The sequence below is a fragment of the Physeter macrocephalus genome, chromosome 11, assembly GCF_002837175.3.
Source record: "Physeter macrocephalus isolate SW-GA chromosome 11, ASM283717v5, whole genome shotgun sequence".
NCBI lineage: Eukaryota > Metazoa > Chordata > Mammalia > Artiodactyla > Physeteridae > Physeter > Physeter macrocephalus.
In genome coordinates this window covers 226,868-298,956 of record NC_041224.1, presented here as the reverse complement: position 1 = coordinate 298,956, position 72,089 = coordinate 226,868, and the positions used below count along the sequence as shown (strand labels likewise).

Below are 72,089 nucleotides of genomic sequence, written 5' to 3'. Positions count from 1 at the left end.
ATGGCCATCATCAAAAAGTCAATAAATCAAAAATCTACAAATAATAAATGCTGAAGAGTGTGTGAAGAAAAGGGAACCCTCCTATGCTACTGGTGAGAACGTAAACTAGTACAGCTACTATGGAGAAAAGTATAAGGCTCCTTAAAAAACTAAAAATGGGGTTACCATATGATCCTGCAACCCCACTCTTGGGCATATATCTGGAAAAGATGAAAACTTTAATTTGAAAAGATACATGCACCCCAGTGTTCATAGCATCACTATTTACAATAGCCAAGACACGGAAGCAACCTAAATATCCATCGACAGATGAATGGATAAAGAAGATGTGGTACATATATACACTGGAACATTACTCTGCCATAAAAAAGAATGAAATAATGCCATTTGCAGCAACATGGAAAGACCTAGAGATTATCATATGAAGTGAAGTAAGTCAGACAGAGAAAGACAAAATATCCTATGATATCACTTATATGTGGAATCTAAAAAAATGAGACAAAATGAACTTATTTACAAAACAGAAATAAACTCACAGACACAGAAAACAAACTTATGGTTGCCAAAGGGGAAAGGGGTGGAAGAGATAAATTGGGAATTCTAGATTAACAGATACACACTACTATATATAAAACAGGTAAACAACAAGGACCTATTGCAGAGCACAGGGAACTATAGTCAATATCTTGTAATAAACTATAAATATATATATAAAACAGAATCACTTGGCTGTACCCTTGAAACATTGTAAATCAACTATACTTCAATAAAATAAAAAACAAAAAAAATTTTTAAACCGCTAAGTTAGAAAGCTATCAACACTTAACTTTAAAACTCTGTATGCTGAGTAACTTTTAATGTAATTTATAGGCTTATATAAATTGTAATGTATCAAAAATATGCATATAAGCAAATGAGCAATTTATATAAATACATAATAATAGCCATGGAATCAAGTTCTTAAAATCATTAAATTGTAATTTTCAGCAAAAGTAAAATTATTAAAGGATTGAATTAATTTCTTAAAAATTATTTTTAGTGAACTTAACTTTTGACTTTTACTTGATATGAGAAAATAAATTTTAACTTAATTAGCTGCTAAGAGCCGTTCAGATATTGCTGCCATTTTTTCTCTTTAGCATTTGATAAATGAATGATTAGTCCATTAACTTGTCAAATTAAATATCAATAAATATAAACTATACTCATTTAATTCTCAAAGCTCAACTCACACGCAAAAGCATGAAGATCAAACATAGACAACATCTACAAGGTGGCCAATAGCAGCCCATACCCATGCTCAGGCCATCTCTTGCAATATGAATTCAAGATTCAATAATCATGCAAGAGAAAGTCCTTCGTCACAGCTACGGATTTCCCATAGTTACGGAGCACTGATCTTGCATACATTTTGTGTATCTTCCATGAATTCAATGCCAGTGCTGCTCATGTGATACCTCAACACAACACCAAAACTCAATAAGAGAAATTAAATACTAAGGAATAAGATTTTATCTGCTAGGGCTGGGCTTTGGAAGTTAACAAACCGTTGTAATAGCTAAGAATTTTTGCTCCCAATGTACCAATTTTGTCCTGTTGAGGAAGATATCACCCCTGTTGAGAGTTCACGGTCTAAACAATCATCACATAATATTTGTGTTCCTAAAATAATCTCCTAGTAGACCTCAATTCAGTAGTCCCTTATCTGGGATTTCACTTTCTGTGTTTTTAGTTACCCACAGTCTGAAAATTTTAAATGGAAAATTCCAGAAATACACAATTCATAAGTTTTAAATTGCTCATAGTTCTGAGTAGCGTGATGAAATCTCACGCCATCCTGCTCTGTCCAGTCCAGGCCATGAATCATCCCACCGTATCTCTCCCATTAGTCCCTTAGTAATCCTCTCGGTTATTGGCTGTCCCTGGTATTGCAGTGCTTGTGTTCAAGTCAAACTTATTTTACTTAATACCAAAGCACAAGAGTAGTGATGCTGACAATTCAGATACACCAAAGAGAAGCAATAAACTGCTTCCTCTAGGTGAAAAGGTGAAAGTTCTCAACTTATTAAGAAAAAAATTGTATGCTGAGGTTGCTAAGATCTACCATAATAAGAATGAATCTTCTATCCACGAAATTGTGAAGAAAAAGAAATTCGTGCTAGTTTTGCTGTGGTACCTCCAACTGCAAAAATTATAGCCACAGTGTGTGGTAAGTGCTTAGCTGAGATAGGAAAGGCATCAAATTTGTACAGTAAGACATTTTGAGAGAGACAGACCACATTCACATAACTTTTATTACAGTATATTCTTATAATTGTTCTATTTTATTATTAGTTAATGATAATCTCTTCCTGTGCCTAATTTATAAATTAAACTTTGTCATAGGTATGTATGTATAGGGAAAAACTTAGTATATATAGGGCTCAGTACTATCTGAGATTTCAGGCATCCACTGGGGAGTCTTGGAATGTAGCCCCCATTAACGGGGCAGGGGGGTCTACCTCCTTCTTGCCTCTCTGATCTGCTCCTCACAATACTGTCAGGATGATTTTCTAAAACATAAATCTTGATCACCCCACCTCGTTCAATGCTTTCCACAGCCCTCAGAATAAAGCCAAAATGCCTAACGCTGTCTACAAATCATTCATGACCTGGTCCTAGTTCCCATTTCCTCATGTAACAACTTTCAACTCTGTCTGCACTTCAGCAATACTGGCCTTCATTTCACTGAACCACCCTCTCACCACAGGGACTTTGCACATGCCGTTCTGCCTGGAAGCCTCTTCTCTGCCTTCTTTGCTTGTTTAAATGCTATTTATTCAGACTTTTGTTTAGTCATTCCTTCCTCAAAGAATCCTTTTCTGTTATCCCCAATTTCATCAAATCTGCCTTTAATAAACTGTGATAGCACCATACCCTCCCTTCAATGGCACTCATCACAGTGGTAATTTTATATTTATTTGTGCTATAAGTTCTATAGTCTCTAAGTTTTATGTCTACTTTTTCACCAGTGTCTCCCAAGTATCTAGTATAAATCTGGCCCACAGTAAGTGCTCAATGAACATATTAAATGAATGCATAATTGATGAATTAATTATTTTAAAGAACTCAAAAGATAGAGTAGTTCAAAGAAGTAAAAAAAAAAAAAATCACTGAGAGCCATACCATAATAGTGGGCAAAGGCTTGATGAGGCAAAATTAAGACTACTATAACAAGTATAAACTATAAAAACAAGCATTATGACTCAAGACCTTGAGTTTTCTATTAAATTGTATTCCAGTGATCTTATTTTAAAGTCCAGTTAAACGACTGTGTTTGCTTCAGAGTTGCCATATTGTGGCCTTAGAATACTATCATGTATAGTAAATGCTACAACTGTTCCAACTCTAGTAACTTTGGTACCACGCATCGCATCCTAGGGACCTGCAGTGCCTTGGGGACATCATTGCAAATCACAATCATCACACAGCACAACTCAGAGGTCACGGGCAACATGAGCTTGCTTTCAGGGATCTGTGAAAAATGCTGCAGCAGTATTTTGCCTCCCAGCCTTCTGCTGTGTCTGGGCTGATGACAGAGCCCTGGCTACAAGCAGGCATGCAGAAGTAGCTCTCACAAGCCTTAGGGGGTGAAGGCAGCCGCTCACCTCCACCCACATAAAATGGCCTTCGTGGCACTTACAGCACAAGCGTTTAACGCTGTCCACTCTGAAGACAGCGCTAATGTAATGAAAAGCAGGACAGGTTTTAGTCAGAAGTTTGAGACTTCTTCCTGCCTCTGTCACTAACCATTTGCATGACCTTGGAAAATGAATTTGACCTCTTTAGACCTCTGTAGAATGTTAAACCAGATAAGCAGCTGAACAATTTTCACTACTAAGCTCTCCTGCTAATAATTTTTAACCATGGACCTTGTGCTCCAAAATATTCTGTCTAGAAAAATCACTTAGTGAGCAATAATTAAGCATTTTATTTTTGTGTTTTTTTAAACATTCCGACAAACCTCTGAAGGGGATTAGAAACTGTGGTAACACAAATGCGTGAAGCAGTGGAAGGCAGAGGGCAAGGTAGAGGATTGGGCTAGAAGGACACGTCAATTTCATCAGGTAATTAAGCGACAATTTGATGCCCTGTTTTCATGGAACAAAGACCTATAAAACTGTGTACATTAGCAGGAAAAAAGCCCAGCAAGAGTATGATTTCGTCCAGGTATTTTGAAATATTGAAAATAGCTCCTGACACCCATAACTACTTTTCTAATTATTTAAAGATCCCAGGCTGGACCTCACTGCACAGGGTGATCTCTGAAGTCCCTAGGAAAAGTGTGCTCCAAAATGAATTTTTCCTAAATGAGATTTGGGATCACTGACTTCTGTAATCAACTTAGGGAAAAATTTTTTTAGAGGGGGACATTTATCCCTTGTACATATACTATTACATATAAGAAGTCAAAATATTTTAAATTATACAGTTCAAGGGGAAATATGTCTTTCTTGCAAATATTCATTTTATAAATATTTTCTATCAGCGGTGTAAATTCATTTACATTATGCATTCTCAGTGGGAGCCCTATTGCACCAAACAGGACAAAACTCGTTCCTTGGGGAATGTTAAAAAAAAATCTTAATATTGAAATGGCACGTGGCCCTCCAAGGCTCAGCCCTACCTAACAAAACCTTATTCTTAGTATTTAATTCCTTTTGCGTTTTTGGTTTTTAGGAGTATCACATAAGCAGCATTGACATTGAACTCATGGAAGGTATACAAAATGTATGATGGATCAGTGCTACAAAACTATGGCTAACGGAAGGCTGTGAATTGAGGACTTTCTCTTGTTCCACTGCTTAGTCTCACATTATGAGAGGTGGTCTCTGCATGACCATGGGCTGCTGATGGCATGGTGAATGTCATTTATGTTTGTTCCTCATGGTTTTGTATGTGAGTTGGACTTTGAGAATTAAATAAAAATAGTCTCTCTTGTATTATTTAACTTGACAAAAATTAATATGATACACTTTTAGTTATGTCAAGTGCTAGAAGGAAAAATATGAACAATATTGGATGAATATCTAGCAGCTAAAATTAAAAGTTATATTCTCATATCAAGCAAGAGTCTGAAGTTAATTTTACACAGCACAGAGAAAGATAGCCATTATTTTACAGTAACGTTGAATGGAGTATAATCTATAAAAATGTTGGATCACTATGTTGTACACCTGAAATTAATACAATATTGTAAATCAACTATATTTCAATTTAAAAAACCTTAAATATAAAAAAATATAAAGTTTACTAAATGAGAAATTAATTTTTTCAATAGTTTTAATTCTGCTGGAAAAACAACACTTTTGAGTGATTTTTAAAAATATTCAGTTAACATTGTTATTATCATATATATAATACGTTATGTATATATATTTATTTATATACTTAAGTAAAATATTTATATTTTATATTTATTTATATATTTATATATACATATTTAGGATTTGCCCTCTCTCTGGAATTTAGTTCCTTTAGACATCTTTGCACTCAGCAACCATTTGTCTTTTTAAAATGATTTTCTTAGCTTATCTAATTTTTTTCTATTTAAAGATGGAAGTGATGGTTTGTCACAACTTTCTACATCCTATCTGGAGCAGAATGCCATTTATTTTAATTTTGCCATTTTGATAAAGGGAAAAAAACAATAGTATCCAGGGATTTTATGTTCGATTTAAACCTTTAAGGCAGGAGGGGCATGCCAGCATCTGACATGAGGATTACTTCTCCAGCCGAAAGGTGGAGACACACTAGTCAGGTTACTCTGAAGGGGGTCTCAGGACAGGGAAGTAGCCAAAACGAAATACTTAGAAATGGGTCACAACACCAGGGACAACGCTAGTGCTCAGACTGTGGACCAAAAGCTCTTCAAATCCTTCTTATGTAAAGTCACTTGATCCTCACCTTCTAACTAAAAATTTCTCATGGTTTCCTTTTAGGGCCAAAAGCAGATGTGAAGCCTCTTTAGAGCCTTTTCTCTTTGGTCTAGCAAGGGATGTTAGTCAAAATAGTATAAAATGCCACACTAGATTAAAGATCTAGAAAGGGGTTTCTAATGTCCTTGTAGGGTGTCCCTGTGTAGAGCACAGGTCATAAAGGCCCAGAGTTAGACAGAGGAGGTATCCTTCTGAAGTTGTGCGTTCTGATATGTGATCATTTCCCCGAAGTGAGGGGTTCTTGCACAACAAGTAAAGAAAGTGACAAGTTAGCCAAAAACTGAGTTAAAAAAATCTGAATAGAAAAAAATATATAATAATTTTGCCATATAAATAAGATTTGATTTATTTATAACCTCATTCATCCTAACTATTTAAAATACGTCTTTGGAAACCACTGATCATTGCTCAAAGCTTCCCTTCAAGTACAAAAGCATAAGTAAATCTCTCTAAGCTCCTTTTCCTTGTCTTTTGGGAAACAGAAGCCAAATGAAACTCACAATTTGTTCAGGGTCTGAAATACAAAAAGTGTTTCCGAACTTAACCAAAATGTTCAAGGCTTTCCCCATCGTTAAGAGAAGCCCAAAAGCTTGCTTTACTGTATCTAGTATTATATGGTTGGACCTGAGATTAAGGAACTGTCCTGGCATCTTGTCCCCCTGACGGCCAAAGTGATGTATTGTGTGTGACAGCTGGCCGTGGTGAAGGTCACTCCGGCTCTGGTACCTCAGTTTTGCAGAACTTTGTAAATTAGGACGCACACTATCCAGTGTTCATGAGGTAGACAGTTAAAGCAAAACACATCGGGGTCTTTGGGAAGCTGCCAGGCATAGCCCAACACCTCTATGTTTCAATTTGCCCATTAATTAATAATCTTAAGGCTTAACGAATAATCTTAAGGCATAATAATTATATCTAGACAACATCTGGCTATTGTTAATTGCCAATGGAATTAACTGAAAGTAAATAAATGGGAAGCCTACCAAGCATTTGGGAGAAGTATGTTGTCAAAGAAACTGCAAACTTAGAAAACCCCAAACTGTTTAATCTCCAAAGCAATCCTTGGGTACTCCAACCCATACCAGGAAGAAGCAGGATACCAAAGTTTAGCAGCTTCCAAACAGTATGAACTCTTCAGTGCCACTTCATACTGGCCCTGGAGGACGTAGCACAAGGAAGACCTTTCCAGAGGGCAGAGCAGGGGAGTAGCTGGGGAAAGTGGGCATGGGAGATCGTCCTGGAGGAGACCCTGCCATCCAGGCTGCCAGATGAGCCCGTCAAGGAACTTGGTGCTAGAGAATGAGTCTTGTCTACACAGTCTCAGTATATCAGGTGTTTGGGGAACAGGTAACTTGGCTACATCAGGACCTGATGGAGAGGACTGAATAGCTCCTGGAGGTCCCAGACTTTCAGCTGGACAATGTAAATGGAAGAGGTGGATGAGATTTGAGAAGTTTCTCCCTTGGCCAGAAGGTGAATCTGTTCTATGTATGAAAAAAAGATTGGGCACGGATATTTGGGTGGCCAAAGGAGGGCACTGTGGCTGAGAAGTCAGTGTATTAGTTTTCTTTTTTTATTAATTTTTATTGGAATATAGTTGCTTTACAGTGTTGTGTTAGTTTCTGCTGTACAGCAAAGTGAATCAGTTACATGTATACATATATCACCTCTTTCTCAGATTTCCTTCCCATTTGGGTCACCACAGATCACTGAGTAGAGTTCCCCGTGTTATACAGTAGTTTCTCATTATTTATCTATTTTATACATAGTGGTGTATATATGTCAATCCCAATCTACCAATTCGTCCCACCCTGCCCCCCTCCCCCCCTTCTGCCCTTGGTAACCATACACTTGTTTTCTACATCTGTGACTTAATTTCTGGTTTGCAAATAAGTTCATCTGTACTATTTTTCTAGATTCCACGTACAAGCAATAGTATATATTTTTCTCTTTCTGACCTACTTCACTCTATATGACAATCTCTAGATCCATCCTCATCTCTGCAAATGGCACTATTTCATTCCTTTCTATGGCTGCTGTAACAAATTACCATAAATTTAGTGGCTTAAGACAACAGGAAATTATGATCTTATATTTCTACAGGTCAGAAGTTGAACATGTCTCGCTACTGGGCTAAGGTGTTCCCTTCTGGAGGCTCTGGGGGAGAATCTGTTCCCTTGCCTTTTCCAGTTTCTAGAAGCCAACTGCATGCCTCGGCTCAGGCTCCCCTTCTTCTTCAAAGCCAGAAGTGGTGGGTTGAGTCATTTTTTTATATGGAATCTCTCTGACCTGCCTTCTGACCACAGCCAGGAAAAGTCCTCTGCTTTCAAGAGTCAATGTGATTAGATTCGGCCCACTTAGATAATCCAGGAGAATCTCCCCAACTCAAGGTTCTTACTGCAAAGTCTTTTTTCCGTGAAAAATAACATATGCACAGGAATGCTCTGAGAATTAGGATGTGGATATGTCTGGGGGGCAATTATTCTGCCTGCCATAGGCATATCCCTCAATATCTGCTTTCCACTTCTTCAGAAGTAGGACCTCTATGTTATTCACTGAAAGCAGGGAACATCACTGCCCAGGATGAAGACCACGCTGCCCAGTTTCCTCTGATATGTTTGATGTGACTGAATCTACCATGGGATGCAAGTGGAAGTGGTATATGCTGCTTCCTGAAGTTGCCTTAGAGAAAGAGGCCATGTCTTTCCCTTTCTCTTTTTCCTTCCTGCTGGCCAAAATGCACACAGGAGGAGTGAAGCTGGATCAGGCATCTTGGAATGTGACAGAGAAGTTGCATAATGAGGATGACAGAGTCATGGGGTAGGAGACTGGGTCCCCATGGGTCATAAGCTACCTTAAGCAGCCCTGTGTTATTAGTGAAAGGGGGAAATTAACTTCTATCTTCTTAGCTTCTGTTATCAGGGGGTTTGGATGCTGGGTCAGACCTGCTCCTATCAAATAAAGAGGGGTCAAAGACAATGCCAATCCAAAGTATAGAAAACAAGATAAATGGATAGGAAATGAGAAGAAGGGGTTTAAAATTTCTCCAGGGTCCGGCCAGCTAAAGAAGGAGAAGTAAGTCATGAGTATGACAAAAACAAAACAAAACAAAACCTCAAGAAAAAAGTGTAACTAAAGGAACACAACAGAAGTACAGGGTTTTCCAATGCGGCTACACTGTGGGAGCCTCTGACCAGTGTCTTTCTCTGCAAACGTTGAAAGAGTTACATTTTAGCTTTAAAAGTTAAAACCTTACCAGTTTTCACTGGGGGATAAAAGGACCCCCAAATCTCAATGGTTTAAAACAACAAAGGCTTATTTCTCGCTCACTGTACATGTTCAACGTGGGATAGCAGGGAGCACCAGTCATTTTAATAATTCAGGGACTCAGGCTGAGAAAGACTCATCTTAACATGTGCCTCTTTGTTGTGGCAGCAGGAAAAAGGGAGTGCGGTGAACCATATACTGGCTCTTAAAAATGGTGCCCAGCAAAGCAGCACTATTCGCAGTAGCCAGGAGGCGGAAGCAGCATGAATGTCCACTGATGGATGAATGAATAAACAAAACGTAGGCTACTCAGACGGTGGACTACTATTCCGCCTTTTAAAGGAAGGCTATCCTATCACATGCTACAACACGGATGAACCTTGCAGACATTACACTAAGTAAAAGAGGCCGTCACAAAAGACAGATACTGCAGGAGTGATTCCACTGACATGAGTTAGCTAGAGAAGTCAGATTTATAGAGACAGAAAGTACAATGGTGGTTGCCAGGGGCTGGGAGGAGGGGAGGATGAGGAGTTGCTGTTTAATGCGCAGAGTTTCAGTTCTGCGAGATGAAAAAGTTCTGGAGACCTGTTGCCCAGACCCATTCATGGGAATACGCTTAACGCTACAGAATTAATCGTACACTTAAAAATGGCTACAACGGTAAATTGTATGCTACGTGGGTTTTACCACAATTAAAACAATGGTGCTTAGGAAAGATAAATATCACTTCTTTTAATTAGCAAAGTAAGTTACAGTAGCTCAGCCTGACTTTAAACGTGTGGGGAGGGGAGGTATAATCCTTGCATGGGCCCATTAGCAGTAAAGCAAATCTATCTGGTGAACAGGATTAAGTATTATCACAGCTACAACGGTAAATTGTATGCTACGTGGGTTTTACCACAATTAAAACAATGGTACTTAGGAAAGATAAATGTCACTTCATTAATTAGCAAAGTAAGTTACAGTAGCTCAGCCTGACTTTAAAAGTGTGGGGAGGGGAGGTATAATCCTTGCATGGGCCCATTAGCAGTAAAGCAAATCTATTTGGTGAACAGGATTAAGTTTTATCACGATCTCTTCCCCCTGGCCATGAAATATTTCTTTCACCCTCCTTCCTGCATATAAAATGCATTCATTCATTCCCTTTCCAGGCAAGACAACTCAGGAGTCCCAGTGATAGCATCAAGCTCAAAGCCCAGGACCCCTGGAGGCTGCACAGTAGTCTTTATATCAGAAGGGAACGCGCAAGCGGCCTCTCCCACGGGTCCAAGTGCACCTCCTCTTGATCCACGGACCCAACCCTCCTCCAACCCACACGCGCGCGCGCACACACACGCACGCGCGCACACACACGCACGCACGCGCACACACACGCACGCACGCGCACACACACACGCACGCACACGCACACACACGCACGCACGCACACACACGCACGCACACTCTCCTTTGGCGGAACAGCATCAGCATAACTTAAATAAATGCTCACATTAAAAATAAGAAGAATGGGAAACTCAAGGCAGTCACTGGCCTATTACAATTCTGATATTAGCCTAGGCTGAAGGTTTAGGCCCCCCGACCCGAAGGGTGAGGAATTTTCCCTGAAGAGGCTCCATCTGGGTTTCCTAGCAGGGGGGGGTCTCCATGGGCCTTGGATTTTGCCTTTAGGAGACTCCCCCTTTTTCCCTTATTATCCTTCTTGGCCTTGTCTGAAGGCCACTGAAAAATACAGAGTCAGCCCTCCGTATCTGTGGGTTCCACATCTGTGGATATGGAGAGCCATAGGTCCCACACCATTTAATACGAGGGACTTGAGCATCCGTGGAGTTTGACATCTGTGGAGGTCCTGGAACCAATCACCCAGTGGATACCCAGCAGAGACCTTACCTGCCTTAGAGGTTGAGCCACCTTCTCAGCTTACTTCGTGCTCATCTCTGATAGGGAATCCAAGGGTCATTTTAAGTCTCAAATAGCCACGATCACATTTAATCCAAGTTGGTGCCTCTTTTAACAGTAAAACAGTTTTTTAAACTTAAACTTGTTTGACTTCTTACCTACACCCATGTTTCCTTTCTAGACATATTTCTCTGCCATATTTCTCTGCTCTCTTGCCCCAGTGCCTGTCTCTCTCCCTCTTTCCCTGCCCCACTCCCTAATTGTAGGTTCCTTGAGCCTAGCAGTGAGAGCAACATCTCTCCCCCTGAACGGTGTTTAAGTCATTTTGAGCCATTTGGTCCAATTGAAGGGAATTTCAGGCCACCACACCCTAATCCATGTTCAGTGATCTGATCCTCACTGAAAACCTGGGTTTTAATAGGCTTCGTTGCTCGAAGTATCAATTTTATTTATTTTTTATTTTTTATTTTTTAAATTTTTGGCTTCATTGGGTCTTCGTTGCTGTGCGCGGGCTTTCTCTAGTTGCGGCGGGCGGGGGCTACTCTTCATTGTGGAGCACAGGCTCTAGGCACACGGGCTTCAGTAGTTGTGGCTCGCGGGCTCCAGAGCTGTCAGGCTCAGTAGTTGTGGCGCATGTGCTTAGCTGCTCCACGGCGGCATGTGCGATCTTCCTGGACCAGGGCTCAAGCTATTGTTTGGGTTGAGAAGCAATTGCCTTTCCAACCTTGTAAGTCCCTGAATTTGTAAACTCTCTCATCTCTTTTACTCATCCTTACCAACTGACCAATCTTCTCCCAACGTATCTCTTTCTTGTAATATCTTGCCAAATAGCAACCAATAGCAACCGAGTAAACAGTAATAATAATAATTTGTCTTCAATCTCTTCCCTAAAGTTAGGTGTGCCTCTTACCTTCCAGCTTACTGTCGGCAACACTTGCAAATGTTTCTCCGCTAGAAAACATGGATTTCCAGCCCCCCCCACCTTCAGGAATAGTTTCCTTGACTCCCTCTGACCAGCTGTTAAGCCAGTGCCACATATTTTGGGGTTTATTTTATTATTAAAGCAGCGGCTCACGCTTAGGGTCCAAGTTCTGTGTCATTTCAGGATAAGACAGATAATCCTGTGGTGACAAAATTTCCTCCAAATATCAACAGCTTAAATAAGAGGTTTCTTTTCTCTTGTACCCCGTGTCCATTGGAAGGGTCTTCAGATGACTTTGTTCACAGTGGTCACTCAGGGACACACATGGCCAGTCTCTGTCTCAACATCTGCTGCCACAAGCAGAGCTCCGGGGGAAGAGAAGGCACTTCTTAGAGCTGGAAATATTTGGTAAGAAGCAAGAATAGAAGCTCTATAGCTCTGAGTTCAAATGCAAAGAACAGAATCCACTGTATCTAATTTAAGGAGGAAGAGAGAGATTCAAAGATTCAATGGCTCATGCATAGTTGGGAGGACTAAAGAAATAGACTGTAGGTTGAACTTCCAGAAAACTCTCCCAAAGTCTCACCCCAGAACCGGGTCATCAAAGGAGCTGGGCTTCTCCTGCAATCAGGAATCCACTAGCGTTAGGAACCCTGGAGAATGGAAACTCTCTCTCAGTCAGAAAGCCATCATTGCCACCAGTTCCAGACCAGGCTACACCTGCCACAGTCTATGTCCACAGGATAGATGCAGGGAAGCCTGCCCCTCAAAACCCACAAAGCTGGTGCCTGGCATCTCTGCTGATACTGTCACAGGAAAACCAAAAGCAGCAGACATGACAGACAGAGCTAAGTGTGGCCTTCTCCTAGTCTCCACTTTCTAAATCTCTTGCTAGTGCATCCGATTGGCCAAATGCAAATCCCGCCCGGAACCCAGGCTGCAGTGGGCTCTAGGTATGGTTTTTAGACTCTAGCATCTACAGTCCAGGGAGGCACACCACAGCAAAGACAAAGTTGAGCAACAAGGCAACACATCCATCCCTTAACACATGTCAGCAAGCCACAGTGTAGGGCGGCCCATGCTACACCAACAATAAAACTTGTTTATAATTTTTACCCCTGCCTACTTTAAAGTTATGTTAAGAGGTTTACACTAAACATCCAAAAGCAGTCCCTTAGGGATTCAGGAAAAGTTAAATTTTTTCTGTGCTCTCTTTTACAGTCCATGGGGGAAGATATATACCTGCATCAAACAAAATATGTTAAGGACTGTGCTTCGGGCTTTTGTGCATTGCCATAGTTTATCGTCTCCAATTCTCACACCAATTCTTTCAGGTCATGTATCAGTGAGGGACTCTATTCAGCTTCATGTCCCAGACGCCCAGCTCCAGTGGCTTGAACAAGCAAGGTGCTTATTTTCCATATGTAATAAGCAGTCTGGAAGGGAGCAATGCAGGGCCAGTACAGGGACCCGGATGCCTGTCTTTCTGCTCTTTTGTCCTAAACTTGTGGCCTTCATCCTCACAGACATAAGATAGCTGTCGTAATTCCAGACATTACCAGCAACTCCCAGAATACAAAGGGGAGGAACGAAGGCAGAAGGCAGCTGCGGGGCTGGGTCCGCCCTGTTATAGGTGATGTTTACACTACGACCTCATGACTCCCGCACACATCTCGTTTCCAAAACAGTGTCACGTGGCTACCTTTCCCTCTGCCAGGGAACTGGAGGACGAAAGGTTCTGTTTTGTTTTGGCCAGAGCTATTAACCAAATCAGAATTCCGTTAATAAGGAAGAAAACCAGAGTGAATATTAGGCAGGTAACTAGCAGCACCTGCCTCAGATAAACATTATTCTCTTCATTGTACAACAAAGAAACCAGGGTTCAAAGAGGCTGAGTAATGTGATCAGAGCTTGGGAATTGAATTCAGTCCTTATGATTGCAAAATCAGGGCTTTTTGATAAGAATTTACTTATTGGGGGCAGGAATTTTTTTATGAGAGCACAGTTGACTTACAATGTTGTGTTAGTTTCAAGTGTACAGCAAAGTGATTCAGTTATACATATATATATATGTACACACATACTTTTTCAGGTTCTTTTCCATTATAGGTTATTTCAAGATATTGAGTATAGTTCCCTGTGCTATACAGTAGGTCCTTGTTGGTTTTCTATTTTATATATAATAATATGTATCTGTTAATACCAAACTCCTGACTTATTTCTCCCCTCCCCCACCTCCCCTTTGGTAACCATAAGTTTGTTTTCTGTGTCTGTGAAAGAATTTATTTTTAAAATAGTTAAAACAACAAAAAATTTTGACCTCTTATCTTTATTCAGAAAACAAACAAAAAGAAACCATCTGCTAAAGATTCTGGACAGCAGAAGTGGGAGTAGGGATTAGAAGGGGGGAAAGGACGAGATTTTCTGTGGGAACAGCACAATCTCATGCTTAAACAATGACAACAAAAACCCTCCATGCTTAAAAGCAGCCTTAAAGATTATGGAACATTTTCAGGCCAGTTTCCCACTGCTGGGTAAAAATTCATTGCCCTGTGGTTAGAATTCATTCTGACCTGGCAAAGTCATTTTATTGCTTCTATTAACTCTTACCTAGTGCTTGAGAATTAAAGCAGCTCTTAACCAACCTAACCTGGAAATCATCTCCAATTGCTATATGGTGTTTTCCAGAGTGATTCATTTGACTCTCATTTCCCTAAACCTGGCTATTTTTGCTGTTGTTGTTGTTGGGTGTTTTTTGCTATCATTGAGAAAAGGAAATGGTTTGATCTGCCCTGAAAGGCAGGTCCCCTGTGAATAGTGAAACGGTTGGGGCTATTGGATATTTCCTACCAGCTCCCAGGGATTCTGAGGTTTGAAGGAAACGTAGAAGACATCAGAAATGGGTGCCAAGATCCCAGCTGAGAGGGGAGGGGCGGCGGGGCTGCTTGAGAGTGCACCGCCCTGGCCATAGCGTGCAAGAACGAACCACCCCCAACTGGTCTTGGGCACCTGACAGCCTGTGGCTTTTCCCTTAAGGGGATGGGATGTGTCCTTACTTTGCTGTGTCCTTGCCTTGAACCTTGGGGATTCCCCTCCCTTAACTTTCACCACCTTGAACCTGGTTGGCTCTTGGCACTGGACATGCAGACAATCCAGCCTAAAAGGATGGCCGAACAAATGTAGCCCAATCCCTGGTTCTAGCTACTGAGCATGGTTAATTCCTGCCCAAATAGTCATTTGGGAACTACAAAGAGAAAATTAATTACACTCCTGTGAGTTTAAGCAGAAGCAACAAGAAGGAGAGGTAAATAATACAGAGATTGGATCTGAAAAGGACCAGGGGTGGGAAAACCGTGTAAAACACACTTGGGGTAAAGAATCTGCACACAGATTAAATGTGATTGAAGGCTGGGAAAAACAAAACGGGGGTTCCTGTTGGAAGATCACAGAACGCCCTGGCCCTCCTTGCTAGTGCAGTTACAAGGTGTGCTTGTCCAATCATGGAAATAATAGAGCCTTCAAAGGATGTGGCTTGTGGGGTTTTGCTCAGCTTGGGTTCCCTCTGAGGATGGGGGGGCCAGGGAATTTAATCTTGCCAGGGGCTGAGGAGCTGCCTAGCGCTGCCTGGGAAGCTAGGAGGAGGCGCTTTTCTAAGGATCTCGGGGTGGGACGTTTTTAATCTTGCAACTAGCGAAGAAGGTGGGTAGTGCCTGGCAAAACTGGACTTGGGGAAGGATGGAGCCCAAGCAAATTCTAGTATAAAAATCACATGGGAAGCTTGTTTGAAACACAGATCCCCAAGGCCAGCCATAAAAGAGTCTGATTCAGTAACTTGGGGTTAGGGTCTGGGAATCACAGGCAGTGTCTACGATTTGGGACCAGTGGCTCTCTGTCCCAGTTACTTTGCAAAAACTAAATGTGGTCTCTTCAAAAGTTAGCACTCAATCCAATTAGAGACTTGACTGATAAAAATACAAAGAACAAAATAGACTATTCTTTTGCCACCTCTCGTTCATTCACCTTTGGAGTTCTTTGGCCTATTCACTGAAGAATAGTAACTTACCCAGGAATTACAGAACTATCAGAAGCAACAAAATATGATTCTAGTATTGATTTCTCCACAACTGCCATTACTTAGAGCAAAAGCCTGCCTGTGCCTGCCTGAAAGAGGGAAGGAGGGACAGATCAAGAAGGCGGTGATCCCTTCCTTTCAAGATTTCCTTTCGACATCTGAAGACTAAACACCTTTCTTCCAGAGGAAGAAAGTGCTGGGACCCCCAGAGATCCACAAGATTCATTAGGGCTGTGCAGTAGCTTTAAGGTTTTTTCACCAAGACCCATCCTAAAAATACATTTCAAGACACTACCTACAACACACACACACACTCCACATACATGTACCTATGTGTCGTATGTGTTTACGTGGATGGAAAATGGAAACGCTTTATAAAACACGACTTGCCTTTACCGTGTGAAATGCACTCTGATATTTTCTATGCTCTGCCCATTTTTCTTTTCCCTTCTCCCTCCAGTGTAAGATTCCAACTGTTCTGAGTAGGAAAGAAGGGGAGAGGAGTTGGAATTGGAAAAGAGGTTGGTTTACTCATTTTTTCCTTCTTCCTTCCTCAGGAAGTAACTCTCTTCATTATCCATTGTCTAAATTGGCTAAGACAGCATCCACATCATGCAGAGAAGACTTTACAGTCTTAGAGGTTGATACATCAAAACAAGAGAAACGCTCCTCGGAATTTACTGATAAACAAAGAAGTCTTTTGGGGCAATATGAGTATCAAAAAAAAGTAATAATGGCAATAGATTGAAGCATGCCAAATATATAAAAATCCGTGAGTTCCTAAAGATATTACAAAAAAGAAAGTCATTGACCACTTCTGGAGTTTTCTAGGATACTAATTCATTACTCTGAAAATTAATAAAGGAAAGTGTCAAGCATTAAAATTAATTACCTGATAATGTTATTTAATATATATTTGTAGCCTCTGCGTGACCAAAGTGGATTTGGCCATATTTGTAGCGTAAGGTTTCATTAGTGTTTTCCTATAATGTGAACTTTCGCCTTCTAATATGATTATAAAACTAACAATGCCTAATTTTGCTTTTTTAAGAAACTAATTTCATATGAGTGGAATTATTCAGTATGGTCTTTTGTATTTGCCTTCTTTCACATAGCATTTTGTTTTTGACATTCATCCATTCAGGAATATTTTATTCCTCTTTATTAAGCTGAGCAGTATTCTACTGTATGTAGTTACCATAATTTGCCTAACCGTTCACTAGTGCTTTTCCTGTATCTTTTGAACTGATGGGGTTTTTTTCCCTTTATTCCAGCAATACGGTGATTTACACCGACTGATTTTCAGATGTTAAACCAGTTTTGCATTCCCAGGATAAACTTAACTGGTCATTCTCTTAAATTTTGTTGGATTTGATTTACTAAAAATAACTTTTTTTATTGAGGTATACCTGATGTACAATATTATATAGATTCCAGGTATACAACATAGAGGTGATTCACAATTTTTTAAAGGTATATTTCATTTATAGTTACTTGATTTACTAAAATTTTGTTCAAGGTTTTTGTGTCTATGTTTATGAAGGATATTGGTCTGTAGCTCTCTTTACTTTTGTGGTTTTTCACTGGTTTTGGTATCAGGGTAAGCATGATTTCATAAATTCAGAAGTGTTTGCAATGCCTGTTAAATGCCTTGCAGAACTTTGAGAAACATTAAATTATGCATATTTAAATTGTCATTTAAATATGTTTCAAAAATAAAATAATCTGTTCTGACCTTCTTCAGTCTTTTCTAATTTCCATAAGAAATATGAAAGGTGAACTCTGTTCACCTTCAAGCCTGGTTTGAAGGTGGCTGAATTAGTGAGTGATTTGTAATCAGATTTCAGGAAACTATTCCTAAGCAATTTTAGGGATTGTCACTAGAAACCTAGAAGGGGAAACCGAGGCCCTTAAAGGCTGCCAGACTCTTCCAGATCAGAGTACCTTCCCACTTTCACAGCGCTCCATCACACAGCATTCATTACAAGCTTTTACAGGAACCTATATAAAGTGCCTGCTGTGTATACATTTACCTTATAAAATTAATGTGTCCATCCTTACTCTTTTTCTTCCTTATGAAGGCCTACTCTTCCTACTGACACAATCCAAAAAGGGAGCGGCAAAACAATGAAACTACAGGATCCTGTGGCTTGGGGGTTACTAGTTGAACTGGGCATGCTCAGTCGCCAGGCAGATTTTTTTTTTTTTTTTTTCCCCGGTGAAGTGGAAACTACAACAGAGCGTACCGTGCGCACGGAGGTGGGAGTGCCCTCGTGGAATTTAGAACGTTGCCGCAGCCAATGGGGCCTCGCGGCCGGCTGCCGGGGCTCCTCATTGGAGGATCGGGGAGGCAAGCGAGTAGAGGGCCCCTGGAGGGAGCCGCGGAGGTTCAGGTCTCGGAGGCCGGGCTACGCCGAGCCCTAAGCGTGAACAGCTGCGGCGGGGGCAGCCTCCAGCGGCGGTGCCAGCAGTTCCAGCCCGTTGCTTTACTTTTTAGCTTCACCAACGTAGTCATTATGCCGAAGAGAAAGGTAAGTCTTACCAAAAAACATTTCAAAGGCCTTCAAATTGTGCTAACAGCAAATCTTGTCATTGCAATGGATGGCGTGCGGTGCACTCGGTAGTAACTCGGGGGTTGCGAATCTCTTTGCTTCTTCAGTGATTGTTTTCAGTTGCCTGTTGCAGACATTGCGCCCTCCCTCTGTTCCCGTCGGTCTCTGAATGTTACTTTCTTTCCGGCGACCCGGCTTCCCTTCTTTTTGAACTCATTCTAGCCGGAATGGTTTCCACCTCGAACAAGAAGCAAGAGCGCTTTTCACCCCCGCTTCCAGGAGGGGAGTTTCCCCTTTACAAACTGCCAGGTTGCGGTTAGTGTGGAGGAAAAGCAGCGCGGGGTGGGGAACAAGTCCGCGCATAGGGAGATCGAAAATGAATCCAGTAAGTCGGGCAGATGTCGGGGTTATTCCCATGTGGGCCGTGCCCACGCCGGTGCGCCGCGATGGCTCTGAGGCTACAGGAGAGGGAAAGCCATGTTTAAAATAGCGCTCACTCCCCTGCTCGTCTGCGCTGCAGACCCGTATGTATCAACTCCAGTGTCAGGCAGGGCTGGGGACGGCGCAGGCGGGGCCGGGGTGGCTGGACTTGCCCGCAGCTGGCGGCGGCAGCCGCGGAGTTGGCCACACGCAGGACGGGACGCCGCCGGGGGCGCGCGCACCGTGGCGGCAAAGGGCAGGGACCACCGGGTCCGATGCGGGGACCCAGACTCACACTCGGTCCCGGAAGGCGGGGTCCGCGCGCTCCCGCGTCCCTGGGTGCGTAGGGGGCACTGGGGTCACTCCTGGCGGACTATTATGTCCCCTTCCGCACAGGCCCCGGACACCAAGTAACTCGCATGGGGACGCACGTTTCCCTCGGAGTCCGGCTGCGACTTGTCATTGTCCCAGGGAGGAAGGGAAGGCTTTCCTCCCACCCCGAGGCATAACCGCTGTGTAGCGGCTGTTTCTAAGAAAATGCCTTGTCCTCGTGTTTCCAACGATGTTAACCAGTGAGGGTATTAAAGTTGAAGCAAAAGGGCAAATAATATTCTGCTTTATCGGTTAAAGATGGTGGAATGATTTGTGTGTGTGTAAATGACTGGATTATTTTAAAATATTGAAGCTTTAAAAATACAGAAGCTTTTGCCTTTTATCTGTCTTTACTAAGAATTTAGTGGAAACGTGTCTCTTCCATTTTTAAAAAAAACATTATAATTAAAAGTTTCAAAAAAAATCTTAAAGTTTATTGTGCGCATACTATGTGCCTCATAGTGTGGGCAGAGTTTGATATAACATGTCGTTGAATCCTCTCGTTTAACCTTGACAGGGGTGGTCCATGGAACTGGGGCTTAGAGACAGGAATTACCCAAGGGTCTCACCAACCAATAGCTAGTACCAGAGATTTAATTAGATGCTGCACGTCTAGAGGCTTTATTTTCAGACATTATTTACTCATTCTCTTCATTTAGTGGTGGGTGGGTCAAGAGGAGTTTGAAATGCAAAGAGACTCCCAGCCTAAGAAGATGGATGGCATTTTGAGTACTAATACTTCAGGTTCATTATTTAAACTGAATTTTTATGAAAGTATTGGTTTTGCATTACTAGAACGAGGATATTAGAATGATACCACAATTTTCAGCATTTTATCTTTGGTTTAATGACGAAGCTGGGAATTCTAGTAGAGTCACCAAGAAATGGGTTGCTGAGTGAGTTGATGCCATCTCCTTTCTTGGGAATTATTAACAAATTTAGACAAATAGTAGGTTAGAGGTGCACAAATTCCTTATTATAATGGACCCTGATGTGCCAGAATCCTTGTTGTCCAAGGGTCAGAGTTGGTGAAACCATTACTCTTACTTTTCCTCATTGCCCACCTTTCTTAAGGAAATAGAAGGGAAGAAAAGAAGAGCAGTAGAGGAACTGGCTTTTAATTACTGTTTTATTTCCCTAGAAGGCAGGGAAGAAGCTAGCCATAAAGAAGCTAGCCAGGCATCCTGGGACTAGGGGCAGACCTGTGTGCAGGCACCTGTGTGTCATCCTAGGGACATCAGAGTGTTTTCAGAGGTGGGAAAGCTCTTCTTGATTAATAGAAATGCTCTTCATTTATACCCATGGCCAAAAGACCTGGACTGGTACCTGGACAGGAGCAGCCACAAATTAAACATGGCTTCCATGGCCATCCCATCTACAAGGCAAACCTTGGAGCCGCCTCATGGAACCCTGGAGTTCACGGAAACTTACACAGGAACCAACAGTCATTAGGTAAAGGCTGCCTAGATGCAAAGAAGAGAACTGGAGACAATCTGTGCGTTGCTCTGCAGGATCTGTGAAGCTGGGGTATCATGTACATGCTACTCCACAATATTTTTCTTGGCTGAAGCACTGCCTGTTGTACATTATAAGTTTCGAAAGTGTCCCCACAATACTTTTTTTCTTTTTTTAACCGTCTTGGCCCCTTTTTTTCAACTTTTCCCAGAAATCAAGAAATGTTATTTAATGAGCACTGTTGAGGCTGCAGAGTAAGAAACGTCACTAATAAAGTCAGTAGAAACATCTGGAATCCTAGCACTGCTTGCGTGCCATAGGGATATAAAGTTTGCCCTCATGGAGCTTCTCTTTAATTCAATGAGGTGATAAGGGTAGTGGCCACAAAGCAATTGAATAATATTAAGCCTGTATATATGTCCCAGAATACATAGTATAGATTCTAAAAGCTGTAGGATACATAAGGAAAGAAGGTTGAACTGGGGCCAGTCTTGAAAGTGTGTGTTGGCGGGGGGCGGTTTCAAATATACAAAGAGAAAAGCAGACATTTTCTGTTTTCAGGCATTTGGATGGCTCTTCTGATTGTGTCTCAATATGACCGGGCCTCAGGTATATACTGTACCTCGAAGGCCACAGTATCCATATTAATATAAAACATTCTATGACATTTCTTTTCTTTAAATATTTTATTTTTTTATTGTTTTTGTTTTAATTTTTTATATAATTTTTAAAGGTTACTTTCCATTTACAGTTATTACAAAAAAAAATTGGCTACATTCTCCGTGTTGTACAATACATCCTTGAGTCTGTCTTACCTTTGTGAGTTTTATCTATATCTTCGTGTGTGATAGTCATAATTACACGAAACCAAATGGTTTTTATAACTGCGGTAGTATTTTTTGAAGCAGTATAGCCCTCAGTGGTGACGAGTTCTTCAGTTAGTGTTCCATCTCTTCCCAAGTTGGTGAGATTTAAATAAAGTTGAGTTTCCTCTATTCATTACCTAATGGGTGGTGGGTCACCACCCACTAATTCCTGGACTCAGGTGGTGGTGGGACAGTGAATGACTGAGTTCTAGACTGTTCTGGTCAGACATCCACGAATGCTTTCAATGATCACGCTGTTATGTGATGACCTGATGGTCTACAAAGAGACCTCAGCCAGCAAGTCCTAGAGCCATGGTCCTGGCATGAGTAGCAAACACATTTTCACAGCCTTCTTTTTCTTTTTCCAGTTCTTCATCACTGGAACTATTGGAAATGTCTAGTGTATCGCATCAGAAATGTTCTCTAATGAGGCAGTTTTCCAGGAATTTGCGATGTAAACACTAGTCTCTCTTTACAGTTAAAATAAAGGTTTAAGGAAGAAAAGTCTGTCCGCCTCTAGCTTTGAGATTTGAAACTACGTTTTATCTCTTTTCATAAAGTGGAAAGGCCCAGTAGTGCTGGGCTTGGCATGTGGGATGCTTAACTAACAATACTCAAGGTTTCTGATTAATCTTTCAAAGGAATATCACATATTATAACACCAGAGACAGACTCTGTAAATGAAAATAGAGATAAATTTGACTACATAAAAATGAATATGTCAGTATGGCAAAGAAAAGAAAACCCTGTTAACAAAATTTTAAAACTTAGGAACAACTGGGGAAAAAATATTTGTACCACGTATCACTGAAAAAAGTGTGCTATTTTAAAAAGATAAAGAGGCTCACATGTCCTTATGGAAAAGATGTATATCCTTACAAGAAAATAACAGACTCAATAGATGAACATGTTTAGTTTTACTAAAAATCAAAGAATAGTATATTATTAAGAGTAATGAGACGTGAGTTTTTAAAACCAGTCTGGTTTAAAGAAAAGATTGAAAGTGTTACTGCCCAGTGCTTAGTGACACTGACACTTCAGCAACTCTCAAGCAATGTGGATGGGGGTACAGTTTCGTTTAAAAAAAAAAAAAAAAAAGCTTTATTGAGGTATGATGTACTTACCATAAAATCCGTTCATCTATTCAAAGTATACAAGTCAATGATTTTTAATAAATTTATAGAGTTGTGTAACATTACTATAATCCAGTTTTAAACCACTTCTATCACTCCAGAAAGGTCTCTCCCATTGTTTGCAGACAGTCCTTACTCCCACACCCGTCCTAGACAACCACTAACCTACTATCTCTATAGATTTGCTTTTTCTGGAAATTTTATGTAAAAGGAATCACACAGTATGTAGTCCGTTACATCTGGTTTCTTTCACTCAGCATAGTGTTTTTGAGGTCCACCCGTGGGGTAGCATGTATCCGTACCTCATTCCTTTTTAGTACCCAATAATATAGTCCACTGTGTGGATATTCGACTTTTTGTTTATCCTTTCCCAAGTTGGTGGACATTTGGATTGTTTCAATTTGGGGTTATTATAAATAATGCTGTTGTGAATATTTGTATGTAAGTCTTTGCACGGACATATTTTCATTTCTCTTGGGAAGTTTCCTAAGGGTGGAACTGGTGGGTGGTATGAAAGTCTGTCTTTAAGAAACTTCCAAACTGTTTTCCAAAGTAATTGTATCATCAGTGAATGAGGGTTCCAGTTTTTCCACATCTGTGCTCATAGCTGGTATTGTCAGGGTTTTTTGCTTATAGCCTTCTAATTAGTCTAATTTACATTTCCATAATAAGTAATGATGATGAGCATCTTTTCATGTGTTTACTAGCATAATGGATATCCTAGGTGAAACATCTATTCGAATATTTTGCCCCTTTTGAAATTGGATTGTTCATCTTATTATTGAGTTGTAAGTGTTCTTTATATATTCTGGACACAGGTCCTTTATCAGATATATGATTTATAGATCTTTTCCTTCAGTCTGTGGCTTTTAAAGAGATTTTGTCTTGATGTCTTTCAAAGAACAGAAGCTTTCTAATTTTGATGGAATCCATTTAGTGTCCTGTCTAATACATCTTTGCCTAATCTAAGGCCACAGATATTTACTTCTAGAAGTTTTATAATTTTAGCTCTTATATTTAGGTTTCTGATCCATTTTGAATTAAATTTGTGTCTAGTATGAGATAAGGGTTTCAGTTCTTTTGTGTGTGTGTGTGTGCACGTGCGTGCGCAAAGTGGATACCTACCTGTCTCGGCACCAACCGTTAAAAAGACCATCTTTTTTCCACTGAATTGCCTAGGCACCTTCGTTGAAAATCAATTCATCATAATGTAAAGGTTCGATTTCTAGCCTCTGAGTTGTGTGGCATTATCTATAGGTTTGTCCATATGTCAATACCACCGTATCTTGATTACTGTGGTTTTATAGTAAGATTTGGTACTGGTAATGTCAGTTCCTCACTTTGTTCTTCCTTTTCAAAATTGTTTTGGCTATTACATCCTTTGCACTTCCATATACATTTTCAAATCAACTTGTCAATTTCTACAACATGCCTGCCATGATTTTGATAGGGATCGAATTGAATCTGTAAGTCAGTTTGGAGAGAACTGCCTTCTTAGCCATATTGAGTTACCCAGTCTGAATGTGAAAGGGCCTGGTATGTAGTATGCCATCCATAAATACTTGCTGAATTTAATTGCGCCAATATTGATATGAAACCTGTATTTGAGTAAAGGCTTCAAAATGCCAGGGTTATACATTTTATTCATTCCTTCACTCACTTCATGTTAAATAAACATTTATCAAGCATCACCTTTATGCAAAGTACCATCACCTTGGGAAAGTAAGTGAATTATTGTTTTTTCCAACCCTTTTTGAAGTGAAGGAGTAAAGGCCCTTATTTTTAAGCATCTTTCAGTCTGACAGGGTACATAATATACATATGTCGGTGTTCATAATTCAGGGCAAGAAGTGATAATGAGCCACAAGAAAAACTATGAGCTCTGAGCATTCAAAAGTTTGGTCAGACTCTGTGTCCAAAGAAAAAACACTCGCGGAAAGTTGTTTGGTTAAAAGGGTTGGGGATTATAGCTTCTTTTTTTTAAATCACAAGAGGATCGGTGCTAGTTTGTTAATAAAAGTGATCTCTGAAGTCTTGCTTTCTTTGAAGGAGAAGGAAGTTAAATTCAAGGCCGGTTACAACATTTGGGGTTAGATTGTGTACGGTAGCTACCCTCACTCATTAGTAAAGATTCAGTGACTTCTTGGCCCCTATGCTTTTCTGTAACCACCCTCTTGTGTTTAAAAGGTGGTTGTCTGGGACCATGTTTCTAAGTTGACACATGTTATTTCATTGATTACCTAATTTTGAATTAACTTTGTAATCCTTTCTAATTCCACTTGACCATGAAGTCTTTGGTGGCTCTGGTCTTTTTTTAATCCTCCTACAGCTCCTCGCACAGGTACTGTAACTGTTTGCTGAACGAGTGCATGAATGAATTGTTTTCAAGGGAAGAAGGTAGTCACTTTAATTATTTCATATCCTTGTTGGGGAGATAGTCCAATATAGCCTGGCTTTACTGTTTACTAGCTGTGTAATTTAGGGCAGGTTACTTAACTCCTCCCTAAGCTTCTGAGTTCCTAATTCTCTGAGACTCGGTTTCCTCATCTGCAAAACTGGGCTAAAAATATGTTCTACCTCGTTGGGTCGTTGGAGGCATTAAATGAGATGGTGAATGCACAGTTCTTAGCACAGGGCCTGGCGTGTGTGAGACGGTCAATGGATGTTCATTATTGTGGTGCTGATATTTTTAATTATTAAGAGAACTACAGTGAAATAACAGGCTTCAAATAAGCCAAGCTTCCATTTTGTAGGACCAGTGGTGCACAGATCTCACCCTGTATGTCCAGTTAACTGCAATTATAGGAGTAGGTAGTGTTTTTGAAAGAACATAAGCTTTTATCTGGTGCATTTCTGCATGGTTGATTTTTCTCACAGAAAAAATTATGCTTAAAAATATTGCCACATAACATTAAAATTCCCTTGGCAAATCAGTTATCAAGTGATCCTCTTTTCCTATATTTTTCCCCCTAAAGCACTGCCTTTGTTTACACCAAAGTTAAATAGATTCCACTTTCCTGCAGGGTACAATTTGGAAATGGCGACTGAAGTAAACACCGTTTAAGCTGTCTGCTTTCACAGTACCTAGTATGTTGAAATACGATGTTAGTCTCCTGAGTAATTTAAAAATCAGTGTTGAAGATAACGAACCAAATCAAAATGTTGAGTATTTTCTCCCGCTGGCTGCTTATTTATTGTACATTTAACTGCGTTCTTGGAAGAGTTCAGTGGAATCATGTATGGGTTCCTGGTCAAGGTATTTATTGAGTCCAGTATTTTTACATCTTGTGAGCATGTCTAGAAACAGGGCCATTTATATATGCCCAAGGCAAATGCATGTTCAGTCCCAGAAAGTAAATGATATGCATAATCAGAAGTAGGGAGATATAGAAAAAGGTTTTAAATCTCAAAATTGGTTCCAAAATTTAATATTTTAAGAAGAACTCATATCCGTAACAATATATACACATATTTATTCCCATTAAAATTTAAATAGCTACCACTTATTGAATACCTGGCTGTACCGGACCTGAGCTTTGTGCTTTATAGTCGTTAGAATAAAATAAAAATTAAATAAAAATATGTGAAGCTGTTAGAAATAAACCTGTGTGGCAAGTATTACGGTGTAATTTCATATTATTTCATTTTATTCTCCCTGCAGTTCTGCGAGGCTGTCCTCATCTCACAGTAAATAACATTTAGGTGGCTTTCTGTGACTCAGTCACTGTTCCCAGCACTTTGCATTAATGAGCTGAATCGTCCAACCACCCGGTCAGGTGTGTGCTCTCCACGCTGACATCTTCGGAGGTAGCGGGTGGCCGAGCCGGGAGTGCAGTCCTGGCTGGCTGGCTCCAGAGCCTGTGCTCTGAACCACCGAGCCCTGCGGCCTGGGATTTAGTGCGATGAAGGCATTTCCCCTGGGTCACACAGCTGGGAAGGGACAGAGCCAGGAATTCTACCCCAGCCCTCTTTTACTCAAGCTTTTTCTCCTAACCATGACACCACAGTACTTCCCGTAAATATTTATTTCTAATGGCCTCGTGTATTTTTATTTAAATCAAGGTGCCCAACGAATGAAACAGGGAAGATTCAGGGGTTATGTAAATATGTGAGTGTCCATCTGTTTAAAATGTTGTCTTTATTAAGATATAGGCTGATGCCGTTGTTTCTAGGTACCAGTCATAGGAAGGTACCCCACAAGTCATTATTATCTGTGATCACGCCCTCAGGCTGCCCTCAGGGTCCAGGCCTCTGGCTTCTGAAAGATGTATGTTATCATGAAGCCTTCTGGGTGTTTCAGGAACTAATGGACTGTAGGGTCATATACAAGGTATATATATGACGTTTCCTCATCCAAGCCTTGGTATCCGAGTGTTGAGGGTCTAAAACTTCGTATTTTCTCAAATTCCACCATGAACTGTTGGGTTTACTATTTCTAAGATGTATCGTCTTTGTTGTTATATTTCAAATAATAGGGATATTCCCCTGTGACCAGAAACATGTAAACACTCTTGCATAGTATACAATATATTGAGAGCTTATAATGTAAATGTTAAGCCACCATTGCTTACGCATTGGATTTTAAAAATGAGCAGGTGTTTTGTTTTAGCAGGTGCTAAAAGCCTCATAGTTTAGCAAAGCTGTTGGACCTAGAACTGGATGGGTTTTTGTTTCAGAGTCCTGGATTACCAAATGATTCATGTTTAATTACAAAAGTTATTTTTAAAAGATATAAAGTGATATTATTTTAAAATTATATCTTTATTATTCTGACCCCATACAAAGGTAAATACAAAGTTTACCCCAAGAGATTTTTTTTTTCTTTTCTTTCTTTCTCTCTGTTTTTTCTTTTTTGGGTACAAGCTGTGGCTTTTTACAGTACAGTACTGGACAGAATTTGTTAAATTCTACTTCGTGGGAAGTTGTGAGTCTTGGGCCTGGTGTATGTAGGAGGTAAACATACCAAAGGCTTGAGGTGATCAACGTGTGAAGCTCTAAAGACTTCTTCTGAAGTTACGTATATATGCCACATAATACAGTTTTTAACTGTATATTTTCTATCTACTTCTCATTGCTTTCCTTTATCGCTTCTCTTAATTACAATTTTTAATTTTACTGTTCCCCCTTTGAGTGGTCACATGTCCATCACATCAGAGCTGGCTGATTCATTTTGCAAAAATATAAGGAACATCGTAACTGTGTTTACCATTTAGTAGAAATAAACTCATGTCTGAGAAAATAGGAAAATAAAGTAACTATCTGATAACATCCCTTTAAAATCCCTGGTGTAAAAGTTGGAAGACTGGGGTCTAGTGTGGTCTCCACAACCCTTTATTGGGGGAAAGTCACTTGACCTCTTTGAGTGTCTATTCTTCATCTGTAAAATGGGAATATTAAGACACCCTGTGTATCTTAGTGCTACTGAGAGGATCAAATACAGCAACAAGGTGAAAGTATACAGAGAAATGCAAAGTACTATTAAAAATGATAGAACTGATTTGGTGTGTTGTCTTTACTTTTAATAGTGAGATAAAAATACTTGTATCTGTGTGTGCGACCATTAAAAAACCCAGAATAGTACATTTATGTGCATCTCAACATGTAATTTTTTCTTTTTTTTGTCAACATGTAATATTATTTACTTTATTTTTTAATTTTTTTTAGAATTATCTGACAAAAATTTATTTTTTTTTTAAGTTTAATCCTTTTTAGTTTTTATTTTATATTGGAGCATAGCTGATTTACAATGTTGTGTTAGTTTCAGGTGTGTACAGCAAGGTGATTCAGTTATACATATATCTATTCTTTTTCAGATTCTTTTCCCATATAGGTTATTACAGAATATTGAGTAGAGTTCCCTATGCTGTACAGTAGGTCCTTGTGGATTATCTATTTTAAATATAGTAATGTGTATATAGTAATCCCAAACTCCTAATTTATCTATCCCCTCACCTTCCCCCTTTGGTAACCATAAGTTTGTTTTCTAAGTTTATGAGTCTGTTTCTATTTTGTAAATAAGTTCATTTGTATCATTTTTTTTTAGATTCCGCATATAAGTGATATCATATGATATTTGTCTTTCTCTGACTTACTTCACTTAGTATGATAATCTCTAGGTCCATCCATGTTGCTGCAAGTAGCATTATTTCATTCTTTTTTATAGCTGAGTAATATTCCATTGTATATATGTACCACATCTTCTTTATCCATTCATCTGTCGATGGACATTTAGTTCCTTAAAAAACTAAAAGTAGACCTACCATATGATCCAGCAATCCCACTCCTGGGCATATACCCAGAGAAAATCATAATTCGAAAAGATACATGCACCCCACTGTTCATTGCAGTGCTATTTACAATAGCCAGGACATGGAAGCAATCAACATGTAATATTTTTAATGGGAAATTGTGTCTTGCTATTCCAAGAGGCTCACAAATGAGGGGGAGTAGGAAACACTCCATTACATATTATGTGTTGCTTGGCTGGGTCTACAGGTTAAGATATTTCCCACCCTGGAAGCGCTTTGCTCTCCTAGCATCCCAGATCTGCACACAGTTTTGAAATTGGGAAAGCCAGCAGAAACGACTTAGAGTGGTGTAGTGGATGACTCATGAACCTGAGGCAGCCTCCCTGGCTCTGAATCACAGCTCTTCCACTGACCAGCAAGATTACCAGCTGGGTCATCTTGGGCAAGTTACCTAATCTCTCTGGCTTCAATTCCTCATTTATACAATAGACATGATGCTGTTTACCAACCTCACAGGATTGTGGTGAGGAGATTAACTCATTCAGAACATTGCCTTGCACATGAATGCAGTACAGAATCCATGTTTACTGAGATTATGTTTGTTCCTTTGGGTCTCTTCTCGTGTCCTTTTCTAAGACTCCCCTACCTGGTATCTCTGTCCTAGACACTTACATAATGTGATTGGTATGTGTACAAGCATCTCACAAAGTCAGGCAAGTGAGATCTTCGGGTCCATCCTCTTAGTTTTCCTCGTGAAGAAACTCAGGCCCAGGGACATAAGATACAAGCCAGACTGGGATCAGGCTTCGGGCCTCAGCTGGGACCTTCGCCCACAATCCCATTCACACAACAGGGGGCAAGAGACAGCTCTCATGAAAGAGGCAGCTCAGACCAAAGAGATGTGTGAAATATTTTAAATTATTTCATATTAATGATATACTTCCATTATTAAATTATGTGTATTTATACTAAGAAAAGTTCACTAACATACTTGAAGAGGGCTTTTTCTTTGCTTTCAGTTATCTTTTGTAATGGAGTACAATGTGAGATAGTTTCCCTAAAAGTATCTCTCAGAAAAGAAGAGTTGCTGTTTATATCGGTTCATCCAAAGTCTTCTAAAGCAGAGCTCTTACTCAATTACTTTTATCTTGAACAACAAAATGTTATTTGGGGAAGACATACTAGCCTCATGGCCTTAATAAGCTATTTGGGTTTATAGAAGTTGATGAAATTAATAGGCACAAGCAAAGAAGGAGGTAAGAAAGAAATTTGACATCAGTTTGATTATTAATCCTTTGCATGTGATCTCTCAATCCTAAATGCTGGATTTTTAAGGGTTATTTTAAAGAAAGCAAGGCAGTATTGGAGGATCCCAAACATATACTTACAGCATGAATGAAAAACAGCCATGCTGATGTTAAACAATGGTCCTTGTGGCTTTGAATAAAATTTTCAGTGTCTGTTTCATATGACAAATTCAAATATGTGAATATTTGAGTTTAAGGGAAGTAAATGTCATTTGGAAAACTTCATAAGAATTTCCTGGACAGTGCCCCCATTTGTGGAGGGAAATTAATCAAGTAGTTGTGTTTATGTGTTAATTTTAGCAGAAAAGTAAAGAGTTAGTTATGGACACATTTCAATCTTTCTCCGGGTGGGTTGTTTGGATTTTTGTCCTAGAATGGTTTTCCTCCTCTAACCAGCTTACTATTGGACTGCCTTCTTTTCTCCAGCCTTAGGTTTATAACAGAAAATGTAAATTGATTTTAAAAGAAAATGTAAAGAAAAATAATAATAATTTAAACATATTGACCAGCAAGTTAGAGAAAAATCCTCTCAAAGTAATACATTTCCCAGGTGAACAGAAGTGGTTGTTGGTTTATTTGCAGTGTTACGTCTACTCCCAGCTTTCGTGTATCAGCATGGATAACCCAGGAGTTGAGACTGGTTTTGTTCTATGGCTGCTGGCAGATGGTTACTTGAATTTCATGCGTACTCTAGGCTCTCAACAAATTCACTTAAGTTATAAGCAGTAGCCCTTGTCACTTAAAATCTTAGAAGGAAAACTCTGAGAGCCTACACTTACCAGTAAAGACTATTTGCGGGACTCCCCTGGTGGCGCAGGGGTTAAGAATCCGCCTGCCAATGCAGGGAACACGGGTTCGAGCCCTGGTCCGGGAAGATCCCACATGCCGCGGAGCAACTAAGCCCGTGTGTTACAACTACTGAGCCTGCGCTCTAAAGCCCGCGAGCCACAACTACTGAGCCCGCGTGCCCCAACTACTGAAGCCCGCGCGCTTAGAGCCCGTGCTCCACAACAAGACAAACTACCACGGTAAGAAGCCCACGCACCGCAACGAAGAATAGCCCCCGCTCACCGCAACTAGAGGAAGCCCTCACCCAGCAACGAAAACCCACCGCAGCCAAAAATAAATAAATAAATTTATTAACCAAAAAAAAAAAAAACTATTTGGAACTTTAATACAAGGTCCAGTACTCTTTGCTGAGAACCCTGAGCCCTCCTCTTTCTTCTCCTGTGGCTGAGAAATATGGCACCAGGAGGTACCAGCCTTTTGTTCCTAGCTTCCTGCCACACCCTCGATATTTTTCTCTGTAGTGACAAACTTGGAGGCTAAGGCCATGTAGTGCTGTTCCTAAGCAAATGTTGAAGGCCTTTCAAGGATTTTCTCATCTTCTCTGATACCTTCCTGAGTTTGGAGAGAGCAAGCGGGGTTCACGACCCCCACAAGAGCCCCTGTGTAAGGTGGTAACCACTGTTACCAGGAGAAGGAGAAGCAGGAGACCCTCAGCAGTTGGTAGTTTGTGCTGTTGATTCCTCTGGCTGGCCTACAGAATGAAAATTCCAATTTTCTTTTCTTGGTTTCCTGAGAAGGGCTGCTGCTGCAGTTATCGTAAGGAAATACTGTTGTGTCCCCTTCAGTGCATTTTTCGAGTCTTCAGATGCAGGACCCAGGCATCTCTGTGAGAGGGGAGAACGGAGACAGTGCCTTTGGTCAGCTGCTGCAGGAAGCCGAGCTCTCCCCGTCCATCTCTCATCCTACACTCCCCCAAGAGGGACAGTTCCGAAGTCGCGTTGGTCATGCTCTTGGCTTCCTGTCTTACCCAGCTCCAGATTCCTTCATATCAGCACAAATGAAATGACTATGAATTATATGTCTTGAACAGAAAAGGAAGAGGCCGTGTGTGGACCAGACCTATAAGCCATTTAAGAAATACAGAAAGTGGGCTTCCCTGGTGGCGCAGTGGTTGAGAGTCCGCCTGCCAGTGCAGGGGACACGGGTTCGTGCCCCGGTCCGGGAGGATCCCGCGTGCCGCGGAGCGGCTGGGCCCGTGAGCCGTGGCCGCTGAGCCTGTGCGTCCGGAGCCTGTGCTCCGCAACGGGAGAGGCCACGGCAGTGAGAGGCCCGCGTATGGCAAAAAAAAAAAGAAATACAGAAAGCACTGGAACTTCCCTGGCGGTCCAGTGGTTAAGACTCCGCACTTCCATTGCAGGGGGCGTGGATTTGATCCCTGGTTGGGGAACTAAGATCCTGCACGCGGCATGGCGTAGCCAAAAATAATAATAAAAATAAAGAAAAAAGAAAATAACTGTTTTAAGAAAAGGAATGCAGAAAGCACTAATAGTCATGGAATTTGTGTTGGGAGTAGATGTGGCACTGCCAACTGGGCTTTGCTTCCACTCCCCTACCCCCTTAATATTGCTAATATTTTTAGGGGGTTTTAAGTACAGAAAAATTCACGAAATAATATAACATACCTATTAACCCATCACTCAGAATTCACACATTTGAACTTTTTTTATCCCATTTGCTTCAGGTCTTTCTTTTTTTTTTTTTTTTTTTTTTTCGGAACGCGGGACGCGCAGGCTCAGCGGCCATGGCTCACGGGCCCAGCCGCTCCGCGGCACTTGGGATCCTCCCGGACCGGGGCACGAACCCGCGTCCCCTGCATCGGCAGGCGGACTCTCAACCACTGTGTCACCAGGGAAGCCCTCAGATCTTTCTAAAAATAAAATGTTACAGATAAAGTTCAAGTTCGGAACACCCCCTTGGTTCCCTTCCCTTGTCAGCCTCCCTGGAGAGAAGCATGATCATGAATTTGGTGTGTATCCTTCCAGTCCATGATTTTATACGTTTATGATGTATATGTCATATATAAATCCGTAATATTGATTTGTTTTAAAATCTGTAAAAGTGGAATCATATATCTGTATTGTTCTATGTCTTCTGTTACTTGACATTATAATGAATGAATATAATTTCTTGAGGTATATTATGATAACTAATATATTTGGGCTTTTTTAATGACTTATTTTGTGGTTTCTATTTATTATGGGTTTTCCTTTGGTTTGCTCTTTTCTCCCCTGCCTTTGATTGTAAAATTTGCCTTATTCCACTTCTCCTGATTTTTAAGTTTATAGATCTTATTTATTTTCTTAAAATTTTTAATGCCTCTCTTTAAATTTTGGTTTAACAGAGTCTAAAATGACTCTGTGTCAGTATCATTCTCCAGAACAAAACCAGGACCCTCGCATGCTGGGGGTGAGGATCATCTGTTCCCCCTCCTCTCATCTTTTGCGGTTGTTATTGTCTAGAATTGTGCCATCCAATATGGCAGCCATTAACTGCATGAGTCTATTAGCCAATGAGAAAGAATGAGCTGAAGTTTTAAAATTTTAGTTTTAATCAATTTAAATTTAAGAACTGGTATTAGATTCAGTTACTGGAAAATTTTAAATATGTTTACAACAACCTGGATATGTGAAACTACTATAAACTTCATGATCTCTTAACATATTTAGAGGGTCAGGTATTCCTGGTGAAAATTTAACATTTGAATGGAGGTGTGCTGTAAGTGCAAAATACATGCCAGGTTTTGAAGATTTAGTACGAAGAAAATTTGTGAAATATCTCAATAATTTGGATATTGATAACATGTTGAAATGATAAAACTTTAGATATGTTCAGTTAAATAAAATATATTATTACAATTAATTTCACCCATGTCTTTTAACTTTCTTCATGTGGCTGTTAGAAAATCTAAAATTACATGTTATAATTCTATAGGGCAGCACTAGTCTAGGACTTCTTCTGAAATATTTTTAAACACACAAAAAATAGATAATAGTATCTACAGGTAATAATTAGATTTGCCAATATATTTTATACATTTTTCCTTACATATTTTCCTTCCATCTTAATGCACTTATCGCTGAATTTGATTATTTAGTACTGGATCCTTGTTGAAAGAAAGGCTCTGTTGGTAGTAAACTCTCTTAGTATTTGTATTCTGATATGTCTTTATTTTGCCTTCACTCTAGAATGATAGCTGGGTATAGGATTCTAGGCTGACAGTTTTCCTCAGCTCCTTGAACATTGCTTTGTAGTTTCTTATAATTTATAGATGCATGAGAAGTAATTCTTTGAAAATAATTCATCTTTTAATTCTGATAACTTTTAAAGATTTTTCTCATTTTCCTTGACCTTCTGTAGTTTTACTATGTCTTATTGTATTTGTTGGCTTTGTTTTGTTTCCAGTTTGTTCCTTGGTGTGAGTTTTCCATCTGGAGACTCATGACTTCAGTTTGGGAAAGTTCTCACCCATAATGCCTTTGCCTTCCTACTAGTTAGAATCTCTGTTCTCTGCTTCTGAATGTCTATTAGATACATGTGGAACCTCGCAGTTAGCCACCATGTCTCCTAACCTCTCTTTCATATTATCTCTCTATTGCTCTTTCCTGCATTCTGGGCTAATTCCTCAGCAGTCCGTGACAATTCATTATTTCTTCTACTGTCCCTGGTCTAGAGTTTATGTTTTGAGTTTTTTTATTTCAATGATACTACTTTAATTTTCAGAACTTGTAATTTTAAAAAGTTCAACTCCCTCTTGATTTTTGCCAAATTTCATGCTCTTGGCTGATTTTGTGTCTCCATTGGGTCACCAGGTGTTCAGTGATCCACCTGCCTGCCAACTTACCCTCAGATCATCTCTCAGTGGTGCTTCCGACTCCCCCAGAATCCCTGCTGTACCTTCCATCAGGCCACCACGTGTGTCCCCCACCCCTTGCTGGCTCTCAGCTCAGTCCCCATCTACTTGGGTGCTGAAGGAGCCTCGGATATGTGAATGAGATCTCTTTGTTAGACCGTGGTTCTCTGCCCTCTTGACCATTCTGGGTTCCAACTGGATTAGCATAAGCCTGCCCTGTCTGGGGGAGTGGGGCAAGAACCCCTCTGCCTTGGAATTCCCCACATCCCGTCTAACTCACTTCATCCTTCCCGTCAGCCCACAAGGTGGCTGAAGTACATCTGAGATCATCTGTGTACACCCCCAAGCCTCATTTCTCCCTTTTCTTTGTTTTTATTCCTCGAGATCCCTTGGGACAAAACCCTCGGGCTTCTCTTTTAATCCCTTCATACCATGATCTCCTGCTCTCTCCAGCCTCATGGCTAAGTGTTACGGTGGACAGAGTGTGTGATAAGACAGCCTGAAACGGTAGGTCTTTCCGAAATCGTGTACCTGTTACTCTGTGTAACAAAAACAGAGGACCAGGTTGCAGGGACTCTGGATGTAAGGAAATGTGCTCAACCTCAAGGCCCTGTTCAATATGATATATCATACATGATAATTCAGAAGACTTATATATTTTGTTGTATAACATCTGTATAGCGATTCAGTCTGAAATGCTCTCCCCAACATCTGGCTTGATCGTAAACATGACCCTCTGAGTTAGATGTCGTTATCATCTATCAGATGAAGAGACTGAGCCACAGTGATCAAGTCACTGCCCCAGATCACGCCTCTCCTAAGTAGAGAGCCAAGATTGAAGCCAGTGTCTTGACCTGCATGTGTGCCACAGTACCCCACTGATCCCAGGGTGAAGATCACTTGGGTTTTTCCTCACTTGCAGTTTTCTATGTGCTTGTTCATAGAATGCTCTTATGGAGAGGTTGAGCTTTGCTGGAGTTGTATCTCTTCCAGTCTCCAGTCTTAGGTTCATTCATTCATGCATCTGAAAGTATTAACATTTTCAGTTATACCTGCTTTTTTGGTGGGGTCTTTCCAAGTTTCTCTTTTTCAATAATTTGCATCCAATACAGACATTGTTAGGTCAGTGTTTAGAGAGTGATCTTTCAGTCATATTGCTGTCACAAATCCACTGCCTAGAAGAATATTGAACATAATGTCACTAACATCAGTTTAAGAAAATTTTTTTAATGTCATTTAACATCAGTAGTAGCTGTGTGCTGCTTCTTTAAAAGCCTATCAGTTACAGCTGGAGGGTACCCCAGATTGAATCTACTGAGTGGCCTGATAAGTAAGAATGAGAGCCCAGCACTTTAGACAACAGAGGATCTGGTTTGTGGTCAAGTTTGTAACCGTGGAAATGAGCAAAGCCAAATGGCTCACCTAGGGATTCGATTTTCTAAGATTTTTCTGTCTCTAACTCAGCTGGCTGATATAGCATGAGATCTGTGAGCCAGACATTCTTTGCAAGAGAGTGGGGACAGAAAAGAGAAGTTCTGGGACTCCACCCTTTCCCCCCCCCCCCCACCCCACCAGTCCAGTGGTTAAGACTCTGAGCTTCTACTGCAGGGGGCACGGGTTTGATCCCTGGTTGGGGAACTAGGATCCTGCATGCCACGCAGCATGGCCAAAAAATAATAAATAAATAAATAAATAGAAATTTGCACCAAGAAATTTAACACAATTTAAAAAAAAAAAAAGAAAAGAGAAGCTTTGTTTTCCTTGATGATAGAGAAGATTCCATGGATGAGGGAAAAATAATTGGTTGATTTGGGAAACTAGAGAGCTCCATGGATCTGGGAGGTTCTGAAGAGAGATGAATCGGTAGTCGGTGGGTAACACTGGGTAACAGGCAGCCCCAGGGAAGAAGAGAAGGTTTACTGTGTCTTGAAGAAAAGCTTTTGTCTTTCTCAAAGTCTTTATCTACTTCTGACCTGTGTTTCACATATTACTTTATAATCTAAGTGTTTATTTTCTTTGGCCGTGCTGTACGACTTGTGGGATCTTAGTTCCCTGACCAGGGATCGAACCCGGGCCCTTGGCAGTGAAAGCACAGAGTCCTAACCACTGGACTGCCAGGGATTTCCCTATAATCTAAGTGTTTAAATTTAGCCTTAACTTTATGTGGACTTTCCATGTATTCACGTAGCCTAACTATTTTTAATCGCATTGCATTAGTAATTATATCGTTCATTTAAATATTTCTCTGTTTTTTACTGATCATGTGAGTTGTTTCTCGTTATTTCATATTAGAAACAGTACAAACAAAACCGTATTTTTACAAAGTCTCTTTCTTTGAGTCTTCGTGCGAAAATTGGAATTACTGGGTCAATTATATGATGAGTCCTAAGTGTCTTTTTCATATTGCCAGGCTGTTCTCTGAAAATATTATATTAATTTACAGTGTCACCAACCCCAGCAAACAGTGGGTTTTAGGAGCTTTGAATGTTTTTCTCATTTTATCAGATGAGGCATTACCGCATAGCTGCTTTATTTTCCTAAGCCAAACATTTGTGCCAAATGTCATTTGCTCTTTGTATGTTTTCACCCTGGGAACTCCGTGCCTATCTTGTGTTAAATAGTTTTAATTTTCTAATTAGTTGAATAGTTTTTATCTTATTTATTGTCTTTAGACAATAAAAATATATTGGGATAATTGATGTGTCTCATAAATCTAAGTACATTTCCCCCGTTGGGAGTCAGGTTTGAGCTGTCGCGAGAGTGGGAGGGTGCCCCCGCCCCCCCCCTCGGCGGGGGATAGATCAAAATCAGGAAAGAAACCGGCTGGGGTGGCCAGGTGCTGGGCTGTCCTACCGAGTCTGGGAGTGTGGGAGAGAGCCTGGAGCTGACGATGGAAAAATAGGAACTCACGATAAATGTATCAAGTCGTATCAAGAAATGGGCTAGAAATCAAAGCTAGGCGAGTATGGGGTGAAAGTACGCTTTTGTGCTTGGCTTAGGTTTTCCCTGCTCTCACCTTAGGGAAACAAAGTGACTGGAACATGTGTTGGGTCCCAGGCACCCCTGCTGCTGACTGCTGGGTTCCTGTTCTTTACCGGGCAGCAAGAGATCAATGAAAATTCCTTGGAGTGAATGTGCATTGAGAACAGGGGCTGAGATCAGTTCTTTCAATACTTCCTGGTATAATCTTAGAGCAGTTATGCAGATAAATGCAGTGTGTGTGTGTGTGTGTGTGTGTGTGTGTGTGTGAAACATATCCTCTTACAAACTTACTTTTCCCTGCAGAATATCATTGGCTTATGTGGTCTTTTAATATGCACTTTCCAATTTAAATACAATTCACCGAAATTCTTTCTTTCTAGTCTCCAGAGAATCCAGAGGGCAAGGATGGATCCAAAGTAACTAAACGGGAGGTAGGTGTATCTTTGACATCCTGTATTTAATTATTAACTGGAATTTTTAATATCGTTATGATGGTCTACATCTGAATGAATACTCTTCGAAACCAGATTGCTGAGACGACATAAACCAGAGATAAAAGTGTGGCTGTGTAGCCTCCCTTAGCCTGGATAGATTTCAGTTAGGGGCACTCATGAGGCATTTTCCATTTGCTGTGTTGTTTATGTTTCTACCTGTTGGCGCTGCTGTCTGTTAAAAGGGATACTGAGAATTCCTTCTGGGCAAAGAGCGAGATAATAGGTAAATTCATCAAGGAGAACAAAGTCGGCCTTTCACAGCAAGGAAATGAAAGACTTGATTTAATAAATTCTCTGCTCCAGTGAGTGAACTATAGATTACTTTTTGGGTTCTGAATATTTGCCTAAAAGGAGTCATCTCTAAAGTCAAAAACTATGAAGGATACATAAAATGTCAAAATATTAAAGTTTTTTTTTTTTAATCAGGAAAATTCTTAGGGTTTGGGATAGTTAGACAATAAGTCAAAGAAGCTCTGTATAAAATACAGAAATCTCCAGAAAACTAGGAAGAGATGCTTGCATTTGACCTTCCGTGGTCGTATCATGAACTTCTAAAAGGAGATGAGCTAAAAAAGCAGCAAGTAACTGTGATGACAGCCATTCCCTTTTGCATAGAGCTTTACAGTGTGTGGAAAAACTGCAGCTCCTAATCCTTGAACTTATAAACTAAAAGGGGTCATGGGAGAGACAAAAACAATATCTAGTTACGGATTCTTTGATTGGGTGACTCATACTGTGTTAGTAATTCAGAGGTTGTCATGAGAGCAAAACCCCTACACACGATTTGTAGAAGGAAGTTCGTTCTGCCGAATGGAAAATCTTTAACGGGATCTGTAAAGAGATCATTTAAAAGCAAAACAAACAGAACTGCCAATAGCCAAGTCCCCACCATCCATTTACCCAGTATTCAGTGTCTCACATAGAGTTTGGGAGGTGAAGTTGGTGATCCAAAGTCAAGTCACTAAACAAATGCTTAGAACCAACCGAAAAATGTTATCATACCAAAGTTCAAATGCTTGAATTTTCTTGAAGATGGCAAAATACAATTTGTAGGACAGTTGGCTAAGTGTAATACCCCCTTAATGTTTTTAGATTTGAGCACAAAATGCATTTGGGTTTCTCCTTGGGGACTGCTATTTAAGTTGATTTGGCAGTCAGAAAACCTAGAAACCATTACACACAGCAGATCTTGGATAGTGAAAACAGCCTTTCCCTCCCTTCCACACTAAAAACCATCAAGCTGGTTGGAATATATGTAAAAGATCTTTGCTTATACAACTGTCTTATGCATATTCTTTTACCCCAGAATTTTTATTACTTATATTTTTACATTATTACTTCTCATATTTTATCTGATTACATGTATTATCTTATTGCTAACAAAAGTTTCCTAGAAAAGACTCTTTTCCGTCCTTTAAGCCAACACCAGATTAAAACTCGTGATTTGCCTTCAGGACACCAACATAGTTGTTTGAAAAGGGAAAAGGTCAGTTAGTTGGTGGTGCTTTGGGGTAAGAACTGTCTGACCATATCAGACAGTTCAAAAGGATCCCCTTTTGAAAATCATCTTCCACTCCATGATATTTGAAAGGCATAGTGCAGAGTATAGTATCTGGACGATAAATGACCAAAACAATATGCTACAGTCATTACGCTGGGCAGTTTTTCAAAGCCCTTTCACCTCCATTGTTTGATCTGATCCTTAAAATAACCCTGGAATGAGGGCAGAGAGCCTTTCAGCATTTTCAGAGAGACATTCCAACCAAGGCAAACAAAAAATAGGGAGCATTTGAATGCACCTGGCCGCACAGATTCCACAGTGAGCAAAAGGAGCAAACATCTCTGCCTCCATGGAGCTTCCATTGTAGTAGGGGGAAAGAGGCAGTAAATAAAAAGTGACTGAAAATTTGCCATGAAGAAAAAGAAAGCAATGAGAGGGAGTAATTTATGTCAGAGAAGCGCTGTTTTGGTCAACACATAGGAGTTATTATCCCCCTTTGAAGAGAGCAAACAAGGCAGCACGCAGAGGGATACATGATTTTCCCCAGGTGTCACAACTTGTAAATTGCAGAATCAGGAAAGACGTCTGCGTCTTCTGACTCAAAATCCTCTATCCTCCAGCCCCTTTTGGGGTCATCATAAAAATCTGGGCATGGGACTTCCCTGGCGTTCCAGTGGTTAAGACTCCGCACTCCCAACGCAGGGGGCATGGGTTCGATCCCTGGTCGGGGAAGTAAGATCCCGCGTGCCGCAGGACATAGCCAAAAAAAAAAAAAAAAAAAAAAAAAAAATCTGATCACCCAGTGCCTTTTCTCTGTCTTCATTCTCCAGCCAAGGCCCTGATACACATCTTGCTCCACTTCCCAGTTTTGCAAAGAAGGGAAATTCTAATTAGCTCTTCATTTGTTTTTGAAAGTTAAAAGCAACTTGACTTGTGGGCTTTTGCTTGGAAGAAGCATTAAGAAATCTCATAAAAATAAATATGCGTCTGAATTCCAGTGGAATGGCCCATATGTTTCAAGCAGTATTCAGCAAAGTCCAGTGATTCTACTTGCATCTCGCTCTCCTAGGGAATTTTGTCATATGGAGATTAGACTTCTATGTTGCTTTTGCAACCAGGACATTAAAGTGAAAGGCTTCACGTCTTTCATAGTAGCCTTCACCGTGATTTTCTCCAACCCGGGGAATTACCAGGTAATCAATAAATGCTTCCTGAATAATACCATTGTACCCAGCACCTGTGTACCACAGTGACAAACCCTCACATTGTTTCTGTAACTTTTGGCCATCTGTCATTCTAAAAACCTTCCTCTTTTCCCTTAGAACTGCTCTTTTGGCCACTTTTCCTGAGGACTCACAGTCAATTGATGTAGAGAAATTCTCTTTTTTTTTTTTTTTTAAATTGAAGTATAGTTGATTTACAATATTGTGTTAGTTTCAGGTGCATACAAAGTGATTCGGTTATACACATATGTGTATATATCTGTATTCTCTTTTTAAATTCATTTCCATTGTAGTTTATTACAAGATATTGAATATAGTTCCCTGTGCGCTACAGTAAATCCTTGTTGTTTCTCAGGAGAAATTCTTATTATCTTTTTTTTCATAGTACTGCCCTACAGCCTGAGTCTTAAATGAATACTTTGAATTCTAGTGTTTGAAAGAGGGAAAAAGAGCAGTCTGGTCTATTTTATATCTGGTATATATGGTCCAATCATTTATAGATTTGAAGGCTTGTGAAAGCTGATGAAACGTTCCAGGAAGGTGTATACACTTGGTGCATAATCAGTACTGCTGACTGTAAGCGAAGGTTCGTTTCAGCCTCCTGTGTCTGCAGTGAAAAAGAAAATCTCTTAGGATGGTTACCGAAAAGGAACATTTAAGAGAAGTCTCTTTTTTTTTTTTTAGCATCGAAAGAAGAGCTGGTAAATTTTAGCAGGAAGTCATAAAATCATTTTACAGTAAAACCTGTGGTTTTTAGAGACGGCTTGGTTTAGACAGCCTAGAAAGGCAAACTCAGTTTTTGCATTAATTTCCTAGGCTTTTTATTCTGAAACTCTTGTACTGGACCTGAATTATGAAAAGGTAGCGAGGCTTTTGGATCGGAACAGCTTGCAGGCCCTGCAGAGCAGGGCTTGGTTGGAAGTCTCTCTGGAAATCCTGGGGAGTTGGGGTGGGGGGGGGCGGATGGGGGATGGGGACCGGGGTTGGGGGCGGCTCTGACACCCCTCTGCTCTTCAGTGTGTTTGCATCTTCGCCTGGAGAGGGAGGGAGGGGAGCAGCAACCCCGGAGTTGGGGGATTTTTCAGAGGATTTGGCTTCGCTTCAATGAGATCTTATTCAGGACAGCTCATTGGTGGATAGGGAGGGCCTTATAAGTAACGGTTAACCCGTTGGCCCCTTTTCAGGCTCCAAACTGGATGGTAAGTGAGGAGTGGCCTTGGCATTGCACCCTGCAAGCTCACACTTGCATGTCTGGCGCTTACCACTCCATTTACCTCCACGTTTTACTGAGGGCTCCCGCTACAGAAGTGCAAGAGAAGGGGGTTCTGTGCAGATGGGGTACAGATAGGAGACAAGGGAAGGAAGGCCAGCTGGGCACACGCAGGGCGACACCAAGTGGGGAGGTATTCAGGCAAGACCTGTTCAACCCCCTTTAGCAGAGAGGCCGCCGATTTTCCTCTCAGAGGGCATCTTTCTGAGCACTCTGCCGGCTGCGCTTTCCTCTTGAGGCAGTGTGGGCGGTTCTTGACGCCGCACAGAAGCGTTAAGCTGAGCTCTGGTTGGTAATTGGAGGATGCTCCTTTGCTCCAACATGCTCAGAAAGCATACTGAAGAAGCACAGGTTACCCACCCACTTGCTGCCCGGTTTAAGTGATAATGCTGCCTCTTCTTCGGGGATACCCAACACATGCAATTAACCAGCCTGGGAAAGGCACTACAGGATTTGGGTTCTGGTTCCCAGAATGGTTATTGGTTCCAATTATCCCATGACAATCCAGCAGACGCCGTGGTGATTCCCATGGAGCACCTGGTCCAGGCCCCGCCTCCCATACTGTGCACCCCTTACCCCTGCAGTGACGTGTCACCGCCAACACGTAGCCTGCACAGTCTCCCCGACTCGGTTCTGCCTGCCAGCCTGAAGTCCAGCTCAGCTTTGCGCACGACCCCAAGGTTAAAATTATTCCAGAAGGCTCTGGCCTTTCATTTCCTTCTGTAGCTTAAAGAAAGATGACTTTAGCTTCCTCTGGCTATTTTCAGCCAGAAAGTTCTTCGATGTGGAGATGGCAAGAAACATTTCTTTGACTTTGGCCTTGACCAGCTGACCTAGACTGACAAGAGAACTCCATGATTCCTTGCAATCATGAGCCAGGCTCCTGCTGTGAACCCCTTAAAAGATTATTTGAGACATTTAAGCTATTGTAATGAGGCAAAGTGTGCATAAGGCAGCAAATTAGGGAAAAGCTTGAGTTTATTTTTTTCAGCCAATATTCTTGCATATCCACTGTATGTTAGGTGGTACACTGTTCTACTGGAGATAGAGCAGTGACCAAAACAGACAAAGTATGGAGTATTTGCTTCTGGAACACTTTTTTTTTTTTTTTTTTTTTTTGCGGTACGCGGGCCTCTCACTGCCGTGGCCCCTCCCGCTGCGGAGCACAGGCTCCGGACGCGCAGGCTCAGCGGCCACGGCTCACGGGCCCAGCCGCTCCGCGGCACGTGGGATCCTCCCGGACCGGGGCACGAACCCGGGTCCCCTGCATCGGCAGGCGGACGCGCAACCGCTGCGCCACCAGGGAAGCCCTGCAATACTTTTAAAGAAAGGCAGTTGTACTTGTACTTTCAGAAAGTGCAATCCCTCGGGGAGCCATCTTTTGCTGGTGGGAAGTAGAATATCAATTCTATACGCGTTTTTCTGAAATGCCTAAAACAGTTCTGCTCTTAGAAATTTTCTTTGCCATGTCCTTTGCTGTTAACTTGTACCATCCTTGAAGAAAAGGTTTCCTTGAAAAATACCAACCTCAACCCAGTTTCTCTAAATTTGTAAACTTCTAAATGAAAAGATGAGATTATTAAAAAGTTTATTTACATCTTTCAACGTGTGCATTTCGTAGATAAATAAATGTGTGTATTTTGTTACAGGTAAAAGGAAGTCTTGCTTGTTAACTGCCTAAGATTTGTAGCCATTCTCTTTTCTAATGTAGTAACCAGGGAGGGGACTCCTGCTATTTCGGTTTCTGCACAATTATATAAGTCTCTTTTAGTATTAATTTATAAGCTTTAGTTCCATTTGTAAGGAACAGGAGTCAGACTGGACTGGTTCTTAAATAGCACCTCAGGGTTCCTGCTGCCAGTTTTATCACAAAAGTTTGCATTGGAGCCTAAATGTGTCTTCTTTGCCTTTCTTTGTCCACCCCACCCTCTACTGCAAAAGGCCATTTCTTTGAAGCGTGAGCCTACACCTCTTTAGGAACACTTCCTCTGGAATATTCCAATGCCCAGGGCACTTGGGGGTATGTTTCACTGTGCTCACCTGGGGAGAGTAATGGTACTCATGCATTCTATTCTTTCAACAAAGTAAGACGGTAAGAGTGAATTTTTAAGACTCCACCTGGTTGTGTATAATCACCAAAAAATATGGTTTTTTTGTTTTCGTTTCCTTTGTAGCCCACCAGACGGTCTGCCAGGTTGTCAGCGGTGAGTACTTTGGACCCCGTTGCTGTTAGCTCTTATGAATACACATCCCTCGGTCCAGAACAAAAGCAAAGCAGAGGGAAGATTAAGGTGGTGTCTCCCTTGAGCTTTTTTTCTTTCCTTCTTAGAATTAACCTGGGTCAGAGTTTCTGGCAACTTTGACTGGTGTTGCCAGCAACTCAGGTGATCAGACACGTTGGTGAAAAACAGTGGCCAGCCCGTTTAGCAAGCGTACAGAGCCCAGGAAGCTGTTTGATATCACTGGATTCCCTGAGATGAAGAATGACGTTAGCAAAGTCCTAGCCTCCCATTCTATATACCTGATCTGCTAAAGGAGTCAAGAAGTCCAATTCTCCCTCCATGACTCATACCTTAGTCAGGACCTTCTGAAGGTTGTCTGAATCCATAGGCTCGAGCCTCACTTCAGAACTAGAGAATCTGAAAAGGGTAACGGTTTCCACTCTGCCACCTGGGGTCTCCCTCTGTGGGCCAGGCCCAGGGGAAGGACAAGGGTTAAGATCATTAAAGCTGGGACCGGCTGGTGTGAGCAAGCCTTGGCCAGGAGTGTGCCTCCACTCACCACGCTGTGCTCCAGGCTGGCTCCAGTGCTTCTTCCTGCTGTCCTGCCCATGCACCAGTTCTCCTGCCACGACAGGGCAGCCTGCCTCCTGGTGGAGGACTTGGGTTACTTTATGTGCACTGCCCGCTGACACACAGAGGGAAGGGCATTGACCTCTGGGCTGATGGCACGTATCCCGATTCTAGACGGCCCGGGAGCTGCAAGCTACTGTGACCTTCAGGGAAGCCTGGATTTCCTCAGCCCGCAGCTGTGCCTGGCACAGTGTGGCGAATCCAAGCTGAAATGGATATTGGAAACTTGTTTCTGAATTTAAAAGAAAATGCTAGTTTCTGGCTTTTCTTCTCAATATATTTTTGCTAAACTTGTTTCACAAATTAAAAAAATATATATAGCAGCTTCTGGCTTTTCTTCTCAATATATTTTTGCTAAACTTGTTTCACAAATTTAAAGAAAAAAAAAAAAAAAAGAAGCCGGTATCGGGACCATTCACAAGTTCAGAAGTATAGCCAGGTTTGGGTTGGGTGAGCCAGTGTTTCACATGAGTCCCAACCTAGGAAGCAATGTCAGAGTTACCAGGAAGGTTAAGACCTGGGAGGTGTGGTCGTGTGTGTACCCAGGTAATCTAGATTCTGCCAAAACCCCTCAGAGGTGGTGGGCTTGTCCAGTGTGGTATAATTTTCACTGTGGTTGAGAAGTTACGTTTTAACTCTTTTGTAGATTTCACTGTAGATTATACTGAAAGCCATTGTATTCCATGGATATCTAGCCTCTCAAGGCGGGGTAGATCATGTAAGTCAAAAGCCAAAATTTAAAATAAGGCCTTTCCTGAGCACCAGGGACCAGCAATATAATACCTTCCACTGACATCGTTGCCCGTGGTGCTGACGCAGAGCCTCCTTGGAAGCCAGTGGGGTTACAGGCTACAAAACCTCATCATTTCCTGTCCCATCAAAACACAAACGCTGAGTTTGCGGAAAAGGTCTGTCTTAACAGAAAATAATATGAAAGGACATTATTTGCTGTAAATTGAGAAAACAGGGGCATGTTAGTACACTATATCAAAGCCCCAGATAAAATTTTTTTAATCCGGAAAACTTAGGAGCCATGCAAGCTGATAGATGTGGGGAGGAAAGTACAAATTTACAGTGGTCAGAAGGTTAAGGAAAATAGTCCCTACTTTTCAAGCTCCACTTTTCTTTTTTTATTTGAGAGGTCGTGTCCAATGGTCAGTCTTCCAGAACTGAACTGACTACAATTTCAGTTTGTGCCCTTGATGGAGAGGGCCAGGTTCTGTATGATCCCGAACATCTGGAGGTATTGGGGAGGAACATGTGTTTTTTCTCCACGGGGGGGCAGAGAGGGACTCTGGGCAGTGTTTTCTATTTAAAAACCATTCTCCCTGGTGCCAGGAAAGAAGTATAATTTTTTCCTAACTCAATGAGAGAACTATTTGCCCTAAGATAGCTATAGAAAACCACAGGTTTACACTTCCGCAGTATCTTCATGTGCCCATCTCACGCCCCTAGGAAGCAGCCGGGCTGAAGCCCTGTGTGAAGGGGCCTGGGGCCACGGGACAGGTGGGCACTGCTCCCAGGAGTGGGGAGAGCCACCCGAGGCAAGAGAAAAAGAGTTGTCCGCTGGGCTCTTTGGCTAATAGGGTCTGTGAAAGATCTTGAACTTCGGGAGCTAACAGTGGACATTGTATCGTTATAGTTGTGTTCTTAATAACAAGCTCTAGGGGCAAATGAGCCCAGGGTCTGGATGGGCAGGAGAGCCTCCTCCCCTTGAGCTGGCCTTGGAAGAGGAAAGTAGGAAGAACCTCAAGCTTCAACAAGCGCTTGAAACCTGCATCGGAAATGGAAGGGTTTGGAACTGGCTTTGGAACACTTCACAGGCAGCTCTCTTATCCCTGATGGGCTTTTGCCTGTGATGGTGCTAGGACTTCTAGACTGTTCGGAAGGCCGGTGTCCCTGACTTCACCGAGTCATTTGGCCAAAAGGGCCTGGGTTGTTCCTCTTGCTGCCGTGTTGTGATAAAAGGAAGTACAGAGACCTGGGACCCAGAAGCTTAAATCTGTTCCCGGAGAGCTGTTCTGGCCCGGGGAATAGTGAGTTGGCTTTCAGATCTCGCCTGCCATTCACCTGAGCACCCAGGATGTCAACAGTTATGAAACGCAGGGGTCTTTTTGCTGCCACCTGATGCTGAAAATAGGACGACATATTTTTTTCGAAATGAACATCATAGCAAAATGGACCGTCTTTAGCGGTCTTGTTGCGGTTCCTTTGGGTGCTGAGGGTTGTCTTTTTTTCAGTATTTGTATAACTTAATTTATCTTTGCAGAAACCCGCTCCCCCAAAACCTGAACCTAAACCAAGAAAAACATCTGCTAAGGTAAGAGGTGCTCCCCCGCCCCTCTTTGGCTTTCTCCGCAGTGAATAAATTACAATCCCATATCCCAGAGTCATCCGAGGCACCATGACATTTTATGATCCAGGCTCAATGTACGGACTAGAAAACTTGCCCCAGCTGCAGACAGGCTCTCTCCAGAGGCAGAGAGCACAACTTTTATGTTTCACCGGCAGTGTGTTTTCATTTGGTCCGTAAAGCGAAGGAGGTCAGAGCGTGTTGGTGTGAGAAGCCTCACGTCCGAGGCGGGGTTTGGTAGCTGCCTCGAGAACACGCCGTTCGGGTGGGGCTCAGAAGGGGTGAGCCCGGGCCCCTGGAGACACTGCTGCCAGCAGCTGGAGGCATGGGGAGGGGCTTCTGACTTCACGTAACTGATCTGAGGAGGTCAGTCTGAGGACTAATAATAATCCTAGGATAATCAATACTGGCAAATAATTAATACCGGCGAACAGTTACATGGTGCTTATCCTGTGCATAGATCCTCACATCAGCCCCACTGAGGTAGGTACACGTATCCCGCTTGGCAGATGAGGAAACTGCGGCACAGAATTATTAAGAAATTTTCCCCCAAATGGCTCTTCTGTACCCTGCCCTTCAGAGCATCGTCCCTTGCGGTGAATTTTTTGAAACGATGTGTCTGTATCATGGTGTGAGTAGGCGGTTCGGAAGCGGAACTCGTTTCTGTGGCTTGGTTATTTTTATTTTTTTATTTTTTGGCCGCGCCGCGCAGCTTGTGGGATCTTAGCTCCCCGACCAGGGATCGAAGCCGTGCCCCCTGCAGTGGAAGCGCGGAGTCTTAACCACTGGACCGCCAGGGAGGTCCCAGCTTGGTCATAAAATCAGGAATTTTTCTGCCTCTGGGCCTTCCTTTTAAGCGCTTTCTCAGCTTTCTTGCCACTTAAGCCCCAGGTCCCCGCGTGCAGTGTTTCTCTTGCTGGGTCTGCCCTGGCTTCACCCACGCCCCCCTGCTGCTACTTCCCCACGGCAGAGCCACTTCTCGCTTTAGCGAGAGACGGTGCTGACCCAAGCCACACGAGACGGTGCTGACCCAAGCCACACACGAGGGGAAATCAAAGTCCAGTGGATTTTCTAAGCTGCCTGGTTACATGTTCGTGGAGCCTCAGTGTAACTCACTCAGAGCTCAGCGGAACCGGGTGTCCATTTTCCCCTGAAAGCCACCACAGTGGCCTTGCTTGTGTTTCCCCCTGTGCTTGGACGGAGGCTGGCTGAGTTTACACAACATCACACCATGTCTAACACACTCTGTTTCCCTGTGCTTTGCTCCCCTGTTAGAAAGAACTGGCAGCAAAGGTTAACAAAGGTGCTAAAGGGAAGAAGGAGGAAAAGCAAGAAGCTGGAAAGGAAGGTACTGCACCATCTGAAAATGGTGACACTAAAGCTGAAGAGGTACTTTCCCTAAATACCTCCCGCTGATTGAATCAGTGTCTTGCAAGCAATTGCTCGATCCTTCAGCCGGCGACCGCATGTTCATAATGTCTCTCTTTATTGCCTGTGATGTTATTGCAGATCCACATCTCTCGCTCAACTGTTAATGTCTCAGCCTCCAGAGGTACCCCACCCAGCACACTGTCAGGAAAGGGGCAGATTGAAACAGTGAGAGTTAAGGGTGCAGTAGAAAATTCCGCACGTTTGCAGTGACTAGCATCAGATAGTAGTGTGGTGTTCTTTTTATCGTGAACCGAGGGAGCTCACAGGTAAAGCTTCCGTGGTCGTTTGCAAAGCAGAAAGCAAGAAAGGCAGCCAAGTGTTTGTGTCCTGTTTTCCTGCCTTGTCTGTTTTCCATCCAGAGTTGAAGTCGGTTTTGCAGTAGAGCTGCTAAAAAACAGATGTTCCAAAGTGTGTGTGTCGGTGGGGTAGAATCTTCTTTGGCTTATAGTTGTTTTAGTAGTAACTCTATCTTTTTTGTCTTCCGTTCTTTTTTCACAGGCACAGAAAACTGAATCTGTAAACGAGGGAGAATGAATTGTCATGAAAATTGGGGTTGATTTTATGTACCTCTTGGGACAACTTTTAAAAGCTATTTTTACCGAGTATTTTGTAAATGCTAATTTTTTAGGACTCTACTAGTTGGCATATAAAAATATATAAGGATGGACATTTTACCTTCTCGTAGTCATGCTTTTTGGAAATTCCCGTCATCCTTGAGTAAAATAAATACCAAGTTAATATTGGAAGCTGTCTGTAAAATTGATTCAGCATTCCATGCACTTGCTTTAAAAATTTAGTCCCGTGCATACTGTGGTGTTTTTACCGTGCGTATTTGACTTTTTTCATGCAGTTTTTCTAGAGCAATAATCAGTGGTGCTTTTGTACCTAGGTTTTATGTGATTTTAATGAAACATGGATAGTTGTGGCCACCTGCTGACTATTTGTGGTTTAAAATAAAAGGTTTTCCTGCCTGCAAAATACCTGCCTCTTAGTAGTGTCTTTGCTAGATGTAGGCAGTGTTTCATTTTATTGTTGCAGAAGATGTAAAGAATGTCTACAGTCTGTTCTGTGATGGCCTCTCTAATAAGTCAAATAGGATTGTTTCTTAATTTTCTGCCCTTTAAAAATGTTATTTAAATAAAATCATCTGTGAGTGCCAGCGTAGAAGAATCACGTCTAATATCCTTTATACCAGAAGTGGCCCGCAACGGTCACCATATGATGAAACTTAATACAACACTATTTTATTGAAGTCCTTATAAATAGGATAGCGTTCTGCTAAACCAGAACAGTGAAAAACCATAAACTTGGACTCATCCTTGAAAATGTTCCCACCTTCAAAATAATACTAAGTTACACGTTCGTATTAAAATATTTTCCCATTGGTTGAGGACCTCACAGTTTTGCAAGCACTTTATACCCATGTGACCACACTTCAGCCTTGTGTCAACCCAGGAAAGGACTTGCCCTAGGTATTGTCAGAAAGAAATAGGAGAGTATGTGACTTACTTCAGGCCCACAGGAAAGAGAAAAATCGGGACTTGAACCTGGTCTTGTGAATCGTGTTCCTTAAGTCTGTTTGGGCCGCTGTAACACAATACTGCAGACTGGGCATCTTATAAACAGCAGAAATTTCTTGCTCACTGTTTTGGAGGCTGGGAGTCTTGAGATCAGATGTCGACATAGGTGAGGACCCTCTTCAGGTCTCAGACTTGTCCCTGTGTCCTCACGGGGGGGAAGGGGCTGGGGCTCTCTCTCTTTTATAAGAGCACTAATGCCATTCATGAGGCTCCAGCCTCATGACTTAAGCTCTTCCCAGAGGCTTCACCTCCTACTACCATCATCTTTGGGAGTTAGGATTTCAACATACGAACTTTGGGAGGACACACACATTCAGGCCATAGCAGTGTCCTGTTTCTGGAAGGACAGTGGAGCATAGGAGCTGTTGTATAAATGTAAGTTTGTCTGTCTGTTTGCATTCCTGAAGAAGTTGGGTAACTGCATGAAAACCCCAGAAAAGCTGAAATCTGCGGATTCCTCTTAGATGAAGATTTGAATCTTTTAAAATGGAGAATAGGAATTGCCTGTGCTGCTCAGGGACTCTTGCAAAAAGGCTGTTGTTTCTCAGGGCCTTCCATGCATTTCTCTTGTTATCAACAAAAACAAGTTCCCTCCTCCAGTGTATATTTTGGGGCTCAGAACTTAAACCTGTGTCATTGGCCCAAGTTTGTCATTAATCTACTGCAGATATCAACCACGTTATATACAGAATAATCTTGTTTATAGTTTCTTTGGCTTTTGATTATGAAATGTACCTTAACTCACGAGTGTTAGATATGCCAAAATCCACTTTTGCCCCAAAGAAAAATAGCTGGTATCCTGTGAACACTTTACAAAAATATTTTCAGTGTGCAGTAAGTACACAGTTGAAGTACATTGCTGGCTAGCTTCCAATTCAGAAGTGGAATATAAACTTAATAGGTTTCCTTTTTAAAAACTTACAAAAATCACCTGTAGGTGATTTTTTTTAAAAAAACATCAGACATTACAATGGTATATAAAGTGAAAGTCAGAATCCTTCCTTCCCTCGTTCCTATCTGCCAGAAGTAATCACTGCCCAGCATTTTCTCTATTTTACTATGTATATATGCGTGTATATGTGCATATACATGCACTTGTATGCACACGTGTATATATGTGCATATCATTTTTAAATACTATACATTCAATTTTGAATTTAATTCAACCAATGCATTGTATATGGAGATAAAGATGATCTCTAATTTTGCAATGCTGCCAGCGGTACTGCAGTAAACATTCTTATACACAAAGCTTTGCCTACTTACATCTTTCTACTCAATTAAATAATTTCCTAAAAGTGGTATGCCTGAATCAAAGGGAATGCACATTTGGTGTTTTAAGTATTGCCCCAAAGAGCGATGCCCATCCACTTCCATCCACAGCATATGACTGCCAACTCTTCCTGCCTTTGTCAGCACCCTTATTTTGGTCAGTCTCATAAATGAAAAATAATGCCTTACTGTTTTAATTTTCAATTTATTTTATTACTAGTAAAATTGAGCTTTTCATAGTTTAATGTCATTTGAATTTCGTCTGTAAATTGTGATATTTTTCTATTTTTATACTGGGGAATCAGTGTGTTTTTGTTTTTGTTTTTTTTTTTTTTTTTTTGGTATGCGGGCCTCCCTCTGCTGCGGCCTCTCCCGTTGCGGAGCACAGGCTCCGGACGCGCAGGCCCAGCGGCCATGGCTCACGGGCCCAGCCGCTCCGCGGCACGCGGGATCCTCCCGGACCGGGGCGCGAACCCGGTTCCCCTGCATCGGCAGGCGGACGCGCAACCACTGCGCCATCAGGGAAGCCCTAGTGTGTTTTAAATCATTATTATTTACAGTGACCACTGATGCCATTACTTTTAATTCAGACACACAAAGATCAGCGGTCTGTAGGCCATTGGTATATGTCTCTTAAAGCTTATGGGTATTATCACTGCCACAGTGACAAAGCAAGGGAATACTATAGAGCAGACAGCTACCAAATAGCCCAGAAGCCCCACATTGGTTCCCGAGAACTTGAGGACCTGAAGGGTACACTGCCAAGGGTATGGATACACTGCCTGCAAATACATAGAAGGTTTGGGAGTTCCATCCACTGCCACATTGCCTACCCCTTTGGTGGATGTATTCAAGTTAGAAGAATATGTGTTCTCCAAAATACCTGTCTGCTAACCTGCTGTGAATCTATAGTGACTTTGAGTCAAATGTCCTGTAGTTGAGCAATGCACTGCTTGTCCAGTCATAAGTGGTAGTCCTAAAATTCTCCCTGAGGCTGGCCCATGGATTGTGGTGGAAGAAGAGTGGGCTTTGACGAGCTTAAGGTTACCAGGGGGAAAGGGGTGGCAGGGGGACAGATAGATTGGGAGTTTGGGATTGACATGTACACGCTATTTAAAATAGATAACCAGGGCTCCCTGGTGGTGCAATGGTTAAGAATCCCCCTGCCAATGCAGGGGACTTGGGTTTGAGCCCAGGTCCGGGAAGATCCCACATGCCGCAGAGCAACTAAGCCCGTGCACCACGACTACTGAGCCTGTGCTCTAGAGCCCGCGAGCCACAACTACTGAGCCCACATGCCACAACTACTGAAGCCCACATGCCTAGAGCCTGTGCTCCGCAATAAGAGAAGCCCGCGCACCGCAACGAAGAGTAGCCCCTGCTCGCCACAGCTAGAGAAAGCCTGCACGCAGCAACGAAGACCCAGTGCAGCCAAAAATAAATAAATAAAGTAAATTAAAAAAAAAAAATCTCTCAACAAAAAAATAAATAATAAAAAAATAAAAAAAATGATAACCAACAAGGACCTACTGTATAACACAGGGAGCTTGGCTCAATATTCTGTAATAACCTAAATGGGAAAAGAATTGGAGAAAGACTGGATACTTGTATGGGTATCCATACTGAATCACTTTGCTGTATACCTGTAACTAACACATCATTGTTAATCGACTCTACTCCAATATAAAATAAAAATTAAAAAAAAGAAGAGTGGGCTTTGAGAAGCAAGTGATTCTGAAATTCTCACTTTTACGTTCCGTGAAAAGATAGCGTGAAATAAAGTCAAGATACTTTGGCCCAACAGTAGGTGAACTGTTTCATAAAGTCTTGAATGTACATTTACATAATTAAGAAGTTTGAAACAAGGTTATGAAACGATTCTTTTTCCTGTCCCCAAATTTTAGGAGACGTTACTCTTAGCTAGAGGTACAAGTATTGTCCCTCAGGTTGCCAATCCCAGCAGGCAAAGGAAGGCCATTTCAACATTTAGCTGTCACCTATGCTAACGTCTCTTCTTTGAACGCTTCTCTCTTAATCGTGAGTTCTGAACTTCCTTTATTATTTTCTATTGTTTTTTTCAGAACATTGATATAAATATCTTGCAATAATTATAATGATTAAGATAATAATAAATAGGCACGATTTATTTAATGTCCTGTAATAAGCACTTTTCATAAATTAATTTGGGAGAAAATATGTGAATTCTGTAATTATTTTAATCTAATATTCCTATGCCGTGGTAAAAATAAGCCTGTTTTTCCAATGCCAGATAGAGGGTCAGGCTCTTTTAAAACTGCAAAGGGAACTTGTGATTATATATCTCTCCCTCGTGAGAGAGAAGAAAGTGAAAGCCCAGTTTTAGAATTATATTTACATGTAAACTTCATGACCTTGAATTAGGCAGTGGTTTCTCAGGTGTGACACCAAAAGCGCAAGCAACCAAATAAAAAATAGATAAATTGGACATCAAATTAAAAACTTCAAGGAAAGGGACAATCCGCAGAATGTGGGAAAATACTTGCAAAATCTGATAAGGGCCTAGTATCCAGAACATATAAGGAACTCTTACAATCCAGCAATAAACAATTAAAAATTTTAAATGGATTTGAATAGACTTTTCTCCAGGAACATATATCAATAGTCAATATACAAATAAAAGGATGCTGAAAATTATTAGTCATTAGGGAAATGCAAATCAAACCCATAAAGAGACAACGTTTTACACTCATTATGATGACTATTTTAAGAAAATGGAAAGTAAATGTTGGAGAGGGCATGGAGAAATTGAAGCCTTCACTTATTGCTGGTGAGAAAATGCTGCGGCATCTTTGGAGAACAGTTTGGGAACTCCTCAAAAAGTTAAACAGAGTTACCAAATGAACCAGCAATTCTACTCCTAGGTATATACCCAAGGTAACTGAAAACATATTCACTTAAAAACTTGTGCATGAATGTTTATAGCAGTATTTTTTTATTTTCCCCAAAGTGGAAACGATCCAGATGTCCATTCACTGATGAATGGATAAACAAAATGTAGTACATCACAGTGGAGTATTATTCAGGCATAAAAAAGAATGAAGTACTGACACATAGGATGAACATACCTATGTATATTCATACCACAAGGATGAACCTTGAGAACATGCTAAGTAAAAGAAGGCAGTCACAAAAACCACTTATTATATGATTACATGCATAGATAATGTCCAAAATTGGCAAATTCATAATGGCAGAAAGTAGATTCATGGTGGCCAGTAGGTAGGGGGAGGGGAGAGTGGGAAGTGACTGTTTCTGGGAACTGAGTTTCTTCTGGGGGGATGATGAAAAGGTTCTGGAATTAGTGGTGATGGTTGTACATCCTTGTAACTATACTAAAAACTACTGACTTGTACACTTTTTAAAGTGACATTTACAAAGCTACTGAAAGCACAGGACTTAGAATCAGGAGGCCTGGGTTTAAATCTCAGCGCCATTTGTCACTAATTGTGTGAACCCAGTGAGGTCATTTAACTTCTGCCTCTGTTTCTCATCATTAAAATAGAGATAATATCTGTTTGACAAAGCTGTTAGGGTTGAAGGAGATAGTCACTGTGGAATCACGTAGTGCCATGCCTAAAATGCAGTGGGTTTTCCATAAATGTCAACTGAATTGAAATTGGATGAATACAAATAGGCCTTGTAGGCCTTGCGTATAGGTCATGTATGTCTGTCATAGGCAGTCAATCTTGGGTCAGTGAGTCTCCTTTGTGCAAAAGAAAGATTGTGCTTCATGTCAAAGGCAATATAATATAATGGTTAAGCGTGTAAACTGAAACCATGCTGCCTGGGTTCAAATCCTTTCTTTGTTTCTTACTGGCTGTATGACCATGGACAGATTACTTAGCCTATACTCTGCATATCTTAGAGTTCCCATCTATAAATGAGAATAAAAACAGTACTTACTTTATAGGGTGTTAAGTGTGTTAAATGGTGCAAAATAAGTGTTCAGGAAGTATTATGAGTCAAACCATGGAGCAGGTGAGGTGTTAGCCCCTAGAGGGCAGTGAGCATTACCTCATTCACCTTTGTGATACATAGTAGAGACACAGTAAATATTTGTTGAACTGAATGTGGTCTTCAATAAACAGGGAAGAACCAAGCTCAGGGTTATACCATTTGCTCTATTTGTCTCCAAATTAAGCTAATTGGACAGTGTAACCCAAACAAATAAATCACAGTTCACGCTTGTATTCCTTGGAATTAATGCAAAAATTAAAACATCTTTATTTCGTTTAGTTTGTATTTAAAGCTAAAGCCTTTTAAAACACCAATACCATAATTTTAAGAACATCTTTCTGTTGGTTGTGGTACTGTTCTTAGGACAATACTGGTTCGACCTGTGTACTCAAGTATTTACTTTTAATTTAGACCCAACTCCACTTTTCTAGAAAAATTACACCTTGTTCTAAAATACCTTTCTTTCTAGATCACAAATTACTTAATAATTGAGCAGGGAATATTCGTTTAGAGATAGATACACCTGGACCTAGGTTGGCGGGTCTCACTGAGCTCCTTGAAGCCAAGTCATCAACTCTGAAGATGGGAAGAACCCCTGAGGTCATCTTGTTCCCCTTTGGGGGAGTTTAGATTCCCCTTTACAACAGGACAAACAAAGAGTTTCTCAGACTTACTGAATCCCTCCAGTCCTGAAGTTATCACCCAAACAGCCCTGAGAGTTACAAAGTACTTTCTTATTTTTGAGCTGAGAACCGTATCCTTGTAGCTGCCAACTATTGGTGCCGGGTCTCCTGGGATCGGGCACATATAGAACTAACTGATTCCTCATCTAGTGATCCTTCAAACGTCTGAAGACACCTGTCACATCCCCTTGGAAACACCTTGGTTTCTCAAACCCATCTATAAAGATGAGACATAGATCTCTTTTAAAAACGTAATGTATTTAAATTAGTCTCATAAATTCAGACCGGTTGAGAAATGAGAGAAGAGTTTCCAAACAATCACATTATGCTGAACTATGTGAAATGCCTATCTTATTTTCTCTTTGGACCTTCAAAAACAGCAGTTTCACATGGTTCAACCAAATCCTTATCCTCAGATTTTCCCCCTTGTGAAAATTTGATGAGTGTATCTTCTGTGTATTCATCCTGATCTGTAATAACTATGTTTGCAGGGCAAAGAACACTTCAGGATTGCACCAAAGTCTGTCTTCCACATTCATGTATGCATCAAAAATATACTGAACATCTAAATGCTGGGCATTTTGCAAGGCATTGGGGATGCAGTGGTGAGAAGGTCAGTGTCCTGCTCTTATGGAGCTTAGAGTCTAGCGGGGAAGCCAACATTATTAGTTACTTAGTAACACAAATAAATGTGTATTTATAAGAGCCATTACCAAACCCTAACCTTTTCCACAGTAAAACCTGCATATAATTACTCTAATGGATTTCATGTTGAGTACAGACTTTAGCCACAAACACACACACATAAAACTAAGTAAGTTAACTGATTGAATAGCATTTTAAAAATATTATTTACCTGGTTGCTATAGAGTGCCTGGGAAAAATGACTCTTTGGACTTGGCACAAATGTTTAGTTGCACTTCCAGGAAATAATTGGTCTTGAGTACTTCTTGTGGCTCTTCCACTGATGTCTTTTTGGACTAGAAGACTCCAGTCTGTCACACAAATGACCCGTGGAATTGGAGTGGCTTGAAAGGTAAAACAATCTGGGGAGAGTGGAGGCCTCTGAAGGCTTCCCTTCTCTGAAGGAAGCCTCAGAGATGGGACTGACCTTTATAGGTATCTTATGTAGTTTTGTTCTTAGAGCCAAGTCTCCTTTGAATTCCAGAAGAATTGCGCTTTTTTTCCTGTGAAATTTTTAAGGTCTTCTCGTAGTAGGATCTAAATCAGGATAGGGTAAAATTTTACAGTATGCATTCATTCTTTTTGTTTTGTTTTGTTTTGTTTGTTTTTTAATATTTTGGCTGTGTTGGGTCTTCGTTGCTCATATGGGCTTTCTCTAGTTGCGGTGAGCAGGGGCTATTCTTCGTTGCGGTGTGCGGGCTTCTCATTGTGGTGGCTTCTCTTGTTGCAGAGCACAGGCTCTAGGCATGAGGGCTTCAGTAGTTGTGGCACTCGGGCTTAGTAGCTGTGGCTTGTGGGCTCTAGAGTGCAGGCTCAGTAGTTGTGGCGCACAGGCTTAGTTGCTCCGCGGCGTGTGGGATCTTCCCGGACCAGGGATCGAACCCATGTCCCCTGCATTGGAAGGCGGATTCTTAACCACTGCGTCACCAAGGAAGTCCCTGCATTCATTCTTTTTGATGGAACTCAACTTGAGTAATTGATAATGAACAATACTCTTAAAAACTCATTTACCTAGCATATACAAAGCCCCCATGAACTGCATTTAACCAGTGACTGTTGAGCAGCTACTGTGTTCTAGTACTTTGCTAAAGAATTGATAACAATCCCAAGAAGAGGTGTAGTTTGGGCCTTCATTCTTATGAGTCCAGACAGGCCTTTGGCCATATGAACTTCTAGGTTGTTTTTTTGGTTTTGGGGTTTTTTTTTTTTACAGTGAATTGAATACTGATTCATCAAATTGTGTAAAATCCTCAGTTAATCAATAGGTAGTGAGTGGCTACACTGTACCCATGATGGAGAGAAACAAATGGACATTTGGCTGATCTTTTCTGTCACAATGAGTTGCTTTGCCTCTTCCATTCTTAGAGCACCTTCTTGACCTATATTTTATACTGATTCCATTCTTTCTGGTACTGTAATATCATGTTCCCTTGTCTGTTTCTTCAAGTAGAATTTGAGCCTCTAGAGGCAAGGAGTTTGAAGATGAAGGCAAGTCCTTCATCTGTTCTCCAAAGCATTCTTATATTCTTGTGCCTGGTGCATAGGAATTACTCAGTGAATGTTTATTACATGTTTAAGTGAACTAAATTAAAAGTCCAAGTTGTTTAGCCAACTCTGTGAAAGTACTACTGACCTTGAAGGGAAGCAAAACTAAAATGCATAAAAGAAAAGACTCCAGAGTAAAAAATCAAGTATTACACGTGTGCAGTTCTGTCTAAAAAGGCTCTAGGAGATCAGAGCAGGGAACCATTTTGAGCATCTGTGGAAGGATTATCGTGGAGAAAGCACATATGCTCCCAATGTTTGACGGAGGTCTGGATGAGTCCAAAAGTAGCAGGAGGGACCTTGTCAGACAGGGAGCAACCTTTATAAAGGCTGGAGGGAAGTATGTGTGGTCAAATATACCTGGAGTAGATTCATCTCCCAAAACCATGTTTTGGATACCTGAGCAAATAGATTCACTGTTTCCTACTTCCATTTCTTCTGTAAAATGATAGGTCAGATTTTATTAATGGCTTTTTAAACCATTTTTTCAAAGCAATAGGATACCAATTCTTTTTTGACGGTGGTCGAGGCAACTGCAAGACAGGTATGACCCACCCTCGTGGCCATCACCTCACCTCTTTGGGCAGCTCCTAAGGCTTATTGGCTGAACCCATGGGACACAATTTGAAGGCTACTGCACCAAGGGACTTCAAAAGGCCTCCGTGAGAGGTTGGCTCCTCTCAGCTATCAATGTGCGCAGTATGTGTGGGAAGATGGGAAGACACCATGACTGGAGAAGAGGGTTGCTGGCGGGAAGCAGCGGGAGCTGGGTGGGGCCGGGTACACAGTAGGCACTCGGGAAATGTTACGTCAGTGTTTGTGGGAATGTGCTATGGTAGGCTGGGAATGTGACGTCCACACCGTCAGAGAGGCCTTGAATGGTGGTCACCAGTGCTTAGCCTTGAAACATAGAGCCACCCGAGATTCTTCCACAGGGGCAAGAGAGAATGAGAGTGCAGTTCAGGGAAAAACGCCTGACGACTAACTGGATTCCTCACCTAACTCATATTTTCCCTTTAATTAGAATGTAGTCTGGATATTGCATATGAGGGAACTATAGGTAGTTTTCTAAGGTGAAATATGGCACTGCAGTTATTCTTAGAAAATGTGTACTAAAGTTTTTCTTTAGGGATGAAGGCTTGCAAGAGCTACAACTTATTTTCAAACAATTCAGATCTAGAAATATATCTGTATCCAGATATAGATATAGATATATATCTAGATACAGATATATATATATCTATATCTATCTAGATATAGAATATATCTAGATAGATCTAGATATCTATATCTAGATCTATCTAGATATAGATATCTATATCTAGATTATATCTAGATATAGAATATATCTAGATATAGATATCTATATCTAGATAGATCTAGATATAGATATCTATATCTAGATATATCTAGATATAGAATATATCTAGATATAGATATCTATATCTAGATATATCTAGATATAGAATATATCTAGATATATATATCTAGATATATCTAGATATATCTAGATATAGAATATATCTAGATATAGATATATATATCTATATATATCTAGATATAGAATATATATCTAGATATAGATATATATATATCTAGATATATATATCTAGATATAGAAATATATCTATGTCTAGATCTGAATTGTTTGAAAATAAGTATTATATATAGTGTATCTATTATACATATAATGTGTATGTATATATAATGTATATTTAACATATATAATGTATATATAATGTATATATAATACATGTATATACATCCATTTGTACACATATATTTATCTACATAGATACTGCAAACATGGCAAAATGTTAATTATTGGATCTAGTGGTGGGAATACAGGTGTTTCTTATATTGTAATAATAATCATACATATTTGGAGAGTACTTACTCTCTGCCAGACTATGCAGTAAAGAATTTGGCCTTTGTCTCCAGCTCCTGAGGGGGAACCTTTAAACCCTTGAAATTTCCCAAGTGGTAGGAGTATCTTTGTTATTCAGGGTGGACCCCTGGGCCATGTGGTTTCAGTCCAAATTGGGGGTGGGGAGACTGGAGACCAAGTTCCACCACATGGCCAATCAATCCATCAAACATGCGTATATAATGAAGCCCAAAAAAAACCTCTGCACACCAAAGCCCTGGTGAACACCTCAGGCTAGTAATACTCACCGTGGATTGTCAGACATCAGCTTTGCCTTGGAACCCTCCTAGACTCTTCCATATGTGGCTCTTCCTTTAGCAGGTTCTAATTTGTAGCCCTTTCCTGTCATAAACTGTAACCATGAGTATAATTGCCTTAAGTGAAGTCTGTCCCATTAGCAAACCTGGGGTTGGCTTTGAGAACCCCCTGAACCCGCAGTTGTTCGGAGGTGAGGTTGGTGTCAGAAGTGAAGAGAGTTCTGGGAACTGTGCCCTTAGACTTTGCAGTTTGGCTACCTAGGGCGCAGGCATTCTCCATTGTATTTTTGTATGAATATTTATTACTCCTAACATGAGCATTAATGAGTCGTGATAGGCACTACTCTTTGCCTATTTTATAGATTAGAAAAACTTAGGAACAGATAACTCTCTTGCCCAAGGTTATACAGTGAGTAAATGGTGAAACTAAGCATTTAATCCTTGCCAGGCTGCACCAGAGTTTGTTCATCTTGCTGATAAGGAAACAAGCTTATTATCTCAGGGATATAATTCCAGAATTCTGAAAAGAATTCCCAAGTCGGTAGGTCCAAGTTGGGTCCTGTCTCCTCCATTCTGTAACTGCAGTTCTGTACAATAATAATGGACCTTCAGAATGAAGACCCTGAGGCATAACAAGACACCAACCCCTGAAAGAAAGATTCAGTGGTGTTTGATACTACACACTTTGTTTTCTAAGGTCATTAAGTGGACTAATTAATTTTGTAAAGAAGTCCAAGAGTTCTAACAGAATGGGCTTTCTCATAAACTTTTCCGTTGTCCAAGTAACAAGACCTCCACATTCTCTAACCGTCCCAGTTAATAGGAGGCTTACTATGAAATGTCAGTGGCATGGAAAAAATGCTTTAAAAGAGAGAGCAGTCCCACACCTCTCTCTACTAATTGCTGGTAGACAATAATCCAAATCAAAATGGCATGTGCTTCAGAATTCAAAAATCAGGGTGGTAAAAATTTCAATAACCTAAAGAAGTTTTATGAGGGAAGAAGATCTATCCAACAAGCTCTGAATACTCTTCTTTTGCAGAATTCAAAACACTTCAATAGGAAAGGTTTAATTTTAACAGGCCACAAATGTCAAGACTTTGCAAGCATGCTGGTAATCTTGTAAACCAACTAGCTGAATGTGCATTAATTTTAATCAAATCATCACAAAAGCTTCCAGATAGATGGTACTATATAGATGCAAGCAAAAAGTTTGAATGACCCTCTGCAGTAGTCATGAAGTTGGGCATTTGCTCTTTGAATATGTGCGTTGATGTGTGAGCAATGCCCTGACACAGGTTGTGAGGGTGCTGTTCTTCCCTGGCCATCCCCCAAAAAGCCTGGAGGTAAGTGATTCACTAGTGGGAGGAAAATTCGGCAATGCCAAGAGCACATAAAAACAAGAGAAATCCAAGAGATTAAACCTCTGGTGCTGCTTTATTCTGCTAACGTGAGCCTAGTGGCCGAAAGAATCTCTAAGACGTTTTAGTTTGGGCTCTTCTGTGGAATTCCTTAAGTGGCTTATATTTCACCTAAAACAAAAGAACAAAAAACCAAAAAAACACCCCACAACTTCAAAGTTGTGTTTTGAGATAATGCTTTGCTCTGATCTGTACTATCCTCATTTTCCAATTTTTTTCGATGATTAAAAAAAAAATTGGTTCCAGAACATAATTAGGCATAGTCCTAAAACCTTATGTAGGAAAAAGAAGAAACCCGCCCCCCAAGAAAAAGAAAGAAAGCAAAAACAACCACCAAAGGAAAATAGGAAATGGTGTATACATGTTTCCTCATCTATATAATAAGAATAATAAAAGTGCCAACCTCGTAGGGCTGTTATGAGGATTAAATTAATTAATATCTTTAAAGTGCTTAGAACAGTGCCAGGCATGTAGTAAGCTATATAACTTTATTTAATAAAAAATTTTAAACACAAGAAACTTTGCAGGCACAAGTGGAATAAAGTGAGTGACCATCAGAAAAGCTGCCTTTGTCTTCCTTATAAGTAATTAGGTGCCATGAGGCAGTTCTGTAGGCAGAGAGAATTGAGGTACAGTGGGAGAAATGTGTTTCCAGCAAGTCTTAGCTAAGTGTGTTATCCCTGGGTTTATTTTCATTATATGAGTTTTTGATTCCTGCATACTTTGAAGTTCGCCTCAAGGGAAAAAGTTGAATTGGGACTCTTTGTGACTAGAATCTTTGGCCTGGAAGGTTGGCGCCTTCAACTGTTTCTCATGCCAAGCCTGTGAGATTCTGTTCCCGTTCCAAAAGCTGACAGGAGCTTCCTTGCAAATTTTTCTGAAAGAAATGAATGAGACTAAACTCCAACAGATTTCTGCCTTTATGGACCCTTAACTAGCCTAATTAGCTTGGTGAATTAGCAGTGCGGAGGCCAGAATGCACAGTGCAGCGGGCCCAGCTCTGGGGGTGGAGACACATGAGGCCCCCCAGATCCCGAAGCAGGAACCCTCCCGCAGCTGGTCAGGGACACTCAAGACAGGCTGCAGTGAAAAGACTGAAGAAAAACTGCTGCCATCTTTTGGCTGATTCCACAGGAATGTGGATTTTGAACTTTGAGCCATGTGAAATTATATTTATACCCGAAAAGGCTTTGTAATGCCAAACCTAGTGAGCATAAGATATTACATCATTTACACTTTGGGACATAAAAAAAGAAAGAAAAACTTAAGGTCGTTTTCGGTCGTTCTTTTCCATCTCCAAAGGGAGAGGAAAAAAGACTGAAAACGGCAAATGGCATTAAGCCGTGGCAGGAGGGACCCAGGTCTAACACAAAGAACGCTCAGGCCTTCAGTTGAATCGTTGCATTCAACCCTATCAGACCCACCCACTTTGTATAACAAATATTTTTTAACGTTCCTTTTACCAAACTAAAGCTCATAGACAATATAACATGCCTGCAGGCATTCAAAGCTTAACGTTGTTGGTGGGAATGTAAATCGGTGCAGCCACTATGGAGGTTCAGCCAGTATGGAGGTTCCTCAAAAAATTAAAAATTGAACTACCATGTGTTCCCGCATTTCTACTTCTAGGTATTTATCTGAAGGAAACAAAAACAATATCTTGAAAAGACACTTGCATCATTATCATGTTCATTGCAGCATTATTTACAATAGCCAAGATAAGTGTCCATTGATGGATGAATGGATAAAGAAGATGTGGTATATTGGAATGGGATACTATTCAGCCGTAAAAAGAATGAAATCTTGCCCTTTGTGACAGCATGGATGGACTTGGAGGGTATTATGCTAAGTGAAATAAGTCAGACAGAGAAAGACGGATACCATATGATCTCACTTATATGTGGAATCTAAAAAACAAGCAACAACAAGAAGAAAAACCAAGGTCATAGATACAGAGAACAGAACAGATTGGTGGTTGCAATGGGGGGGTGGGGCGTGTGTGGATGGGCCAAGGGGTCAAAATGTACAGTCTTCCAGCCAGCTATTAAAGTAAATCATGGGAATATTGTGTACAATATTGTGACTATAGTTAATTATAGTATATTGCATATTTGAAAGTTTCTAAGAGGGTAGATCTTAAAAGTCCTCATCACAAGAAAAAAAAAAATAAAAATAAAACATGTCCATGACTGTGTATGGTGAAGGATATTAACTAGACTTATTGTGGTGATCATGTCGCAATGAATACAAATATAGACTCGTTATGTTGTGCACCTGAAACTAATACTGTATGTCAATTATACCTCAGTTTTAAAAAACCCCAATAGACTGCTCTAACCATAAAATAAAGAATTTAAATCAAAGCAATTTATAATAAACTATGTATTTTAATATGTAAATGTTTGGGAGTGACTTCACAAGAAGACAGATAGATGCATAAAATAAGTTCAGGTCTAAGAAAAGTAAGACATATTCAGTGAGTTAACATATTTCCTGTACATTTGAGACTTTAAAATGGGAGATAAATATGTTTATATGGGCGCATGGACCCACAGTGAGGCAACAGCTGCATTTGCATTGGAGACTCAGACACTACAAATGGCGTTGCTGTTGGCCATGTGATTTCCTGAAGTGGCGCACAATGCTTGTTAAAGTTTCAAGCTAAGCACAGTGTTTAAAATCGTGCAAAAAGTATTCAGAATACTCAGAATACTCAGTGTGTATGTTAAAACAGAGTTAGGTTCTAGGCTCAGAACTTATAAACAGGATTTTTTTTTTTAATCTGCATGAATGTCCAGGCGGACATGTGAACGTCGTGAGAGATGCGGGACGATGCTATGTTGTGTGGGACTGTCACACATTGCAGGATGTCTGTCATCCCTGGTTCCTGCCCAGGAAATGCCAGTCATACCTCTGGACCGCCCCCCCGCCCTCACCTTCCCACTCTGGTCATTGTGACAACTAATAATGACTCCATACCCTCTGAGAGCAGAGTAGAGCCAACACTGAGAAATACCGGTCTAGGACCTCGGTCACCGCCCCTGCGAAGTCAGGGTGGGAGTCTGGGTGTGAGGTCAGGCCCCAAGGGGTGGAGCCTGTGTTCTTCTTTGGGGGTAGGACGGAATGGCAAGCTTGAGATCACAGATAAACTTCCTTCTCTATGTTTCTCCACTCTAACTTTTAAATTTTAATTTACTTTATTGTTTCTAATCAAATGTTTTAAAAGTCAAACAGTCGCTTTTTTAAAAATAATAGATTTTTTAATTGAAGTATAATTTACAATGTTGTGTTAGTTTCAGGTGTACAGCAGAGTGATTCAGCTCTACATATATATTTATATATATATATAAACATATATATATTCTTTTTCAGATTCTTTTCCATTATAAGTTATTACAAGATAGTGAGTAGAGTTCCCTGTGCTCTACAGCAGGTCCTTGTTGTTTATCTATTTTATATACAGTAGTGTGTATGTTAAGTCCAAACTCCTAATTTATCCCTCCCCAGCCCCCAACCCCCCAACACCGATGTCCCCTTTGGTAAACACAAGTTTGTTTTCTACATCTATGAGTCTATTTCTGTTTTGTAAATAAGTCCATTTGTATCATTTTTTTAGATTCCATATAAAAGGGATATCATATATTGGTCTTTCTCTGTCTGAAAAGACGAGTAGTCTTAACAGTTCCCTGCTACACATTACGCAAAGCCCTCTCCCCAAAGGCATATACTCTCAGGTATTTCCTCTCATATTTGCGTGCATAATTCTAAATAATGTGCTTTCCTCCCCCTACAGTTTGATTTTTTAAATCATGATCATCTTAATTACATATGGTATATAATAATATACATTGTAAATTATTAAAATCATTTGTAACCATAACTATTATCTGTTGGCTTTCAAACAGGGAAAAAAAGCTTTCACACCATATGTACAGCAGGGGAATTCCCTGGTGGTCCAGTGGTTAAGATGCTGCGCTTCAAATGCAGGGGCCCTGGGTTCAATCCCTGGTCGGGGAACTAGGGTCCTATATGCCCCATGGTGCAGCCAAAAATCACACTTAAGCAATTTTCATATAGTGTTTTAGAATTTACAAGTGAGTTTGCACAGGCATGGGTTCATATGATCCTCACAGAAGTTTTGAGAGGGATGTCATTAGGGTCATTCTCATTTAAAAGATAGGAAATTGGAACACAGATAAGTGACATGCCCAAGATCACATGACTGTAAAATAGCAGAGACAGGACTAGAACCCAGAATGTTCGCTCTTATTAGGCTGCTGTTTTTAAATTTGCTTCGATAGCTGAGGAGACTATTCTGCTTAGATTCCCTTCTGGCAAAAACTCCTTTAAGGCCCCATTCTTAAGAACACGGCACGTTCTTCCTGAAACCCTGGCTAACCCTCCCAGGCAGGTCTTTTCTCTGAGCTTCCCCAGCAGTTTGTTGGTGCCTCCATCTTGGCACTCAACACAGTGACTCATTAGTTGTCCTTTTCACACTGCCCTAGGCAGCTTCTCCCTCCTCTTTCTGTCCCCAGACCCCAGCAGGTCATCAGGTGGAAGGTGTGGCATCTCTGTACCGGCACCTGTGCTAAGCGCCCGGGTACACAGACGACCAGGACAGAACACATTCCCTGGCTTCCAAGCCTCGGGTTAGGTAGATTCGTGAATGTGTGATGCCACTCTCTGAAATGGAGAGAGGAGCAACGATTTCAGGAGGATAGCTACACAGAGAGTAACGTCCTCTCAGATTTGGCTGCTTTGCACCTGAAAACTTAAAACATTAGCCAAGTCAGATTGCAAGAGACACACATGCAAGACAAACTAGATCCACAAGATAATGAAGATCGTGGGAGTGGAATTAACAAAAGAGGGGGCCAGTAAAGGTATGTTCTTATAAGAACAAAGATGGAAAATAATTTTTGGTGAATGGAAGTGATTTATAAGTAAGGCCAACTGGAGAAGTTTACATTAATCGAGGTGGGAAATGTTAAATGTATGGATGGATATTTTATCTGGAAGAATATTGAGTAGCTTTAATAATGGAGAAAATATCGTTGGCTTTCTATATGGTCAAGGAGAAAGACGGAGAGGAACAATTGGACGTGATAAGCTTAGCGGCAATATGGTAAGAAAGAAGGAGTGAGATTTAGCAATAAATTAGCAATGGACATGAAATTAAAGGGAGTTGATGAAGTTTTTCAAGTGCTGTTGAGAAGTTATGAAGGAAAAGAAAGGAGACAGTTTTGTAGGGGGTGAGTGATTCTTTCATTATGCAGTTGGGTAAGAAGTAATGGTGATGAACACCCAGCAGAAATTCTACTACGTAACATACAGGTTATATCCATACCAGACAGGTTATATCCATAAATGCCACTGAAGGGTATTTGAATTGCCAGTCTTGCATTTCCTTTCTTTTTCAACCTAAGAAGGAAAACATCCTCATTAACTTTGATAAATAACCACAGCTATCAATAAATAACTGTGAAGAGGTAGCCTATTCCTGAAACCAAAGAATAGGTTCTTGGTTTTTATCACTTGTCACACACCCTTGTATGGGCCAAGACCGGTACCTCCTCCCAGCATCCCCTTCCCATGAAGAGACCAGATTTGATATCTATGGTTGGATTAAAAATTGAGGGAGAAGTAAAACTGTCTTTATTCACAGACAACAGGATCCTCTATGTAGAAAATCCTAAGGGAAACAAACAAACATACACACAAAACTGTTAGAACTAAGGAGAAAAAATAAACTCAACAAGATCTTAGGATGCAAGATCAATATATAAAAATCAATTGTAGTTCTATATACTAACAACGGACAATCCAAAATGTTCTAAAACTGGATTTTAGCAATGGTTACAAAACTTGTAAATCAGCCCCCCCAAATCATTGTACACTTAAAATCAGTATATTTTATGGTATGTAAATTACATCTCAATGGTTTTTTAAAAATTGGGGGATGTCAAAAAGGCAATAAAAGATAATTTTTTTCCATAAAAAGAGGATTTTACTCATCATCTACTCTTAATTTTTATGGTGTAATCTTTTGTGTCAGATACTCTAGCCTTGAGGGGTAGAGCCTGGGCTGGGATATTTCTAGGTCATACCCGAAGTTGAAGTTGAGAGATGCCAGCGTCATAAAACTCAGCACTGTCAGAAGCGGGCAGGACTTGTTTGTTTGGCAGAGCATTGATGAGCCTGGTCACAATAAAAACAGACCAAGGACAGTTCTGAGGGGTTAGGATCCGTATTCCCTGAGGTTGGGTGGGTCGCACCCTAACAGGACAAGAGGCCCTGGTTGTTTGAAAGGAAACTACCTCCTTGACTTCCAAGACACAGTCAGCTGTTTGGACCAGAACAGGGGTCTTGGCTTTGATAACCAGTGACTAGTACACTCACAGCTCTGAACACTTGACTCTTCACAGCTCCCAACGTCTTTGCAGACCAAGAAGAAAACACAGCCCTGAGCATCTACAAATGATTGTCGCACAAAATGTCAATGGCACAATTCCCACCAACGGCCCTCTGCCTTCGGCTTTTCAAAGCCCTAGACACTTACGATTCAAATAACATTTGTAAACATAAAACATTCCAGGAACAACTGTAAGAATATTTAATACTTTTATGAAGAATTTGTATTTCCTGTCTAGAAACATCATGAAAACCATCAGTGGAGTAAATTTAGATTCTGGGCTCAGAAGCAAAGTATACAGATTTAATCCCCCACGTTTTGGTGATTAAAATAGACAGGTGCTCAACAAAAAATTCTCTTTTCTTCAATGCAACAATGCAATTCATGAACTGATTCTATGGCATTTAGGCCTATGGCCATTTTTATTTAAGCTTTGTTTTGTTCCCTTTTAATCTTTTGTATTTGAGAAACATTGAGAGACTTATGAAAAATACAGTAATCCTTTGTTATTTGTCATATTTTAGAAGTACTATGTTAGCCAGATACTCTGGTTCAAGGAAAGTTGACTATTTGCGAAGAATAATAGCTATATACATGTCCTACACCTTGTCCTAATATTGTGGAAAGAAGTTTTAGTGAGGAAACTAACACACCTTGTCTGTGGTCACACAGAGCAGCTTATAGATTTGCAGTGCCAGGCACTGTGCTAAGCATTTTGTGTACATTTTGACCTTTAATCTTCATAATAAATCTAAGGAGAAGCTTGCTCTTGTTTTACAGCTAAAGAAAAAGGAATTTAGGGATAATTCTTGCCCAAAGTTGTTAATAAAATTTGTGGAAAGAATCTCATCAGAGTCCACCTGGTTCTAAAATGTATCCTTCCTCTCTTCTATGAGGCATCCTGCAATTCTTCTTTGATGAGAAAGGATGCAAGGTTGTCAACATGTCAAGTTCAGCAAGGTTGTTGATGTGAAAATGAATGATTCTAATGTCCAGGAAAAGCTAGCTGAATATACACTCTATCAGAAAAGCATCGTCGTTATCGTCATTGATAACAAACATTAGCCATTCCCCCAAAAAGCCACCCAACTTTTATTAATGACATTGAGTTGTGAAAATTCCTCAAACATGGCAAGTCAATGACCACTTTGGATTCAAAATATGGGCTCAATAAGAAGAAGAGCAAAAGGAAACAACTCTTGTAGCTTTGATGCAAAGCATGCATTAAAAAGTAATTTATTAATAAAAAGAGGGGGCTACTGAATGAACTTCAGGATGAAATAATGAATGTTAAATTAGGCTTTTTAAATCTCAGAGGAAGTCGCAGAGTAATAAGACAACATACCATACTGTTTTATTTCAGATTTTCTTCTTTTATACTAGCATTAGTTTTAGAATAGTCGGTAATTCATCTTTAGCGGGCAACCAAAATAAAATAAATTGATTTTAAAAGAGAGAGTTTTAATAAATTACCTCTGTTCCTGATGCATTCGTATCTCCATCAACCATGTCCTTACCGAGTCCAAAAGCTAAAGAGTAATTTGGGAGTGTGCCCTTTTAGAACCAGGTGAAACAGCAATTATCAATGTAATGGGGTAAGTAGTGGGCCCAATAGCTTTTCCTGAATTAGTTTGTAAAAGGGAATGTGGGAAATTAACTGTGTATAACTAAGTTCCACTTTATTTGCTGCTGGGTGACATATTGCTAGAGCAGGCAGAGGGCCTGAATAAACGTTTTTCCAAGGAAGACACAGATGGCCACCCGGCATATGAGAAGGTGCTCAGCATCATTAATCATCTGGGAAATGCAAATCAACACCACAGTGAGATATCACCTCACACCTGTCAGAATGGCTATTATCAAAAAGACGAGAAATAACAAGTGTTGGAGTGGCTGTGGAGAAAAGGGAACCCTTTTGCACTGTTGGTGGGAATGTAAATTGGTACAGCCCCTGTGGAAATATAGAGTATTTCCACATATAGAGGTTCCTCAAAAATTAAAAATAAAACTACCATACAGTCCAGCAATTTCACTTCTTGGTATTTACCCAAAGAAAACAAAACCACTAATTCGAGAAGATACGTGCACCCCTATGTTCATTGCAGTATTATTTACAATGACCAAGCTATGGAAGCAACCTAAGTGTCCATCAATAGATGAATGGATAAAGAAGATGTGATACACACACACACACACACACACACACACACTGGAATATTACTCAGCCATAAAAAGAATGAAATCTTTCCATTTGCAACAACATGGATGGATATATATGGTATTATGCTAAGTGGAATAAGAGAAAGACAAACACCATATGATATGACTTACATGTCGAATCTAAAAATAACATAAACAGGGCTTCCCTGGGGGCGCAGTGGTTGAGAGTCCGCCTGCCGATGCAGGAGACACGGGTTTGTGCCCCGGTCCGGGAAGATCCCACATGCCGCGGAGCGGCTGGGCCCGTGAGCCATGGCCGCTGAGCCTGCGCGTCCGGAGCCTGTGCTCCGCAACGGGAGAGGCCACAACAGTGAGAGGCCCGCGTACCGCAAAAAAATAAAAAAATAAAATAAAATAAAAATAACATAAACAAACAAACAAAAGAAAATGAAAACAAGCTCATAGATATAGAGAACAAACTGGTGGTTGCCAGAGGGTGAGGGGCTGGGCAAAAGAGGTGAAGTGAATTAAGAGATACAAACTTCCAGTTCGAAAATATATGTTATGAGATATTATACATCGTAAGAAATATCATCAGTGGTACTGTAATAAATTTGTATGGGAACACATGGTTACTAGACTTATGGTAATCATTTTGTAATATATTTAAATGTTGAATCACTATATTGTACACTTTAAGCTAACAAAATATTGTAGGTCAACTATATTTCAATTTTTAAAAAGGATTTAAAAATTCCAACAAGGTAAATCAGGGATGAGCGAGTCCCCTAGTAAAGTAGGGGATTCTTTCCACCTTTATAATATGAAATAAAATCCACTTAAACATGTATGTCCA

General features: G+C 40.7%; 1 protein-coding gene across 5 annotated transcripts; it reads left to right on the top strand.

Moving 5' to 3' along the window:
- The first annotated feature begins 18,413 nt into the window (after window positions 1-18,413).
- On the top strand, window positions 18,414-50,274 carry HMGN3 (high mobility group nucleosomal binding domain 3). Of its 5 annotated transcripts, none has more exons than XM_028495324.1 (7): window positions 18,424-18,669; window positions 38,553-38,603; window positions 44,835-44,864; window positions 47,782-47,832; window positions 49,141-49,254; window positions 49,375-49,461; window positions 49,795-50,274. In XM_028495324.1, the coding sequence occupies exons 1-7, from the start codon at window positions 18,439-18,441 to the stop codon at window positions 49,828-49,830; spliced, it is 600 nt and encodes a 199-aa protein (XP_028351125.1). In that variant the 5' UTR covers window positions 18,424-18,438; the 3' UTR covers window positions 49,831-50,274. The 5 variants fall into 5 exon arrangements, with proteins under 5 accessions (XP_007127574.2, XP_028351125.1, XP_028351124.1 ...); XM_028495323.1 differs by having other exon boundaries at window positions 49,375-49,467; XM_007127512.3 differs by lacking the exon at window positions 49,375-49,461 and having other exon boundaries at window positions 18,414-18,669; window positions 49,141-49,213.
- Window positions 50,275-72,089: the final 21,815 nt, after the last annotated feature.

Coding starts and splice junctions, on each gene's coding strand:
- HMGN3 (XM_028495322.1), top strand. CDS start 18,439: ATGGGGCCTCGCGGCCGGCTGCCGGGGCTCCTCATTGGAGGATCGGGG. Junction 18,670..38,552: donor TCATTATGCCGAAGAGAAAG/GTAAGTCTTACC, acceptor CTTTCTTTCTAG/TCTCCAGAGAATCCAGAGGG. Junction 49,255..49,374: donor GTGACACTAAAGCTGAAGAG/GTACTTTCCCTA, acceptor ATGTTATTGCAG/ATCCACATCTCTCGCTCAAC.